This window comes from Castanea sativa, chromosome 2 (genome assembly GCF_040712315.1).
Source record: "Castanea sativa cultivar Marrone di Chiusa Pesio chromosome 2, ASM4071231v1".
Lineage (NCBI taxonomy): Eukaryota > Viridiplantae > Streptophyta > Magnoliopsida > Fagales > Fagaceae > Castanea > Castanea sativa.
Window position 1 is genome coordinate 39092485 of NC_134014.1, and position 60948 is coordinate 39153432.

At 35.8% G+C, this 60948-nt stretch overlaps 3 protein-coding genes across 3 annotated transcripts; all 3 read left to right on the forward strand.

Moving 5' to 3' along the window:
- Nucleotides 1-25827: 25827 nt before the first annotated feature.
- On the forward strand, nucleotides 25828-29533 carry LOC142624099 (transcription factor bHLH18-like). The gene is made up of 5 exons (XM_075797604.1): nucleotides 25828-25891; nucleotides 26469-26550; nucleotides 26674-27252; nucleotides 28076-28447; nucleotides 29026-29533. The coding sequence occupies exons 2-5, from the start codon at nucleotides 26515-26517 to the stop codon at nucleotides 29098-29100; spliced, it is 1062 nt and encodes a 353-aa protein (XP_075653719.1). The 5' UTR covers nucleotides 25828-25891; nucleotides 26469-26514; the 3' UTR covers nucleotides 29101-29533.
- A 3934-nt stretch (nucleotides 29534-33467) lies between these two features.
- LOC142625316 (putative hexokinase-like 2 protein) lies at nucleotides 33468-59148 on the forward strand. The gene is made up of 12 exons (XM_075798993.1): nucleotides 33468-33518; nucleotides 38105-38384; nucleotides 38450-38605; nucleotides 39794-39984; nucleotides 42060-42134; nucleotides 42283-42454; nucleotides 45545-45666; nucleotides 45755-45870; nucleotides 50647-50741; nucleotides 53816-53959; nucleotides 58592-58733; nucleotides 58902-59148. The coding sequence occupies exons 1-12, from the start codon at nucleotides 33468-33470 to the stop codon at nucleotides 59146-59148; spliced, it is 1791 nt and encodes a 596-aa protein (XP_075655108.1).
- Nucleotides 59149-59154: 6 nt separating this feature from the next.
- LOC142625317 (protein FAR-RED IMPAIRED RESPONSE 1-like) lies at nucleotides 59155-60723 on the forward strand. The gene has a single exon (XM_075798994.1). It carries the CDS (start codon nucleotides 59155-59157, stop codon nucleotides 60721-60723), a length of 1569 nt encoding a protein of 522 aa, XP_075655109.1.
- The last annotated feature ends 225 nt before the right edge of the window (nucleotides 60724-60948 follow it).

Sequence of the window (60948 nt, forward strand, 5' to 3'; positions counted from 1 at the left end):
TGCAACATGCAAGGGCACACAATTGAGAAGTGCTACAAGTTGCATGGATATCCTCCAGGTTATAAACCGAGAGGGAAGGCCAATGTCAATCAAGCTTCTTGCAATTTTGTCAATGGTGCAGAGCAGGTCTTAGTGCTATCTAATCAGTGCCCTATCTCTAAGGCACAATGTGAGCAGTTACTGACTTTTCTCAAATCAGGTGCTGGTGGTGGTGATGGACATCATGCTGCAAGTGTGAGCACTTCTTGTTTAGTCACTAGTGGTGAAGGAACTTCTAGTGCAACCTCTAAAGTGGTTGGAACTTCTGCACAAAATAATCTCAACTTCAATTCAGCTCTAATGTTGGGTACTAATTCTATTGTGCCTTTTGTTCCCACTTTAGAGCATTCTATTTTTTCTGCTAAAACTGTTGACAGACAAATCTTTAGAAAAACAGATTGGATTATAGACACAGGGGCCACTGACCATATGGTCCATTCTATATCCTGTTTTACTTCTATTACTGCCACTCTTAATACCTTTGTTAATCTTCCAAATGGTGAAATAGCATTGGTAACACATGTAGGAACTGTTAAAGTGTCCAAAACTCTTATACTTACCAATGTCCTGTGTGTTCCCTCTTTTAGTTTTAATCTTCTTTCAGTTAGCCAACTAGCTAAGACCACTCTGTGTTGTCTCATTGTTTTTGGGACTATGTGCTTCATCCAGTTTCTTGCTCATTGGAGCACAATTGGTCTGGGTAGAGAGTTCAAAGGCCTATACTTGCTGGAAGAGAGTTTATCAACCTCAAGAACTTGTTTTCCTGCAACTGGTTCTGTACATAGTTTTGGTGATCAGCCTAGAACTGTGTTTGTAAATAATCTTGTTGTTCAACCATGTATTTGGCATCTTAGGTTAGGGCATCTGTCAAATGCCAAATTGGCTTTGATAAGAAATAATAATGTACCTCTTTCAACCATTAATAAAGATGTTCATTGTGAAATCTATCGTTTGGCTAAATAGAAAAGGCTCCCTTTTCCATCTAGTACTCATGTTTCACTTGAACGTTTTGATTTGATCCATTGTGATTTGTGGGGTCCTTTTTCTACTCCTACTATTAATGGTTGTAGATATTTTTTAACCATTGTAGATGATTGCTCAAGGTGTACTTGGGTTTACCCACTCAAGCATAAATCTCAAACACAACCTATTTTGGAACAATTTTGCACTATGATTGAAACACAATTTTTAAAAAAGGTCAAAACCATCAGGACAGATAATGGTACTGAGTTTATCATAGCTGATTTCTTTGTTAAAAAAGGTATCTTACACCAATTAAGTTGTATTGAAACCCCACAACAAAATGCCATTGTGGAAAGAAAGCATCAACACATCTTAAATGTGGCAAGAGCTCTTATGTTCCAATCCAACATGCCTTTGCATTTTTTGGGGCATTGTATTCTTACATCAGTTTATTTGATAAATAGAACACCTTCATCATGCTTAGATCATAAAACTCCTTTTGAGGTTCTTTTTGGTCATGCTCCAAATTATGGTCACTTAAAGGTTTTTGAATGTCTTTGTTATGCATCCACTCTTTCACATAATAGATCCAAATTTTCCCCAAGGGCAAGGAAATGTGTTTTCTTAGGATATCCCTTTGGTGTTAAGGGGTAAAAATTGTTGGACTTAGGTACCAGGACTATTTTCATATCTAGAGATGTTATTTTTCATGAAACCATTTTTCCTTTTGGTACTGCTAAACCTACTGCTGCAGATCCTTTTATTTCTGAGGTTGATAGCACTTCTGAAGGGTGTTTAGGACCTTTTGTTACTCCTTATAGTGTCCCTGATATGCACAATGACCAATCTGCTTCTTATTCTGACATTACTCCTTCTCCTTCATCAGTTCCTATACCTACACATCATGTTCCTTTACCTGATTCTTTGCCATCTGATTCCACTTCTGTTTTGCTGGATTCTATACCTTCTGTAAGTACTAACCTTGCAGCTAAAGATCAACCACTCAGAAAATCCACTAAAGTTCATAGACCACCAACCTACTTGCAAGATTATGCTTGCAACGCAGCCTCTGGTTCATCACTTGCTTCTGCAGCTTCTCATCCTCCAGGGTCTCCTTATGATCTATCAGCTTGCCTCACATATTGCCATTTGGATCCTCAATACAAATCCTATCTCATGACTGTTAGCCAAGGTCATTCTACTCCCCAGTATTTTTCTCAAGCTGTCCAAGATCCCTTGTGGAGGGCAGCCATGGATAAAGAGATTCAGGCCTTGGAAGCAACTCAAACTTGGGTTCTTACACCTTTACCTTCTGGTAAGAGATCCATTGGTTGTAAATGGGTCTATAGGGTGAAGCTTAATCCTGATGGCAGTGTGGAAAGATATAAGGCTAGGCTATTGGCTGAAGGCTATACTCAAAGGGAGAGACTTGATTTTTTGGAAACATTCTCTCTTGTGGCCAAAATAGTATATGTGAGGATTCTCATTGCTCTTGCATCAGCTTAGAAATGGCCTTTACATCAGCTTGATATCAATAATGCCTTCCTTCATGGAGATCTTGAGGAGGGGGTCTACATGGATTTACCTCTTGGTTATCACAGTAAGGGGGAGTGCACTTCATCAGTTCCTATGGTTTGCAAATTGGTCAAATCACTTTATGGTTCGAAGAAAGCATCAAGGTAGTGGAATGCTAAACTCTCTGCTATTATTTCAGCACTTGGTTTCTAGCAATCATAGGCAAACCACTCACTTTTTGTGCATTCCAGTGGTTCTAATTTTACTGCCTTGCTAATATATGTTGATGACATGATAATCACAGGCAATGATGCAGCTTGTGTGGCTAATCTAAAACAGGTGTTGGATAAAAAATTTGGTATCAAGGATCTTGGTTCACTCAAGTCTTTTCTAGGACTTGAGATTGCTAGAGTTGTTAAGGGAATTAGTATAAACCAAAGAAAATATGCACTTGATGTGCTCAAGGAAGCAGGTATGCTTGGTTGTAAACCAGCTAAAACACTAATGGAGCAATAACTAAAGTTGTCTAAGTCTAATGGAGAGGTGCTCAAAGATGCAGGACAATATAGGAGATTAATTGAGAAACTAATGTACCTAACCTTGAGCAGACTAGACATAACCTATGTTGTGCATAGGCTTAGTCAGTTCTTAGCTCAACCTAGAGTACCACACATGAAGGCTACAACCAGGATACTCTAATACATCAAAGGCACACCTGGTCAAGAAGTGTTCTTTCCCATAGATTTAGACTTGCAGCTTAAAGCATTCTGTAATGCAGATTGGGCAGGCTGCCCTGTTTCCAGAAAATCCTTGATAGGTTATTGTGTGTTCATTGGTGATGTTTTGATTTCTTAAAGATCAAAGAAACAAGATATAGTATCTAGATCTTCTGCAGAGGCAAAGTACAGATTCATGGCTACAACTACATGTGAGGTGACTTGGTTATTGTATTTGTTAAGAGATTTATGTGTTCCACATCACAAACCAGTGCTACTTTACTGTGATAACCAGCCAGCACTCCATATATCAGCCAATCCAGTGTTTCATGAGTGATCAAAGCACATTGAAGCTGATTGTCACATAGTAAGGAATAAAATCTTGGATGGAACAATTAAAACTTTCTATGTTTCATCAAGATCACAATTGGCAGACATTTTTACTAAGGCACTAGGTGTTGAGAATTTTCTAAGGTTGCTTAAGAAGTTGGGAGTCATTAATATTTTTAGTCATCATATTCAGTTTCCTAATACTGCAAAGGAAGCTAATGAAAGTAAAGAAAATCAACCAAGAGCTTTGCTCTTGAGGGGGAGTGTTAAAGCTGCAAGTCCAACTCAGCAATAGAGTACAAGGTGCATGGCATGCACCAGTCATCAGGACAAGCTGCAATCAGGTGCATCACAAAGTGTACTACATCATCAAGGGAGGGTGCTATCAGATGCAACACAAGGACAGCTGCAATCCAGTGCAGCACAACCTATATTGCATCATCAGGAAGAGACTAAAAGGGTGGTTACAACAGGATTGACACGTGGGATTATAGAGGATTTGATAGAATCAATTCCACAATATGATCAGATTATTAGTTCTATGGTTTGATCTATGTACATGTGTAAGATTAAGTGGGAAGTTGTTGTAACAACCTTACCTGATAATGTGGAAGTAGTTATTTTTCTGTTTTAGCTTTAACTTGTATATAAGAATAGGATTAGAAGCAAATTGTAATTCATTCTTTCATTATCAATAAAAGCTCAGTTTCAATTTAGAGAGAGAGTACATCTTTTACAGTGGCGGTGAATCATTCTGTAACTCCCGTTCTTCTTCACTTTTTTCCTTTTAATTTTATTAAAAAAAAATTAAAGGGAAAAGGCTTTTAATTCTGTGTGATGCTCCTTATGTTAGTGTTTTAAAAACACCACCTGCGTTTTACACCATGTTCATATCAAATTTGAACTCTAATATGATAGGTGTTTAATTAAGTGATAACTCACTAGTAATAATATCTTTTTTTGTCCTCTGTATTTTATCCCATGCATCCCCTTGACACATATTTAATGGGTTGATTATTTAGAATGTTGAGCCTAACTACTTTAGCAAAGATTTATTAGAATTTACATTTTATGAAATTAGATTTCATAAATACAAGAATAAACAAAAGATTAAATCATTGACTCAAGGACATAAGATGTAGTAATTTATAGAGTGAAAATAACCTTTAACTTTGTTTCACTGTGGATAATTTCATGAAAGGGTCAAAATGCAATTTTAATAGTGTTAGAAATACTGAATCAATAGTATTATGTTTCTCACTAAAAGAATATACATGAGTGCATTTATATAGGAGGCATATGAGTGCAGTACAAGTAAGAGTGTAGTGCAAGAATGTGTGCTATATAAGTATACTAGTTGGGCCTAAAGCCCATAACACTATACATGTTAACAGCCCCCCTCAAACTCAAGGTGGATGTGAGACCAACTTGAGGTTGTCAACCAAAGTACGAAGGCGTCCCTTAGGATGTGACTTGGTGAAGATATTTGTAAGTTAATCTGTAGAGGAGACTGAGATTAGCTTGAGAGCACCATGAACAAGATGATAACAGATAAAATGAAAATCGATCTCGATGTGTTTAGTCTGTTCATGGAAGACATCATTGTGAGCAATATGAATGGCACTCTTGTTACCACAATAAAGAGGAGTAGCAGAGGATGTAGACACACCTAAGTCTTTGAGAAGCCATCGTAGCCAAAGAAGCTCAGATGTGGTATCAGCAAAGGCACAATATTCTGCTTCAGTACTGGAACGGGCTACATGAGTTTGTTTCTTGATTCGCCAAGAAATCAAAGAAGAACCAAGAAGAAAGCAATAACCAGTGATGGATCTGCGATCAGTGGAATCTCCTGCCCAATCAGCATCAGAAAATGCACAGAGAACAAGAGGAGACTAAGCAGAGTAAAAAAGACCATGGAAGAGAGTGCCCTTTAGGTACCGAAGAATGTGCAGAATAGCAGCATAGTGAGTCGATCTTGGAGTAGACAGATTTTGGCTCACCTGGTGAACAACATAGAAAATGTCTGGACGAGTAACAGTGAGATAAACTAGGCTGCCAACTAAGCGTCTGTAAAGAGAGGGATTAGACAATGGTTTCCCACTGAGGGAGTTAGATGCGCATTAAACTCAACTAGAGTGTCAACAGTCTTGCTATCAGTGAGTCTGGCTCTAAACAAGAGTTCAGAGGCATACTTGACTTGAGTAATGTAAAGTCCATCTGTAGAATGAGTGATTTCAAGACCCAAGAAGTAGCTGAGATCTCCAAGATCTTTCATCTCAAACTACTGACTGAGAAAATCCTTGAGTTCTTGAATGCCACTGAGGTCATCACTAGTTATGATCATACCATCCACATACAGAAGAAGTAAAATAATGCATTTGTCAGTGCGACGAAGAAGTAAGGCAGAATTATAATGACTGACCATGTAACCCAAGCGAGAGATGGTAGAGCTGAATTTGGTAAACCAAGTTCGTGGAGCTTGTTTAAGGCCATAAAGTGCACGTCGAAGGTGACAAATCTTGTTTGATTCAACAGAGAGACCAAGAGGAGGTTGCATATAAACTTCTTCACTTAAATCCCCATTAAGGAATGCATTTTTGACATCCATCTGGAAAAGGTCCCATTTACTAGCAGTAGCAGCAGCAACAATAGCTAAGAGGGCACGAACAGATGAGATACGAGCAACCGGAGCAAAGGTCTCTTCATAATCAATCCCATACTCCTGTGTAAAACCTTTTGCAACAAGACGAGCTTTGTAGCGCTCAATGGACCCATCAGAGCAAGTCTTAATCTTGTAGATCCACTTACAACCAACCACAGATTTCCCAGGGGGGAGAGTGACCAAGTCCCAAGTATGGTTTTTAGATAATGCATCAAGTTTCCCTTTCATTGCAATCTGTAATAAAGGGTCAGTAGAAGCCTCACGATAGGTGTGAGGCTCATGCAGTGTAGCAAGGGCAGTGTAACAATGATAGTCAAGTAAATGTGTAGGAATGGACCTTACCCGAGTTGAGTGACGAGGTGGAATGTCTTGTGAAAGATCTTCAGGCGGAGCAGGAGTAGGGGACCCAAGATCAGGGTTGGGTAGCTCGTCTTTGACTTGTTCACCTTCCACCTGTTCATTAAAGGGGAAACTAGGGAAGGGATCAAGGATATCTGGTGGTTGGATAGAGAAGTCTATAGGAGAATCAGGAGCAACTACAGGAGGATCAAGAGCAGCTACAGGAGGGTCAAAAGAAGATACAGAAGGAATATGTGCCTCATTTAGAAATAGATCTAAGATAGAAGAAGAAGATAGAGAAGCACGAAAGTGAGAGAGCTCGACAAAGAGGCGATGTTCCCAAAAGACAACATTGCGGGAGATATGAAGACGATGAGAAATAGGATCATAACACCGATACCCCTTTTGAGTTTCACCATAGCCAAGAAAACAACAAAGCTTTGACCTAGGCTCAAGTTTGTTATGCTCATGGGGCTGAAGAAGAACGAAACAAGCAGAACCAAAGGAGCGAAGGTGGTGATAGTCTGGAGGTGACCCAAAAAGACGCTCATATGGAGTTTGATTTTGGATGACAGGACTGGGAATGCGATTAATAGCATGAATAACATGAAGAGTGGCTTCACCCCAAAAAGGAACAGGAACTTTGGCAGAGAGAAGGAGAGCACGAAGAGTGTCAAGAATATGACGAAGTTTTTGTTTGACTCTACCATTTTGCTGGGAGGTGTCTGGACAAGTTAGTTGATGAACAGTGTCATAGGAATGCAAAACAGCTTGGAAAGCATATTGAGTGTACTTAAGAGCATTATCAGATCGAAGCTTTTTGATAAGTTTGGAAAATTGAGTTTCAACCATTTTTGCAAAATTAGAATATACTTGCAATAATTCAGAACGATATTTCATATTAAAAATCCAGTTATAGCAAGAGTAATCATCAACAAAGACAACAAAATATCGAAATCCACCAATACTAGAGACAGAGGAAGGTCCCCAAACATCAGAATGAATAAGGTCAAAGATATTAGTGGATATTGATTCACTAGTATTGAAAGGCAAAGCTGGTTGTTTTCCTAACTGACATGAAACACAATCAAAATTTTCTGTAAACACTGAACCTAACAAACCTCTAGAAGCCAATTGTTGTATCCGAGAAGAAGATGTGTAACCAAGTCGAGCATGCCAAAGTGCAAGGGAAGGAATAGAAGAAACAGCAGCAGTTGCGGCAACGAAAACAGGAGCAACAAGTGAAAGACGAAGGTTGTCAACGGGAAAGATACGTCCAACTCTGGGATTGGTCCCAAGCTCCTGTCCCGTCCTTGGATCTTGCACAATACACCCAGAATAATCAAATATAATGCGATAACCCAACTCAATTAATTGTCCCACAGAAAAACAAATTGTAAGAAAGGTCAGGAACATTAAAGACCCTAGAAACAGAGAGGTTGGAGGTCGAAACGAAACCTATATTATGACCAGACATTGTGGAACCATTTGCTGTGCGAATATTAAGAGGGTGTGGTGCAGGTTTAAGTTCAGAAAATAAGGACGAGTGAGGTGCCATGTGATTGCAACAAGCAGAATCCATGAGCCAAGAGGAATGAGACATACCAGATAAAGCTGAGAGAGAAGAGGAATAAGATGCATTACCAACCATATGAATGATATTGACGATGATGTTTTTAAGGTCATCTGTGGACATGGTGAAAGTGCGACCTGAAGACTTAGACTGTGCAGAGATAGGAGCCATTGGTTGGACACTCTTAATGTTAGCAACAATAGCAGCAGAAACTGAAACAGCTGATTTGTTGCGATGATAGCAAGTCTCAATATTGTGGCCAAAATGTTTGCAAAAATTGCAAAAACGTTTGCTGGATTGTCGGCGACGATTATTGCAACAAGAAGAAGACTTGTCCTTATTCTTCATTTAAAAGCAAAATATGCAAAAACGGACTACAAAAGCTTTGATACCATGTTAGAAATATTGAATTCAATAGTATTGTATTTCTCACTAAAAGAATATATATGAGTGTCTTTATATAGGAGGCATATGAGTGCAGTACAATTAAGAGTGTAATGCAAGAATGTGTGCTATACAAGTAAACTAGTTGGGCCTAAAGCCCACAACACTATACATGTTAACAAATAAAATCTTGGGCTAATTATTTAATTAAATAAAAGCCTAGAGTGCAACTATAATTTTTTAATGAAATAAATTATGGTTACTGGTAACTCGGTTCTATTATGAGTTGATAGGAAGCTCAAGACTTATTGGAGCTGGTGTTTTTTTTTTTTCCTTTGATTTCATTTTAAGTTACTTGTGCTAGTAACCCATTAACTGATCCATTATGTGTTAGACATATAAAAGAGATTAGTCAATTGAGAAAACCCTAAGACACTAATGCACTACTACACTTTTAAGAGAAAGAGAATTGTTCTCTCCCTCTCTAATTGAGCTACATTGTTGCATAAGGGGGATAAAAAAGAGTTTTTCAAGTTCTCCAAGGTTACTACATAGCTAGGGTGGGAATCTCACCTAGGAGAGTCCACTCTTTCGAACATCTAGTGGTCATTGAGGTGAAGATCTGGGAGTTCTCAAGCTCGATATAGTTGCTGCAATCTTGTTTTTGTTTTGAGATTTACTACATCTAAGTGAGTATCCTATAAATTAACACAAATATTTTTTTTTTTCTTTCAAACTTGTAGAAGCAGAAGTATTGAGCATTGGGTAAATTTTCCAATATATATATATATATATATATATATAGAGAGAGAGAGAGAGAGAGAGAGAGAGAGAGAGAGAGAGAGGTCTAGTAGGAGTTCTGAGTCTTTTGACCAGAAAAAGTGAACATCTAAATATTAGGTGAACTGGGGTTTAAAGTGACAAGAGAAAGAGAAGCTTTTTTTCCGCTTGCATTTGTAATTTTGGTTAAATAGATTACTATGAGAGTATACGTGCTTGTGGCCCCAATAACAAATTTAATATTTTTCTTTATTTTTAACTCTATCATTTATATTAAATATTTGACCATAAAAGATATGTTTTATCTCACTTGCTTTTTCAGTATTAAGGCCATTAACAATTATCAAAGATCAATGAACAAAGTAAAAAAAAAAACACAAATTCTCTGCCTTTTTTGAGTTCAGTCATCAACCGCGTTTCTTTTCGGTACTCTATTGAAAGAAAATATCAACCACGTTTATCATGAGATTGCACCATATATATTTCTCCTTGTTTCATATTGTTAAACTAATGAACGTCTCAATTCAAAGCTTCTTTTGGACTTCGACAACTCGCTAAGCTTTCTGATTTGGGATGGATCCAAATTTGGAAGTTTTGATTTCGCATTTCTTTACTTAACCAAAATATATATATATATATATATATATATATATATATATATATATATATATATATATATGGATTCAGATCCTCTAGAGTTCCTAGGTACTCTACCAAGTAGAGTTCATTAAATCCTAACCACTCTTTAATGATATATATATTGCCTTTCTTTCCTTTCTTCTCGGCGCAATACCATTAAATTTCAACAAGCAATATAATATCATCCTTGACTAAAAGATTATTATAATACTGACAAGTGCCAATCACATACCTAAAATTGATTATTAATTATTGGAATTGTTAATTAAATTAGGCACTGCAGCGTCGTCATTGAGGCATCAAGATTGTGACATTTAGATCTTCATGATCTCCTGTTAATCATTTGCTTCTGAAAACCTGAAAACAACAACTTCTTGTCTTTTACGGTAAAAGACAACAAGTGACAAAAAAATAAATGTATAAATAATATGAGAGAATAGAGATCAAAGAAAAAGAAAAATTAAAGGGTCGTACCACTTTTGCTGAAGAGAATTAGATTCTTTGGCAGCATCGTGTTACAAACCAATCCTGAATCAATTTCCTAATATAGCACTGTTAATTTTTGTACTCTTGTTGCCTCTAATGAATTAAATATTTATTACTATCCATCCATGCAATGAGTTTGCCTTGGCATCCCTATGATTTTAAGGAATTAATACCTAGCAAGCGTTTAATAAATCGAAAGTTCGAAACTGCAACACTTAAACAAGAAAAAAAATGCAGCAAATCACTTTTGGCTTGTCAATGTGTCCAAAAGGCACAATTTTTTTTTTTTTTTGAATAATTTGATAACTGAAGGAAAGAAATTTGAATCCTAAATATTTTTATTAAAAACACTAAATATTAGATTCAATTAAGTGCATGAAAAATCTTTTGATTAGATGTTTCATTATCTTATTTGTTTTTATTTCCTTTTTTATTCTGGGATAAGGTACATGATAATCATAGGTTTCTTAATCTTTTCGTTTTGTTTGTTCTTCAAATTAATTATTTTTCCATCTCCTCCATATTTGAGTTTCTGTGTGTTGAAAGAGCATGACGTAGAAGTGATGTGATGTGATTGATAACAAGGAAGGAGTAGTAGTGTGTATATATATATATATATATATATATATAATAGTAGGGAAGGTGCCAACGCGTCGAATCATGTTTGACTTGCAACAAAAATGTGCCGAACCAGGTTTGACCATCCTCGTACTCGAACCTGGGCAAGGGCCAAGGAGCCATATTTTGACTCTTAAAACAACATGGCTGCGGCTTCACTTGAGTTTCCAATTTCGCATGTGCTCCAACTGACTCCATGGATAAATACTTGTAGCTTTAGTGCCAGACACGTTTACAGATCATTGCCTACGATGTTGTCTACTGTCTACCATTTCTTCCGTTTAAACTTTTTTTTTTCCTCACAAGCTTTTCCACTTGATTGGAGCCTTGGGGGGAAAAAAATGCAGCTGGCTTTCTAAACTCAATGCTCAAAAGGCTGTAGGAAGATTAAATGGTTAAGGTTACATACAAATTTGGAGCCATACCCAATAATCCGTTTGAACTCTTATGTGGAAAAAAAAAAGTTGCAACAGGTAATAGAAATGAGTAAATCTAAAGACCATCTCAAGTAAGGATTTCAAAATTCGACACAGCCTGCAAATACGACACAATATGAAATTAGTAAATTATAGGTTCAAACATAATAAGTTTGTGTCATATTTAAATTGACATAATTGACTCAATTAATAAACGTGTTTTGTTTGTGTCCCACCCACAGAACCTGTTTAATTTGTCTAACTTGTTTAATTAAATGTCATTTTACTAATATACCCTTCAAAACCTTAGGTATATAAACTTATTTGTTTTTATAGTTTATTTTCTTTGACATATTGTGATCAATTATTTGTGATATTGAAATATGGTTTAATTTTGAATATTTATTTATGATGTAGTTATTTGTTAGTTTTGAATTTTATATTAAAAAAAATCTATTTATTTGGTTTTTTTATAGTTCAAATCAATGTGGTTAATAATATTTTTTCGTTTTGATAAAATCTAATAAACGGGTTAACATGACTAATCTGTTTAATAAACGAGTTGTGTTAGGATTAAGGAATCTTGACCTATTTAATAAACGAATCGAGTTAATGTCGACCCATATAGTTAAATACTCATGAGTTAATATGATACGAACTCAACACAAGAAGATGAATTGCCACCTCTAATCCCAAATACACAACCAAAGCTAAGTGTCACCTGTTAATCGGTATACCTATATTTTTTTTTCAACAAGTACCAGTGATAGTCTCATATATAAGTGCTAAAATTCAATCACAAATTAACATCAAGTAAGTTGTCAAATTGAGGGTGAGTTTGATCTCGCTGATTCAATCTAGGACTGACCTAACTTGGCTCATTCACTAAGTCTTTTTGAAAAGCATTCACTAAGTATTTTTTATAACATTTAAAACTAACAATTTTTAATAACTCATTTTCAATATATATTTGTGTACTAATGTTATAATATATTTTCTATATTATAGATGAAAATATTAATAATATTAATTGTCAACTTAATGTGAAATTTCCAAATATAAATATTTTTAGTACTGAATCCACTAAGCAGTGTTGAAAAGTTCATTATAAATTTTTCCTATACTTGCGTGAGTTTATTTTTTTTTTTCTTTTAGATTTCTAGTTTATTTGCTTATTTATGGCATTTTAAAACCTTAATTTTTTACGTGAAAATATACTTTTGCCATCTTTAAATATATAAGCAAATAAGGTGTAGGGACATTGGGCCAGTAATTTATGAAGGGTGACCCAAGAATATTTTTTGGGCTAAAGCCCAATTCGAGGACATCAATTGATCTAAGGGTGTGTGAATGTACCTTATAAAGAAAATACTAGGTAAAAAAGCGATAGTGTCTGAATAAATATGTCCGAGGAAGACTGTGTCCTCAGATAATGAAGCCGAGGTAATAGAAGGGAAGGTTTAATATCCCTAGGCTATGTTATAGAAATTCTTATGGTTTCGGGAAGACATGGTACACGTGGAGGATAATAGAAAGGGCGATGGAATATCTAAGATAAAGCTGCTACCACCGCCCCCGCATTAAAGATTCTGCAACTGATATGCTGGCTGCATTAATGAAGAAATCGGACCTGAGCATGAGGTTTGAAACTTGGCCCCTGTCTCTAGAAGACTTCAGGGAAAATGGATGGGACAAGTATCTAAGCCAGCGTTATAACCATGAGGTGGAAGATGAGAAGAGGAGGAGGAGGAAGTATAAATGAGAGAAGGGACCTTCGGAAAAAGGGAGAGTTTTTCTTTGGAGAGAAAAGAAAGAATAATATATGATAAATTTGACTATCCACAATTGTAATCTATCTTGAGAAGCAGTATTATAAACTATCCTCGGATTGTGTCCGAGGATGAATTTTCATTCATATTCTTATAAACAACTCCCTATTTGTGCCATTGGGCCCAAAGCCCATTTTTCTTTGTTGTTTAAACCACCTTTAGAATCTGGATTTCAAGCCCACTCTTTACAAATTTATTGTAAAAAGGCCTTTCAAGCCCTTTCCCTTCTGATTGTGGGCTAGGAGCTCAAATTGTGTCCTTACAATTGGCGTCGTCTGTGGGAATTCTAGTCTTTGAAGAGGTTTAACATCATGGTGGGCTCAGGACCACAACACCGTACGGAGTCTGTGGGGTCCCAGCATGAGGATCACTCCTTGCATCTTGAGCCCGAAGAGAACCGGGAGGGTAGTGTACATACTACGCACACTACCAGAAGTAGGAGTCATTCACGAGGGGGAAGAAGAGTTCCTCACGAGGAAAATACCAAAGCCACGCAGAAAGAAATTGACAGCCTAAAAAGGAAATTGCGTCATGAAAGGCGAAGGCGAACTCCTTCTGTCTTCGATCCCTCTTCGAAGGGTTCCGAAGATGACAATTACAGGCAGAGATCCAGAACTCCCCTAGATGAATCTTTCTCTTACGAGGAAGACAACCTGCATGGGCGGCAGGGTAAAAACTATTCCTTTAGGGGCTTAGGAAATGATGCTATGGGTAGGGCGTTGCATCAAATCTCCAGGTCACCCTTCACACGCAAGTTGGAAGAAGGGAGGCTACCTTGGCGCTTCACACAACTGACCTTCACTATTTATAATGGCCGAACGGATCCTGTAGAGCATGTGAGCCATTTTAGCCAAAGGATGGCAGTACATTCCAAGAATGAGACTTTGATATGCAAGATTTTTCCCTCTAGCCTGGGACCCGTGGCCATGAGATGGTTTGATGGCTTGAGGGCAGACTCCATCAATTCTTTCAAGGAACTTACTAGGGCATTTGGCTCTCGTTTCATCACATGCAGTAGATTTCCTTGGCCTTTAGATTCATTATTATCCATGGCTATGAGGGAAGGGGAAACCCTAAGAACGTATTCAGACAGGTATTGGGAGATGTTAAATGAAATTGACGGAGACTTTGATGATGTGGCGATAAGGACCTTCAAGGTCGGCCTACCTACGAAGCATGACTTGAGGAAATCTTTCACAAAAAAACCTGTCAAAAGCGTGCGTTGGCTTATGGATCGCATCGATGAATACAAAAGGGTTGAGGAAGATCAACAGCAAGGAAAGGGTAAGGCGAAGGTTATCCTTCAGGAGATGAGAGATTTCAGGTCAGACAGATACAACAACAACATGCCTGGAAGTGATTTTTCCAGACAAGCTGGTCCTACCGTCCCACAGGTGGTCAACACCGTTTTCAAGGAACCAGTGCAATAGCTGTTGGAGAAAATCAGGCATGAGTCATACTTCGAATGGCCCAATAAGATGGCAGGGGACCCTTTGAGACGCAACCAAAATCTCCATTGCCATTATCACCAGGAGAGGGGTTATACCACTGAGGATTGTTGGACTCTGTGGAACCATTTGGAGCAATTAGTTAAAGAGGAAAAGTTAAAGCAATTCCTGTATCAGCCTAATGGGCAAGGAAACCACTCAGGGGCGGCAAACCACAGTGGCCCTTCATAAAGGCCTTCTCTAGGTACAATCAATGTTATTTTTGCTGCACCTGAAAGGACTGGCTCAACTCCTTCCAGTGTGATGTATGTAGCTCGGACCTTGGCCGAGGAATCAAGGGATCAGCTGAAGAGGATTAAGGTGAATGTCCTACCAGTTTTGGGTTTCTCGGAAGATGACAAAATCTGGACTATCCAACCACATGATGATGCCTTGGTTGCTACCCTAAGGATAGGGAATTACGATGTGAGAAGGGTGATGGTCGATCAAGGTAGTAGCGCAGATATCATGTACCTTGACCTGTTTAAAGGGTTAAATTTAAAACTTGAAGATCTTACGGCTTATGACTCACCCTTGATAAGCTTTGAGGGAAAGGTTGTCATACCAAAGGGGCAAATTAGGCTGCCTGTACAATCAGGCCCAGAAGTGGTAAACGTAGATTTCATCATGGTAGACGCCTATTCTCCCTATACAGCTATTGTGGCAAGACCTTGGTTGCATGCTTTGGGTGCTGTTTCCTCAACCTTGCATGTCAAGGTTAAATTTCCTTCTGGAGATCAGGTGGTGGAGCTGCTTGGGAGTCAGTCTGTGGCTCGACAGTGTGTCACTGCTGCAATTCTGTGTCAGCCTGAACCGGAGTCCTCGGTCTCGGCTAACGGAAAGTCGTAGCAATCAAAGTCTCTGACCATAACCGAGGTACCCTCGGTAGAAGAACCTGTATGTGAAGAACTGGAGAAGGTTCTTATAAACGATGACCCTGAGAAATTCTTTCAGGTGGGGGTTCAATTGCCATAGGAGGAGAAGACAGAGCCAATTTTGTTTTTAAAGAGAAATCTGGATGTATTTGCATGGAATACTTACAAAGCCCCTAGGGTTGATCCGAGTTTTATTTGTCATCATTTAAATGTCAATCCAGCTGTGGTACCGAGGAGGCAACCACCTCGGCGCTCCTCCAAAGAGCATTCTGAGGCTGCTAAGGAGGAGGTGCTCAAACTCAAGAAAGTGGGTGCTATCAAAGAAGTTTTTTATCCTGAATGGTTAGCTCATACAGTGGTGGTAAAGAAGAAGAATGGGAAGTGGAGAGTTTGTGTGGATTCCACAGATTTAAACAAGGCTTGTCCCAAAGATTCTTTCCCAATGCCTTGGATTGATCAGTTGGTGGATGCTACTGTTGGGCATCCTCGGATGAGTTTTCTTGATGCTTTCCAAGGTTATCACCAAATACCTTTAGCTGTGGAGGACTAGGAAAAGACTGCATTTGTCACTCTTACAGGAAATTATCATTATAAGGTAATGCCCTTTGGTTTGAAGAACGCAGGGGCTACCTATCAAAGGATGATGACTAGGATGTTTGAGCCACAGCTGGGAAAAACTATCGAGGTATATGTGGACGACATGATGGTAAAGAGTATAGCGGTTTCCACGCATTTGGAAGATCTGAGCAACACTTTTCAAACGCTGAGAAAGTACAAATTGCGACTCAATGCCTCTAAATGTTCTTTTGGTGTGGGGTCGGGCAAGTTTTTAGGCTATATAGTAACTCACTGAGGAATTGAGGTCAATCCTACTCAGGACAAGGCCATTAGCAACTTACACCCACCTCAGAATCCTAAAGAGGTTCAGAGGCTAACAGGAATGACTGCTGCCCTCAACCGATTTATTTCTCGGTCCGCGGACAGGTGCAGGCCTTTCTTTCAGTTGTTAAATAAGTGGAAGGGTTTTGAATGGATCGAGGAGTGTGCGGTGGCTTTTCAACAGCTTAAAGAATATCTCTCACAACCACCCGTTATGTCTCGACCAGAAATTGATAAAGTTCTATTCGCGTATATTGCAATAGCTAATCATGCAGTTAGTCTGGTTCTTATACGGGATGATGATAATGTACAGAGACCAGTTTATTACGTGAGCAAGTCTCTACATGAAGCTGAGGTGAATTACTTACCGTTAGAGAAAGCAATCCTGGCAGTGGTGCATGCTACGCGAAGGCTTCCCCATTACTTCCAATCTCATACAGTTGTTGTCCTAACACAACTCCCTCTTAAGTCTATACTTCGGAGTGCGGACTATACGGGAAGAATTGCCAAATAGGGAACTGTCCTAGGGGCTTTCGATATCAAGTATATGCCTCGCACCTCTATGAAGGGGCAAGTCATTGCGGATCTGGTGGCGGAGTTTGCTGAGCCCCCATTAGAAGAGTATATTAAAGGATCAAGCATGGATAAAAAATCAGTTGGCATGATTTCTTACAAAGAGCCTCCGTTGTGGAAAGTGTACGTTGATGGAGCAACAAATCAAAGAGGATCTGGTGTGGGGCTAGTTTTGGTATCCCCTAAGGGAATTACTTTTGAGAAATCTTTGAGATTGGGGTTCTCGGCCACCAACAATGAAGCAGAATATGAAGCCCTCCTCGCTGGAATGAACATGGTTTATAAGATGGGAGGGAAGATAGTGCAAATGTTCTCGGATTCACAATTGGTGGTAGGCCAAGTGGAAGGGAAGCTAGAGGCAAGAGATTCAAGAATGCAAGGATACCTAACCCAGGTCAGGTATATACAATCCAAATTTGAGTCTTTTTCTTTATTACATGTGTCCAGGTGTGGGAATACCCATGCTGACTCCTTGGCCACACTCGCAACATCCTCGGTGCAAAGCCTACCTCGGGTCATTCTTGTTGAAGATCTGTCGAAACCCACTGGGACAAGTAATAACGCCACTCGAATTCTTCAAATTAGGACAAGGCCTAGTTGGATGGATCCAATTGTGACGTTTCTCAAAGATGATATCTTGCCTAAAGAAAAGTCCGAAGCAGATAAGGTTCGCAAGAAATCACCTCGGTTCTGGCTGTCCGAGGATTAGAAATTATACAAGTGCTCTTTTTTAGGACCATATTTGTTATGTATGCACCCAGAAGCAACAGAGTTACTTTTAGAAGAGTTGCATGAAGGGATTTGTGGAAGCCACACTAGAGGAAGGTCTTTAGCTTATAGAGCCCTTACTTAGGGTTATTGGTGGCCCAATATGCAGAGAGAAGTACAGAATTATGCGAAAAAATGTGACCAATGTCAAAGATTCGCTCCTAACATACATCAACTAGGAGGTGTTTTTAATCCTTTGTCTAGTCCTTGGCCTTTTGCTCAATGAGGTTTGGACATTGTTGGACCTTTCCCAAAAGCAGCAGGAAATAGGCGGTGGCTCCTCGTCGGAACGGATTATTTCATCAAATGGGTTGAAGCTGCGCCATTATCAAATATCAGAGACATGGAAGCAAAAAAGTTTGTATGGAAGAACATTGTCACCAGGTTTGGAATCCCTCATACTCTCATTTCAGATAACGGTCTACAATTTGATAGTAAGGCCTTTAGAAGATATTGTTGTGATCTAGGCATCACGAATAGATATTCCACTCCAGCTTATCCTCAAGGGAATGGGCAAGCCGAGACCGTCAATAAAGTGATAGTTAATGGGCTCAAGAAAAGGTTGGGTGATGCTAAGGGAAGATGGGTGGAAGAACTGCCACACGTCTTGTGGACATATCGAATTACACCACGAAGGTCCACAGGAGAAACACCCTTCTCCATGACTTATGGAGCCGAGACAGTAATACCTCTAGAAACTGGGTTCCCAACACTAAGGAAGAACTCCTTCACTCCAAACAGCAATGATAATCTATTGGAGAGAAGTCTAGACTTAGTTGAAGAACGACGAGAGAATGCCATGGTTCAACTAGCTTATTATTAACACAAACTCAAGCAGGGGTATGATTCTCATGTAAAGCTACGGCCTCTTGCACCTGGGGACTTGGTACTGAGGAAAGTTTTGGGTACAACAAAGAACCCAGCATGGGGAAAACTGGGGCCCAACTGGGAATGGCCTTATCGTATTACCTCAATTGCAGGCATAGGGGCTTATAATCTTGAAGATCTAGATGAATATGTTGTACAACGCCCCTGGAATGTAAATAACCTACGAAGGTACTATTATTAAATCAAAGGCACTTCGGCCATTTTTACTGACACTATATTGCATTCATTATCTTCATTTGTCTAAATATCAAACTGAAGCTTGGTATGCCTGGATCTTCGGACCACATACCTCGTCTAAATTGATATTTTTATCAAGTGTTAGACAGAACCTTAGTTATGTCTGGTCCTCGGGTCATCTACTTTGGAAAAATTAACACTTCAATTCTTTTCATTTAGTATCAAACTGAAGCTTGGTATGCCTGGATCCTCGGACCACGTACCTCGTCTAAATTGATATTTTTATCAAGTGTTAGACAGAACCTTAGTTATGTCTGGTCCTCGGATCATCTACTTTGGAGAAATTAACATTCCAATTCTTTTCACTAAGTATCAAACTGAAGCTTGATATGCCTGGATCCTCGGACCACGTACCTCGTCTAAATTGATATTTTTTTCAAGTGTTAGACAGAACCTTAATTATGTCTAATCATTGGATCATCTACTTTGGAGAAATTAACATTTCAATTATTTTCACTAAGTATCAAACTGAAGCTTGGTATGCCTGGATCCTGGGACCATATGCCCCATCTAAATGGATGTCTCACTAAGTGTTGAACAGAGCCTAATAACGTTTTGGTCCTTAGACATGCCCCATCTAAATGAAATTCAACTACGTTCAATCCGTGTATCTTGAAGTCTCCCTGAGATAGTGATAAATGGATGGAAATCCATGAGCAACACTTAATGCATTTGCAGACATATTGAACATGCTGATTGCCTAATTCAATCCAGGTTGCTGCCTTAGATTTATTAACTAATAAGGGTAAAAGGATTACTGTTCTAAATATAGCAAAACAAGTATGAAGTAGTATGATCAAGGCAAAACAAAAGCAAAAACATCAAACAAAGGAGGTAGAACTTGTGTTTTCATTAAATTCAAATTTCTTTGGAATTACAAAATACTTGCAAGTTGTCAAAATTGCATTAGGAAGAAATAAAGGAAAGGCTAGAGAAAAGAGGAGAACAGTCATTGCTTTAACTTTATTTTCAAAGGGCCTTTGGGGTCTTGTGGAAGCTGAGGTTGCACCGAGGACTCAACAACTATTCCTTTGTCTTTTGGATCATCCTTCAAGGTTGTTGGATTTGTTTGGTCACCCTGCTTGTCCTTGGAAGAGTCTTTGGGGTCACTTGAGGGCTGTGTATCCTCTAGTGCCTTTCCTTCTATTGGATCAGCTTGCTTTTGGAGTTGACCTTCAGCAAAGGCAGAGTCTTCAGCTATCTCACTTTCTTTGTCCTCAGATACTTGTAGGTCAGCATCATCATTAACTTAAGGAAGGTCAAAGGCTTGAATGGCTGAAGGGAAGTAGACACTCTCTGCCTTCCAAAGGGTAGAAGAAGCCTCAATCCCAACTCAGGAAAGTGCCTTGTTCCACACTTGGAGGCCGTAATGCCTGCATACCTCAGGGACCTGAGCCTTGAAAGTTTCTGTGATCTCCTTCACGCCGACCTCATAACCTTTTTGTTTAGCTCGGTCTTTTGTATTCTCAGCCTCTTCTTTTGCCTTCTCAGGCCCTTCTTTTTCTTGGATGGCCTTTTCTTTGGTCTTAATGGCTTCCTCTTTTACCCTCTCAGACTCCTTTAAATCTTTTCTAAGATCCTCAATTAGCTTTCTCGCGGCAGCAAGGTTCTCATCAGTTTGCCTGAGCAGCAGTCTTTGGTCCTCAGTTTGTTTCGCAGTTGTTTTAAGAGCGGCATCCAAGCTGGATTTCTCACTCTCTGCCTTAGCAAGTTTATTCATGACCTCTTATAGTTTTTTCTTTTGTAGGTCCAAGATCCTTTGGGCATTTTCACGCCTTGATTCTTCGGCCTTTAAAGACTTGTACGAGCTAATGGCGATCTCTTCTACCCTATGAGCAGACTGAACAGCCTATGCATGGAAGACAACAATATAATAAAGACAAAGTTACAAGTTTTATAAAAGTAACAGGAATAAAAGTAAACAAGGCTTGGAAGAGATGCTTACCATGGCAAGCTCCTTCTTCAAAATGATGAAGACATTTTGGTCTCTCTTTTTTCAGAGCTCACCCATATCCTCGGGTAATAGCAAAGCTTGCTCTAATGCGTCTGCTACGCAAGCGGCTGTTCCCTCATCGGAGTTCCTGATGGATGCGTCAACAGTGACTGCGTGGTCATCCATAGTCATATCAGGGACCCAGATTAGAGCATGTACAGCCACGTGATATTCGGTCCGTCTATCTAACCTCGTCTGCACGGTGCGGGCCTGTTTTCCTCCTTTTTCGATCTCAAGCTCCATGGGAAGAGAGCCCTTCCCTCCCTCCATCACTTCTTTCTCTTTTTGCTGGTCCCGTTTTCTTTTATGGTCAGCCGGGTTGGTACTCTGAGATTAGGAAGGAGGGGGAGGAGGAGGGAGCCTAGATTCAAGGCCTTTTTTAGCGCCTTTATCTTGGACCTTGGTGCGAGGTTCCTTAGAAAGCTCTTGAGTCCCTGCTTGAGCTTCTAGTACATCTTTGAGACTCGGCTTTGGCTTGCGCTGGATACCCATGGGATCAGGTTGTTGGATGATGTCTTGCAGGGTTTGAGAGGATGTGCCGAGGATAGAAACTTGGTCTTCAGGGGAGTGAGGTTGATTAAAAACCTCGAACTCGTCCTCGGAATCGGATACTTCAACAATCTTTCTTCTTCCTTTATGCCGGGTTGGGAAGAGGTTGCTTCACCAAATGTATGTTGTGTTGAAAGAGGGATTAGGGGAATCCCTTTCGGAACAGGTTGTGGGGGTTGTATGGGTTGGGTAACCAAGGTACCCTAAGGAATAGGAGCCCCCTCGGGTAGCAGAAAACCTTCAACGGCAACGCTTATCCGGGGAAGACGTGGGTCCTTGGCTTTAATTACACACTTCAGCGCTTGAAAATTTTTGAAAATTGGATCGTAACCGAGGATTAAATGAGCCGCTTGGAGTTGGCCGTTTGTATGTACAAAGACTTCGGCTTGTAAAATTCTGTCCAATCTCCCAAAATCAACGAGGAGAGGGTGACGATTCGCTGCGTGTGGGTCTGAAAAATTGTCCAAAAGAAAGAAAAACAATGTAAGAATAGATAAAAAGGTAAAAGAAATGGTTTTTTAGGGTTTTAGATAGATCCAAAACTTCACCTGGGGTCCCCTACCTTGTTGGACAGGGTAAGCTGTCGTGCCAATCTCCTGATATGATCAAGAAGTCTTTTTTTAGACCCTTATTGGATTCGGGGAGGCATTGAATTAACCTAACTACTGGATGCCTAGATTTTAAGTAATATTCATCTTTTTTCGTTAGGTAGTGGAGGTTATAAACCCAGTTCACATTGTGATGAGTGAGTCATAGGTTCATCTTCTCATTTAGGGCATCTATGGAACCTAGGATCCTAAACACATTTGGGGCACACTAGGTAGGAGCTAGTCTAAAAGCCCTAAGATAATCTCTAGTGACAGTCCTCATGGGAATTCTCATCCCTCCTTCGATGAATGCAATCATTGGGATTACTACCTCTCCCGTTTTTCTTTTTACGAAATACTCCTCTTCTATACAGTACGTAATAGATACCCTCGAGGGAATTTGGTATTTAGCCTTAAATTGCTCTGTTTTTTTTATTTGAATCCACTAGGGATGCAAATCTACCCATTTTTGGAAAAAAAAATGGGTGTAGGTATGTTAGAAAAACTAAGAAAATATACTAGCCGAGGATAAAGGAGTACAGAGAAAAAGAAAGGGGAAGGAAGAAAAACAAAAAAAAAAAGAGCTGATAAGAAAGGGAGAGAGTATGAGAGAACTTACTTTAACAAAAAAAGAAGGCACAGTCACCTCGGCTAGGATATTTGGTAAAATGAGAAAGCACGTGTAGATGGCAAAATGTGGCAGGTACGTTATAGGAGCGTTGTGGTGTGTGAGAGGATTTGAAAGAAATTGGTATTTATATATCATTAGGAATTATGAAGCGGGAGAATTCCCGCCTCTGCCCAAGGGCAATCTTCAACCGTTGGATGCGTGTCACATCACTGAACATGGGGAACATAAAGACGCCAGAATTTAATTTAAGGACGCTTCGCATGTCGAAACGTAAGGAACATGCGATGGGTAGTTCAAAAATCATCATCCCTGTCAGCAATATTGCCAAATATCCGCAGGACAAAAGGAGACAGATGTCGAGATCCTCCTTTCATCCCGAATTGGAGAAATAAGAATCTCGAGGGGCTATTGTAGGGACATTGGGCCAGTAATTTATGAAGGGTGGCCCAAGAATATCTTTTGGACTAAAAGCCCAATTCGAGGACATCAAGTGATCTAAGGGTGTGTGAATGTACCTCATAAAGAAAATACTAGGTAAGAAAACGATAGTATCTGAATAAATATGTTCGAGGAAGATTGTGTCCTCGGATAATGAAGCTGAGGTAATAGAAGGGAAGGTTTAATATCCCTAGGCTATGTTATAGAAATTCCTATGGTTTCGGGAAGACACGGTACACGTGGAGGATAATAGAAAGTGCGGTGGAATATCTAAGATAAAGCTGCTATCACTGCCCCCGCATTAAAGACTCTGCAACTGATATGCCGGCTGCATTAATGGAGAAATAAGACATGAGCATGAGGTTTGAAACTTGGCCCCTGTCTCCAGAAGACTTCAGGGAAAATGGATGGGACAAGTATCTAAGCTAGCGTTATAACCATAAGGTGGAAGATGAGAAGGGGAGGAGGAGGAAGTATAAATGAGAAAAGGGACCTTCGAAAAAAGGGAGAGTTTTTCTTTGGAGAAAAAAGAAAGAATAGTATATGATAAATTTGACTGTCCATAATTGTAAGCTATCTTGAGAAGCAGTATTATAAACTATCCTCGGATTGTATCCGAGGAAGAACTTTTATTCATTTTCTTATAAACAACTCCCTATTTGTGCCATTGGGCCCAAAGCCCATTTTTCTTTGTTGTTTAAACTACCTTTAGAATCTAGATTTCAAGTCCACTCTCTACAAATTTATTGTAAAAAGGTCTTTCAAGCCCTTTCCCTTCTGATTGTGGTTCAGGAGCTCGAATTGTGTCCTTACATAAGGTTTTAGCCAAAAGAACTAATATAATGCACACTTATTTTTATAGGTGGTTTAACCTTATTTCATGTTTTATATATAACATTTATATGCATTTTCTTTTTGTAGAATAATTAAATGAGTACACTATTATAATTGATTGGAGAACTATAAAATAATGATTTATATATTATTCAACTTTTATCTTTGAGTGTTTTCTTTTTTCCTTGTATTTGTATTGAAAGAAACACGAAAAAAAATATATAAATTATGTTATTTTCCCTTTTTTTGTGAAGCCGTTATAACTAGAACTCTACTTTTTATTGAAATCCCAAATGGGTATAACTAGTAGATACTTGATCTTGATACTTGATAGCATTCTTATCAGTGTTGCTAAAATAGAATTTAGTAAAAAATATAACTAAGCTCGGTTTTAAAAACAGAATATAACTAAACTCACCCAAAACATCAATGCATTAGGCATTTAGGCTCAATACTTTATTCCTAAAATGTAACAATGAATAATGTCATATTAAGATATTGTTCATTGATTCAAAAAAATTATTCTCTCTTTCACACCATAGAAAGGAAGGAGGAGATCGAAGTTTAGTAAAGCTATCACATTGGAGCTACTGGAAATGGCCCAATTTCTACATTCGATCTTCGATATGGGTCATGATGTGAGGTGGACTTGGAGCGATGTTGCAAATTCAAGTTCCAAATCCAAGTTCGCTTTGTTCAACGGCAAGCAATGTTGCAGTGCCATCTTGGTTAACGAAGAGGGAAGAGGGGATTACATCTCAGCCTTGGGATCATCATGAGGTGGTCACAATGGAAAAAAATGTGGACAATTGGATTGGGATGGTGTGACATCAAGTTTTGGAGGATTTGGAATGGTACTAATCCGGTTTTGTGGTAAGGGGGGAAGAGAAAAAAAAAATTATGACGAGAGAAAAAATATATTTAAATAGAATAGAGAAACAAATATTAAGTCCGTTTTAAATGCGTGTGAATTTCAGTTTGTTATTTTAGATTACATTTTGACTATAATTGTATTGAGCATTATATGAAAGCTTTGAATCTTGTACAACTTGTGGTAAAGCTTATGCAAAACATGGTTAGAAAAAAAAACAAAACAAAAAACAAAAAAAGGTGTAGCTATAGCAACAACGAAACAGGTATCTTCTGCAGTGAATGTCTCATGGCAAGTGTTGCTTTCCGTGCAGCCAGTACAGAGACTGGTCCTACTGGACCAAGAATCAACTTAAAAAAATTGGCAATTTTGTTTTTGTGATTTTGGCAGATATGGAAAGAAGTTATGGGGTTATCCACCCAACACCGCCTACTGCCATCCCCAGATATCATGGATTCATGGCTTTGTTTTGTCCGTGTCAGCCCCACATTCGTGTATTCCCTTCAAAATAGCCTTATTTTTTTTTTAATATATAGACAAAATATCCTAATCAAATATAAGTTTCACACTATCAGTACTAATGGGTGTCTCAAATAAATAGAGAATAAAAGAAGTTTCACTTAAATTAAATGGGGCCAAAACCAAAGCTGGTGAACGTTGAACAATTAATAGAGAAAGTCTATAAGGAAAATGTTGACATGGGAATATTATAGTGACCAAAAATGCAAAGGAGTCAGAATTTGACCAATAGATGAGAGACAGAGAGAGCATTTTCCTTGCTTCCCTCTTGGCTTTTTGTGAGGGAGAGCCATCAAATGAACAGTGGTGAAGTAGGACAGAACATATATTTTCACATGGGCGAATACGAGTTAAAGTATCTCAATTATCAAGCGCGTACGGTACACTTATAAAAGACAGAAAATTCTACCCTCTGTCGAATCAGAAAAAAAAAAAGAAGAAAAGCTAGCTCCAGTCTTCTTTGAACTTTGAAGGTAAGCTAAAGCTTTCAAGTTTCAACTCATACACACTGGTTTCCAGTTCTCTTGGAGGTGCTATTTTCTTTCTCTCTCTCTTTTTCTAAAACAAAAAAAATTCTTAAAAACGTTTGAAGAACCAAAAATCTTGTATAACCTATAGCACAAGGTCTTATTTTTCAGCTTTTATCACCATCATTGTCCAATTACCAATGCTGCTTTTGGCCTTGAAATATTAAATTTTTTCTTAGGGTTTTGGTGGATGTTATACTTTATTTGGACTAGAATTTCTGAAACTAAGGAATTTTATGCAAATTTTTGAGTTTTTTTCTTTGGAGCCTTGGGTTTTTTTCTTCCTCTTTATTCTTAGTTCCTATTTTCCCTATCCTTACCTCCGAACCTTGGTACACATAGAGATTTTTACTTAATTAATTAACCTTTCATTTACTGTGTAATTTTTTATTTCTTTAATAAAAAGCAAATATACTACTTGGGATCATTTTCTATTATCAATATATCTTAAAATTAAATCTGCTATAGTTACTACCTTGGTGGCTCAAAATCTAAGATTTCGGTGCCTTTTTGAATTTCCCAGGGTACTAGATTTCATCTTTAAGGAAACAAAAAGGGTGCTTAATTTTATGGAAATCTCATCTGCCAAATGGATATCTGAACTGGTAATATTCTTATGCAACTTATACCAATTGTTGTTTTCTTTTTCTTTCATTTCTGAGCATGGATAAGACTTCACACTTCTCTTGGTAATATATATTAATTTTTCTTTTTCTTTTTTTCCCCAGGAAATGGAAGATCCCACCTTTATACATCAATACGAGATCAACTCTTTCGGATACTCACTTGATGATCTCGATTTTAATTCTTTTTCTGGTGAGAGCTACCCATCCAACCCAGATCTCAATCCCAAAAGCACATACAACTTTCATGCTTCAGTCATAGAAAATCCTCATACTGACCTTGGGAGACCGGCAAAACAGCTCAAGACAAACAGTTGGAATTCTTGCGCCACCGACCATATTCCTTCAAAGGCTGCTTCTTCATCTTCCTCACATTTCATTTCATTCGAGAACTCAAACTCACCCCCAGCCATTTCACAGCAAGTTTATGGTCTAGACTGCACCATGAAACAAAAGAACGAGGCGGCTTCTGATAGAAATACGAATTTCCCAGCTATGATTTCTGAGAGTTCCTTTGGGATGCAAAATTGTTCATCAAAACATGGACAGGTCCCCAAGAAGGTAGCTTCAATGACTAGAACTCCTTTACATGCACAAGATCATGTATTAGCAGAGAGAAAGCGCCGAGAAAAGCTTAGCCAGCGGTTTATAGCACTTTCTGCAGTTGTTCCTGGCCTAAAGAAGGTATACTTTGTTAATCTCTCTCACTGGTTCTTGAAAGGGTCTAATTTTATTTAAATATTACGCATTATTTATCTTTCAAAAAGATCAGTTATTGTTGCTTCTTAGTTAGATGAGATCTAAACGGTTATGCTGCTTAATTAATTGCTTTCTATCAATGTTGCCCTAACAATATAAAGTCCCAATTAGTACAAACAAAAACAGAATAAGACAGTACTGTGTGCGTTTGAGATTTTCTGGAAAAAGCTTTGTTGCTTTTAACTTTTTATTTTTGGTTTTTTTTTACAAATAATCTAACTTTTAGTTTTTATGAAATAAACTAACTTTTGACATTTTATAACACATTTAACATAAAAGTTATCAAAAAATATATCTTTCTATAAACATTAGCACATTAATTAATTGAACATTTGTTGGATTTGAATCCTTAGCATTACTTCTTGTGAATTGGTAAAACATGATCCATTAAGTGTGGAGATCGATGGGCTACCCTTCTGTTTTCTGTTAACAAGCGATAGAAGAAGCACTTACGCAAGAAATCCCACACCTATATATATGCATGGTTGATCAAACTTCAAATATTTTGCTAAATAAGTGGGAAAATATCACTAGGCTATGGTATGAAGATAGACACTTAAAAAGATTTCCTACATGCAGATAATGGAACCTAGTTCATTTTCCTTGGTATATACTATACACTATAAATTCGTGTAGCCACCTCACATTTAACTAAAAAACATAAGAAAAAGATTTATAGTTAGAAATAGTACAATCAAGATTTATTAATCATCATATCTTTGTGTGACACCCTAATATTTGTATGCAGATGGATAAGGCTTCTGTCCTGGGAGACGCTATTAAGTACTTGAAACAGCTTCAAGAACGTGTAAAGACACTCGAAGAGCAGGCTGCAAAGAAAACGATGGAATCAGTGGTTTTTGTGAAGAAGACTCGACTCTCGGCCGCTGATGACACATCTTCATCTGAGGATAACTCGGATAGCGAATCCAATGAACAACTCCCCCAAATTGAAGCTAGAGTTTTGGAGAAGGATGTACTTATTAGAATCCATTGTGAGAACCGCAAAGGCTATGCAGCAAAAATACTAGGCGAAATAGAGAAACTTGATCTAGCTATCGTAAATAGCAGTGTCTTGCCATTTGGAAATTCGACACTTGATATAACTGTTGTTGCTCAGGTAATTTCACCATTTAGTCTATCCTTCTTTGAAGTCCTTCATATTTCGACACGACATATTCAATGACACTTTAACGCTTCTTAATTATAATGTGTGTTCGGTTAGCTTATGTTACTTCTCCATTTAATTTCTCTTAACAGGACTGATAGTACTGTTATTCTTCTTTTAGGAGAAGGAGGGGGTGTTAAGCAATCTTTATTCAATAAGCATAATCGTACAAAAATTTTCAGAAGTAACGTTAATGGTGCGATCAAGTGAAAATTATATTGCACTAGTACTCATAACCTCGTTGATTATCGGGGGAAAAAATTAATACTTTGATAATTTGTGAGTCAAGTTCATGAACGAGATCATTTCCCCAACTTTACTCATCCTTCTTGATAATCGACATTACAAAAAGTAATTTTAGTGACTTAATGTGAAAATGATATTGTATCACTCGCAACTTCAACATTTTTACAAAATGTGAAATAAGTTGTTTGAAAAGATTGTGTCACATCACAGCATTAAATATTATTACTCATCTTTATTTTTTGAATCTAGACTCGTCACAAAAACTTCTCATTTATTTCTTGCAGATGGACGTTGATTTCTGCATGACAGTGAAAGATCTTGCGAGAAACCTACGACAGGCATTGCTGAAACTCGTTTGACATTGCTAGCAAATCACAAAACTTGAAAGATTGTCTATGTTTCTTAATTTCTCTTCTTCTTCTTCTTTTTTTTTTTTCACATCAGAAGCGTGGGATGACCAGGAATAAGCTCCAGTTTTAGGCTTATCTTTCTTTTTTACAGTGTTTTTCTAGCACCCATTTCAGAGAACGAAGACCTGTCAATCTCTCAGAATAATTTTTGTTGCAAGGTTCACATTTTACAGGTTTCTTTTTTGCGTGGTTGACCTTTTGACCATGTTCAATTACCCACGTGTTGTAAATGAAACTCGCAACTTCTTGGAGGGGGTTTTTTGAGAGGTTTTGACTTTTCAAACATGACCTCTTCGTCCCTCCTTTCCTTTGTAAAAGAATCATTGTTAATACATTGAGAGACAGATAGATTGATAGGCACTTTCTTTCACACAGGTTGGTGTTAGTTTTTTTCAAAAGGGCCTTCAAATATTATGATGCTGCCCTTTGTTTAGTACAAAAATGAATTCATTTAGGGTATTTGTTACTTGATTTTAAACAATAATTTTTAATTTTTAAATAATATTACACGTATTTTTATATACTTTTTACATATACATATTTTCAAAAAAATTTCTTAAATTTAAAAACTGTTGTTTAAATACACGTACTAAATAACCTCTCTATATTTGCTTCAATGACTCGATGAGTAATAATTGTTGTTTTTGTTGGATATTGTCAATTAATCCATGTCTTCTTACTCTTTGTTCTAAGTTTTACTCCATCGAAGTTAGAAATTTTCCTTCTTTTTATGACAGCTTCATGCAACAATGAAAGGGCAGTATTTTATAATATGGGTATAGTATATTTTATATATATAGTAAGCTAATTGGGTGTGATCGATGCAAACGGCCTTTTAAGCATGTGGACATTGGGAAGAGGTCAGTGTTGATGATTAACATAGTTGGATGCAGTTCAACGTGTCAACGTGAGATTTTTATTAAGTGAAATTATAGGTAGGCTTGGACAGTGGAGACAACCCTTGTCCCACAAGAGATTCGTAATCTTCGCAATTAGTAGACTTTTTTACTCTTTATCTATTTTCATATTTCTGTTTATTAAATTGTATAAGCCCTCGTTCCTTAGTACTAATTGTAATTCTTATATAGCTTATCCCGGAAGAAAAAAGAATGGATAGCGTAGAATTGGTGCACATCATTTGCCGGATTCGAAGTTTATGACTTTTTCAAATACTCAAAATTAAAAAATAACAATAACAAAAACCAAAGGGAGCCATGTAACAGCAATCCAAAGCTTGCAAAGGACGAGTTGATTCAAACTATCATTCACTAGAGAAGATAAAAGAATAAAATAAAAAGTCTTGTTAACTGTTGTATTTACTATTTAGAGCATTTCTTAATAGATTATTTTAGAAAACTTTTGATAATATTTTCATAAAAAATATAAAAATATGTCCAAAAATCAATTTTTTTCTTTTTCTATAAAAAAAGTTTAAAAAATAGTTTCTAAACCAAAATTTAAGAAATATTTTTAGGGCATTCATTAGTTTTTTCTTAAATTTATTTTAGCTTACGAGGTGTTATAGTTATTTGAGCTTGAAACTTGTAGTCCCCTCATCCCGCTTCTACCAAACTCAAAAAAAAAATTTCACAACTTTCCACAATACTTATTACCTCATCCCACTTATTCCAAAGTTAAATTTGCTTTTCTCTACTTTCCACGGTACTTATTAAGAGAAATCTTAGTTATAGTTCTTTAGGTGAAGTACATTAGGTTTTTTAATTAAATTCAAACACATAGATGTATTGGCCAATAAAACACAAAGAATATTTCTTTTTCAAAGACAATTAAATTCAATATAACTATAAAATTTATTTGGAAAACCTAATGTACTGCACTTAAGTTTTACCCCACTTATTACTATATTAAAAATCAGCACCTTGTATAGTAACCAACTATAATTGTTGTCAACAAACCTTGTTTTGCGCAATAGTAGAACCTCTAATATCAATTGTTATACATTGTGATTAACAATAGTGTATTCACATGAATAAGAAAAATAAAATATCAACATATGAGACAACAATATGTAATTCACCTAACTTTATGTCTACATCTATGGGTAACACTAACCAAAATCCGCTGTCAACGATATCAATTACAACCACACTTAATAAAACCTCACAGCACTCACACAAACAAACTGTGAAGATCTTGATCATTGCATACTGCATGTGCTGGATGGAATTTGCAATAATCGAAACGAACAATCTTTTGGCCAAAATTTGCATACTCTAGAAACTCTTTAAGGTCCTCAATTAATGGTGGTTGATGAAATGAAACCGACCAAAATTGGCAGCATTTGAAGGTAACGAAATCAGTACAAGAGAATGGGTTTTTTCACATCCTTCCGACGAGAATTATACGCATCAAATGGGGTAGTCAAAGTCAGGGCAACATGTGTTAATTGGATAGTAATTGCTAATAAAATCAAAGCTTTTTGTATTTTTTTTTTCTTTTTGCTGACGTACTATACATACCAGTTTCTTGGAATTGGTTGGACTTCTGAGCATGGTTTTAAAAACCGAACCGTAAATAAAACCGTTTTTTTTTTTCAAAATTTCCGGTTTTGACCGGTTTTTGACCGGTTTTCCGGTTATTGACCGGTTTTGAGACATATAACCGGACCGGACTGCACCGGTTTTTCCGGTTGAACCGGTCGGACCGGCCGGTCCGGTCCGGTTTTTAAAACAGTGCTTCTGAGTTCTGACCCAAATGGTCCAATTTATGGTCGGTGGTCTTAAATTTAAGGGGTCGATTACTATTTCTCTTTGTTTCCCACCTTAGCAAACTTATTATAAATGCTCACGAATATTTTTAAGATATTAGTTAATAATTTATTTAAAGAAATTTTTTATAAAAAAAGAAAAGAAAACAACTATTATTTTAACAATTTTTTTCATTTTTCATAAAAACAACCAAAATTTTTTTAAAATAAATTGTCAACTAATATATTAAGGCACTCGTTAATCTAACCAAGCTATCTAAAAGAAAGTCATAAAAGAAAGTCTCTAAAGGTAATCGATTACTTAGAAAGAAAAAAGAAAAAGTCTCTGTTCTCATTAGGTTCCCTTTCTTCAAACGAATGACATATGTACATTCACACGTTGACATGTTGTTTCAAGCCGGATTAAAGTTGGTGTGCAAAATTATAAAAGTTTGATTTGACTTTTGAGTCTATGAAAAAAAGGTTCACTTTCATGAAAGTAAGGTAACACCACGTGATTTTGGAATACTGTAATTTAAGTTCCTTTGACAAAAATACCAAGCATTTTCATATTCTATTTAGGCAAAAAGGCGTCTAGAAGGCTAAAATTGTGTATATTTGAACAAGAACGAAAGTGAATATATATATATATATATATATATATATATATATATATATATATATATATATATATATATATTGTGGAAAATGATATATAATTATATAAGCAATTACGAACAAAACTAATCATAAGTCATAATTAACTAGTTCCTTTAAAATTACGTACATACTACATAGTACACACACGATTAACCAATAGCCAAATCGCGACACAACTAATTACAAATTTACAATAATGACAGGCAATTCTTAGATGAGTAGAATTTCTTGTGTGATAGTTGATGGATGTGGACATTTGAACAAGAAGGAAAAGATATAAAGGAATTTTTGTTTTATTCTTCCCAGCTTGAACACAAAACTGGGGTCCATTATTGCTCCCCATCATCCGGTATTACAAATTCTTATCCTAAAAATTTAAGAGTTATATATATTACACACAAAATATTATTCTATTAACAGACGTTGCATTTTTAAACTGCAATTGCAACTTAAAGTCATGATTTTTAAATTCAAAAATTTTAAGTCATAATTTCAGTTTAAAAATAAGGTGTTTATAAAATTTTACATAAAAAAAAATGTGTGCAACAAGTATTATCCAAATTTTATCTTATTACCAAATAAACAAATGGATTATTTCCTTTTATAATTCCCCATTCAGAGTTTTTTTTGTTTTTGTTTTTGAGAATGAGAATGATCCCCAATCAAAGTTAGGTGGCCAATAATGCAAAGATGTGTCTCAAGCTTCTACCTCTTTCTTTCATTGGTCATCCTTTTCCAAATTACTTCTGGGTTGCTAAAAGCTTGACTTAGGAAGGACTAAAAGGTTCACCTCCCACTCCTGTAATCATTAACAACTGGCCATGTCTGGGCCGGTAAGTTTAACTTGTGGCTGTCAATCACTAATAATTATTGAGCTTATCGATCATTCATCAAGGGGGGCTTCAGCTTCACATAATAAGCCTGGCTATCTCTTTGCAGTTGATTTAGCATGTCGGTTGTGGCTCACATTCTACATGGAATATTGACTATCTGGGATAAAGTAAGTTAACACGTACGCTGCCCAAATTATCCCTTTACAAAGGTCCAATAATCAATTTTAAGAGCACCACAAAATTGACTTACAATGGCTTTAACCACAAAACTGTCAAACCTTCTGTAAGCCACATCTTAGACTTTATGGGCTTTGGGGTCATATCAAGGGCCCCTTCGGCCTTTCTGTGATTGTGGGGGTATCCGGATTGTTGACAACTTTGTATCATTAGTATTCACTTGGGGGGGGTGGTGTTGTGTAATTGGGTTTACCAACAAATGGCCGAGTATATATTAGTAAAATCATTTTAAAAAACTTTTTAGAGGAAGATGAAAAAATGACTAATTTCTTGATAATTTTTTTAATTTTTCATATAAATTTTTTTTAAATTAATGATTAATATATACCATAAAGATATATATTAATCATATTTTTCTAGAATTTAGCATTTGGAGTTTGTTTAATTGGGGTGATTTTAGGAGGACGGAAAATGAAGAGAGGGAAATAGGAGCGAAAGTTTGGTGAGGAGGAAAGAGGAGATGAATTTCAGTGGGATCCATGTGTTTTTTTCTCCATCTACCAAAATCTTGTCTCTTTAATTTGGAAAGATTTGTGGAGATAAAATAGGAGGGGAGGGGTTTTTAAGAAAATACCAAAATTATCCCTCTCACTCACTATGCTCTTAAACATTGCTGCTGTTCTTCCTCTTCTTCTTCTTTTTTTGGTTGAATCAAGAGGTGTTTTTGAAAAAAAAAACAAAATGGTGGCTTTGACCTCAAATAAAATTTTCTATATTTATTTATTGATTAAAAAATAGATTTCTTATATTATGTGATAAGGGCATGTGTGTAAATTTTTACAAACAACATTTCCTACACTCTTATTTTTCTTCGAAAAGTTCTACGTCCATAATATTTTTATAATATTTTCACAACAAATTATAAATGGTTAGTTGTTATTGGTTTAAATTTGAATTTAGCACTGAAATTATTTTTTTAACCCAATAATAACAACCAATAACAACTTATCACTTAGAATTTGTTGTAAAAATTTTGTGAATATATCATTTCTCTTTTTCTTCATAATCAAATAAATGAGTTTTTCATTTTTTTTTTCACCCTTCCAATCAAATACCACGAGAGAAAAATATATATTTTTTCTATCCTATTTATCTATCATCTCAATCCCCTGAGGTTAAAGTAAAAGCAGACCATGTAAATGATAAAAATAAAATGACACATTATATTTTAACTTTCTTCCAGCTAGTTTGCCCATAACACCATCTGAGCACACGTGAGCCAAAGACAATGCATGTTCAGAAAGCTTTTTAACACAAAATAAAATTGTACCCTTAAGCTCAAAATGCATCTGTAAAACACCTCATTTTACAATGAAAGAAAATTTAAAATTTTCAAGAAAGCCGAGATCTAAATTAAGGTAAAACTATCATTTCACAAATTCAAAGGGCAAACAGGTTATATACAAAGATAAGAACTCTGGTTTGATAGATAATAGAAGATCAAATTTCAACCGGGGGCAGATATTTATGAAATTATAGTTTGGTAAATCTTTCACAGTGAAGGAGAAACTTGTTTGAAAGATTGAGTATTACTGTATTAGCTGTTAGCAAAATCCATGTGTTGGGTAGAAAAGTTCATAGGAGGGTGAGTAGGTTCTATTTTGTACTAAACAAGGTAATTTGGTTGATTTTTAGTTCGATTTGTTTTGTTTTAAAAGGGGATTTATGGCTTTTGGAGATGTTAAATTTGTAGGTTTACGTGATTAGGCTAGCATTTAATGAGGATTTGAGGTTACGTTGCAAACTTATGTTCAAGTCAACACGTACAAATATGTTTCACTTGCATTCGGCCTCCGCATGCACAACACACCTTTCTTGGGCTTAAAGACTATACAGACCTCCAAACCCATTTGCCTATATAGCCCAAAATAGGTGAAAATAAAATTCATCTTTTGCCTTTTAACTCCAACTCCCACACTTTTCCCTTTCGGCTTACACACGGGCTTGGTCCATGCATTTGTGCATCTATTTCTTTTAACTAGTTAGCAGCCCAAGCGGAATGTTCAACAACAACAACAAAATTGTTTTTTTTTTTTTTTCTCTCTCTCTTTTAAAATCTTCTTTTTTATCTAAATATGAAATATGATAATTATGATAGTTAATTAATACACATCAATTTTAATTGTGTTTGTGTCTGGAATTATTTACTTTACCATTTAAAGGAAATATGATGCGACAAGATTTTAATGGAAGTTAAAATATAGAGTAAAGTTTAAATATAGAGGAAGCAATCTCTTTTGCCACTGACATTGGAATACAGGAGGCCATCTTTGAGACAGACTCCTTGGCTCTCTTAGGAGCTCTCGCAAACATATCCACAGTACCAATTACTATCGAAAACTGTGTAGGAGGCATTCACCTTAAGCTGTAAAACTTTAGACAATCACGAGTGCAGCATGTTCGGCGTGAAGGAAACAAACCAGCTCATACCTTGGCACACTATGCAAAAGGAATTGATAACTTTGTAACATGGATAGAAGAAACTCCATCTTTTATTGAGTCCTTCGTGATTCAAGATGCTTTGTATCTTTCCTCATATTATTAAAACTCATGTATTTCTCATTAAAAAAATTATTTGTGTTTGTTGATATATAGTATATATAAAACTAAAGAATTTGTGTTCAAATCTCATAAAAAAAATAGTTTTTTTTTTGAGAACTAAAATAAAAAATAGTTGATATCATATTGTTCTTGGTTTCACCTAGCCATCAAGGTTAGTTTCGTTGTGAGTTCCAATTAGATTTATTTATAAAATTTCTTGTCATTGAATAAGAAATTTGGAGTTTAAACCCCCGCCTAAAGTAAAAATTAATTGCTATCTTGTTCTAATGATAAAGAGTAATAATTATAAAATAAATACCCAGGGTTGATATTATATCCTATCTAGAAAAGAAGAAGAAAAGAGTTAGTATCATGAAAGTTAGTGCACATAGTTTGTACACATCACCCATTTCACGTTTAAATTTTAAATGCAGTCAGCATCCATGAAATTATAGATATTTTGTGTAAGTGTATAATGAGTCAACAATGAAGGTGGAATAACCATTTTTGGCTATTTCCTAGCCCATTGCAATCCTAAAGAGAAGTGATATTCTCATAACATTTTTATAATATTTTCATAACAAATTAGTATAATATTTATAAGATGATTTCCCTTTTTGGATTGGACTTTTATGTGGTTTATAAATACTTCTCAACCTTAATTATGTTTAAGGGGGAAAAACCTGAGGACAATTCGGTTAAATATACTTCAACTCCACTTAAAATACCTACTGTAAGGACTCAATTTTTAGACCTCCAACTTGTGAACATTTGATGATGGCCCAACCAGCCCAACACAATGTATTTGTTAGAGAGTGGATCTTACAAGAAACAACGTTTCAGCAAATCAAATATGGGCCTTAATTAAAGGGATTAACCAGTTAGAAAAACACCACAATGTGAGAATGGCACTCCTCGGTCAAGTCCGAGGATGAGTTATTCTTATATTTACTTTACTCAAGTTTTTTCTAAGTACAAGATGTTCTTTTTTTTCTCTCAGAGATTACATGCCCCACTTTTCATGGAGACCATTCCCTTATATAGTCTTATTTTTTCCAATCCTAGCCTTCCACTTGTTGATTATGTAGGTAATCTCCTGGATGCTTGTCTCATCAGAACCCTTCTGGAAACTTTGTGAGTAGCTGTAAGCCAAAATATCACTGTTTAGGCGTAATTTTCACATAAATACGGCCAGTTGGTTAGGTGCAGAACATTTAATGTGATGGTAGTAGCCTTCTTCTCAGATATTTCTTAGTTTACTGTTGACTCATTTCTCTGAAACTTATCCTCAGAAGTATGGTTGCCTCTTGCATGGTATTCTTTAAGCATCCAAGTTCCAACCTTCCACAACGCCTCCCGAGGAAGTTTGGCTGCTCAGGAGACACCATTTGTTCATTATTATTTGTCATTGTCCTCGGCCCATTAACCCACATACTTATCTTACTATTCGACCATCATCGGGCTCCCTTATATCCTCGGGCATGGCCCACGACCCAATACTCCTACTCGGCTCTTTTATTGCCACACCTACAAAATAGGACACTCTCCTACTAATATATATCTTCAAAACAAACTTATTCATTGTTTTTTAAGAAAAAGAAAATTATGACACTAGACAAAAAAAAAAAATAAAAACTCATTGCATGTTCAAAGCACATGTGATGAAGCTAGTAGGTGATAAGTTGTTATTAGTTCTAATTTGAATTTACCACTTAAATTATATTTTTACCTATCCATAGCCTCTACTAGTAATAACATATCACTTAAGTTTTGTTATGAAAATATTATAAATGTAGCCTTTCTTCCAAAAAAAGGTCCAACATACGTCATGCATGCTTCCCTCTTTTCCCTATCCATGATACTCGTTCCTCTTCTTAGGTAGAATGGACTTTCTATTATTTTGTATCCTTAAGAATTTTTTTTTTTTTTTAAATAAGAGAAAAAGTAGATTTTGTTAATATATATATTCTAACAGGGAGGGAGAGAGACGAGGAAGAAGGTGGTGGTGGCAGCAGTGGCCACAGCTGCAACCATTGTAGCGGCGGTGGCCTTGTGGAGGCAATGGAGAAGGAGAAGCGAGAGATTGTGGAAGCCAACGCAACGCATTCTATGTAAATTTGCAAGGGACTGTATCACTCCGGTCCCCAAGATCTACCAGGTTGTCGATGACTTGGTCTCCGATATGCAAGCCTCTCTTGCTTCAAACCACACCGCCAACCTTAACATGCTCGTTTCATACGTTGCTTCAATTCCCACTGGGTAGTCAAACTCTTTGTCTTTCACTATTTTATGATTTTATCCAATGTTATTTGATATGTTTATGGTGGCAAAGATGAGAAAGGTTTATACAATGGGGTGAATTTGCGAGGGGCAAATTTTTTGATTTTGTGCGCACGACTTGGAGGGAAGAATAAAAATTTATCTGATTTATGTAGAGAGGAGATTTCATTCCCCTCCAATGTGATGCTTGGTACTACTTGTTGGGGATATTATTCGAAGTAATAATGGAAGAACAATGTTAACACAAAAGACAAATAGAAAAATAGATAACTTGGAGGCACAATATCGTTTTCCTTAGACAATATTTGCCCCCACACTATTATTGCTAAAGGGTTATCGTAAATTTGTCCCTAGGATACAACCAAGATGTAGAGTTCTACAGATAACAATTCTGGAAAATGACCGCATGATTTCTTGTGTTTCATCAAAAGGCACGTATGGAGAGTTAAAATATTCCATAAAACCATTCACAAGGCTTGAAAACTCCTCAAGCACACTAAACAGTTACCAGAAAATTCTACAGAAAAATCCTGATTTTCGACTTTTGATCAGCCGAAAATTACTTTTGATTGGTCAAAAATTCCTTTCGATCGATCGAGTGCTCTTTTCGATCGGTCGAATAGGAATCGAGCAGCGATCAAGTCATCCAGAAACTCTAGGATTTTTTCTTTACCATTTCGATCGATCGAGCCAAAGATTCAACCGATCAAAAATGCTTAACTTCGAATTTTCACTTAGAAAATTCCAGAACTTGAATTTTCACTTTAACAACTTTATGAAACAATATTTTCCAAACTCAAACATCATCATTATTACAACCTATCCTTGTATATACCTATATATACAACACTACTCAGGTTTGGTTTTAAAGAATTAAAATCTAGTTCTTTCATATGCTGCTTGTTTTGTTTTGAAGGGGAGATGGCTTTACTGGCACTGCAATTGAATATTTGGATTGGTTTCTATATCAATGTGATCAATCTAAATAAAGGTCTTATTAGGATTGAGTTGGGAATTAAGTATTAGTATATGGGTGGCCAATGATTTGAACTACATGTTTCTCTTTTTCTTTCAATTGGTAATTAACTAGATGCAAAAAAGACACACACACACACACACACACACACACACACACACATATATATATATATATATATATATATGCTGCTGTTGAAACCATTGTGTCACATTCTCTATCATGATTCCTGATGTATTTTTATTTCATGATTGATCCCGTTCCCACCTCACAATTCCACCATTCTTGTCAGCAATAGTTTCGCTTAGACTTTCAGAAGCTAGTCTCTCTAAAATTGGATTTACTTGTTTATTTAATTAGTGAGTTTTAGAAACTATGGTGGAAAAACACGACTGAATTTTCTTGTTGATCAGGAATTGTTTGACTTCATTGCTTTGGAGCTCGCAAAATTTGTTTCAGCAGAGCCTGAGAATGATAATGATGTTCCAACTAACCAGAAGAAATTGGGTTTCACTTTGTCATATCCAGTGGACCAAGGTGCAGCCTCCCCTGGCCCTGGCACCGCTATAAAATGGAAGAGTTTCTCAGCTGATGACATGGTTGAGTCCCTATATCCTACCTACGATTGCATTTTTCTTTTTCCCCTGTTGATATTTTGACTTCTACTTTACTACTTTTAAGTATATAGAGATTGTTTGACCAATGGTAAAATAATACAATTGGTCAAATATTTTGTATTTGGGTTTATCGCTGACATCATTTTATTATTTATTATTAACAATTGTAAAAAAATTTGTAAAAATTGTTGTGAGACTAGATGATTGATTTTATTTGCCTACAAATAAGTTTACTTCATTAATTCTTCCAGATTTAAGCAAATGAGCTTTATATTAAACAAAAGGAAAGTTATTAGTTTAAATAAAAATAGGTTTAATTGTTCACCAACAAAGTACACACAAGTTATACCCTATTAGACAGCGATGGTGCTTGTTACCCATGTAAGGCACACACGCTTCACACAGCCTAGAAAATCTTTGGAGAGACAGAGAGAAATTGTAGGCGTCAAGATTCTAAAGATCAGAAGAGAAGGAAAGGAGATCAGAAGAAGAAAGAAGTTTGGGTGTGAATTTTGAGAATCTAATCGTTGAATTTTACGTTCCTTATGTTCTTAACATACGTATCAAATTTCGTTCAAATTGGATGTTATTTACAATTTGATCAATTAATTTATTTTTTATATACAACTTTAGATCACAAAAACTTGAAATTATAACATTTATTTGATGACATAGCAATTGATCTTTGATCTTCTTGAAATTTTGTAAACATTAAGAATGTAATAAGAACATGTAATCTAATGGTTAGACTTTTAAAATTCACACTCAATATAAAGATATATGATGAGTTTGGAGAGAAACTTTGTTCAAGAAAGAAAAAGGTTCTGATAACAAGCTAAACGACAATAATTGTTGATAAACGACAGAAAGCTATTAGTTGTTAGCTAAGCTGCAAGTAGTTTAGGCAATATAATTATCCACACATGTAAAACACACGTGGCTTATCACACGTGCTATAACTAACTTAGCCTAACGTTTGGGAGGTTTTTTTTTTTTTTCCCCTGTTTTTGGTATATAAACCAGGGGTACTTGTACAGATCAATCCAATTCAATACGTAATAGAGAAAATTCCCAAAACTCTCTCTCTAGCTTCCTTCACATTTTCTTGTTAAAATTCTTACAGTATGAATTTGTATTGTTGGGGTTGAAATAGAAAAGCTGCCTCTGCCCTGTATATATGAATTATGATGATGATTAATAACATTAGACAAAACTTACACACCTTATGTTTCCTAATTAAATTTAAACACATGGTTGTAGTAGCCATTTAATCTTTACAGTAATAATTATGGAAATTATGATTAAAAATCTCTTTTAAGTGATCAAGTGGGCCCAATGAATTATATAGTTGAGTTTAATTGTCATTAGGAGAAGATAAAATCTTTTGTGCTGTATTGGTCAATACAATTAGCTATGTTTGGGAATCGCGTTTTGCGCGTTTCTTCAGTGTTTAACATTTTTTTAGTGGGTCTCGTGCACTGTTCACGAGGCTTATAAGTACTTTTTTCAGCAAAAATAAATTTAAAACTGGGTCTCACGGTATTATTCATACATTTAAAAATTATTTTACTACAGTATTTTTAGTTTTCAGCAATAAGCGGTATCTAAACACTCTTATATAATTGAATTAATTGGAAAACTTAAGTTACACCATCTCTAAAATTGTAAGTTTGTAACTAAGTTTTGTCTAATAAAGTACACCCTCCAAGAGTGTCAAAATAATTACCATCATTTAAGGAATAGTCATTACATTTTATGGCCATACAGATACAGTTTAGCCTTTTCTATAAATAAAAAAAAAAAAAAAGATACAGTTTAGTCCAGGACCAGGAGTTGAATGCCAATGCCTTTAGTTAGCCTAACAAGAAGAAATTCACTTTCTAAAAAGATATTATGCCATTCTGTGTTTGCATATTATTTCCTCAAAGAGACCATTAAGGATATACCATTAGTCACTGAGAGTTGTTCCTTGCATATATGTGGTCTTAAAAAATTTAAATTTTATATGCCGTACTCAAAGAGTAACTCCTTGTCTGAAATTTGAAATAATGAACCAGGTTGGAAAAGAGTTGGTGAATGACATCAATCGATCTCTTGAGAAACATGTTGTGAACTTCCGTGTTTATGCATTTGTAAGCAACTCTTCCCATTTCTTATCTTCTGTTTATCTGATTGCTTTATAATTGAACAGGATCTGACCTAAAAACACACAAAAATATCATTCCTTATAATAGAGAAGACTTTATTGTGAGTTTCTTATTTGGCTATCTTCTTGATCAGGTTGATGATACAATTGGAAACTTGGCTGGAGGTAGATACTATAACAGAGAAACTGTGGCTTCGGTTACTCTAGGTATGACCACAAAAGCTGCTTATGTAGAACCAGCACATGCAGTTGCCAGATGGCAAGGCTTGTCCCCTAATTCAGAGGAGATAGTAAGCAGCCATGAAAGTACTACATTCTTACTGATAATTCAATGGTTACAATAGTGGGGGAGGGAGGGAGGGGGGGAGGTTTGAACCGTTGATGTCTACATTATAAACAACAAGAGATGCTAGTTTAGCTACAAGCTATGAAGCACGGGTGCGTTTCAGGATTCGGGTGCAGGTGCAGGACTTGGCAATTTTTGAAAAAGTAGGGTGCGGGTGCGGCAGAGTGCGACGATTAAAAAATTATTAAAAATATTTTTAATATATTGCTAGGTGTGTGGGCCTTTTTTGCAAATATTGGACTGGGCCGCCTGCTGCTACACTAGGCCTAAAGATTTCTGGATCAGGGAGTTGAGACCGGTCTAAGAGCAACTCTTCTTGGTCCGGCTTGCGCGCAAACGATGCCCCTGTTAGTCAGGCTTTTATCATATGCTCATGGCAGGCATAGCTATTACATTAACTACGGCAGGCAGATACAACAAAGACAATAATAAAAATTCATTTACGATTCACACAGAAGTAAATAATGGGCTTTGATAAAGAATGCCCGTTTTGTGCAACAACAACGAAAAAAAAGGGCAGGTATTGAATGAACAACAATTAGCTTATTAAAAGAAGTAAATATCATTTTGCCGTATCAAGTTACGTTGCCAAGTCTAAGTCAAGAAGGGGGATCACCTCTTCAACGTGATTAACCTCTCTGAAGGAGAAGTTAACTGCTTTGAAGGGGCGAGCCTGAATGACTTTTGTTCAGTGAGGTCTTTCTCCTTTACCAGAGGACATGGATTGGAGAGGGAGAGGGAGATTGACTCATTCGGTGCATGCTTACCACTCTGTTCTCTCTGTTTTCCTTCACTTCTTCCCTCTATTCCATAGTTCTTTCCTTACTTTCTTTTCATTTTTACTCTCCTTTCTATTTCTCTAATTCTTTCTCTCTTTTCCCTCGGTTTTTTATGCTCACTGCCGTTTTTTTTGTTCTAGAGATTATACCCCAGAGGTTGCCGTCCCTTCATGCCGTGCACAGCAAAGGCTCCTTATATAGTGCCAGTTGTGCTTGGCTTTTACCATTTTAACCCTTAACCACTTTTGTCTGATGTGGGTGTCCTTGCTGACCATTACTGACTGGTCAGTCACCCAGCCAGCGCCACTTATCAGCGCTAGCCATGCCATTCCACCTCACGAGACAAAGAAGGCTCCTTTGTTTGTTTGTTTGCCGTGGCATTCCTACCTGTCACGATGTAAGTACTCTCCTTTCTTCTGTCCTTCATGGCATACACCTAGTGGTTCCAACTCAGCTTTGCCTCTTTTAGGTGGTATGTCATCCCAACAGGACATTGCCTCCAAAAGAGCTTGAGCTGGAAACACGAAAATGAGTTTTTTTTTCCCCCTCCCCACCGCCAGACCATGCCCTCTTACCTCTGACCCATGACCTCACCACTTCCTGTATTGGCTGGATACAAGCTAGTGGTGTCTGGGCCTTGCGCGTGCCTTACTTCCATGCTCGTCCAAATTCTGCCCGCTGCTCATGTGTTTGCCGCGGTCTGAAGGTCTATCTGCCCAGTTTGCCGCTCATCTTTGACTTCTTGTGGCATGGGCTGCTTTCCCTGACTTCTCATTTATGGCTTGCTTCTTTTAGGGGCTAGGCCTTGCCCGATTGTGGGCTGTTTCATGCTTTTATTCTCAACCCTTGTTATTTGCTTCCTACCACACCATTCTGTTATGCCTGCCATGAGATTTGCTTGACCCAAGTCTGTTGGACCTCTTCGGGCTTTTCTGTTCATTCTTTCTCTGAATACCCAATAAACTCATTGGGTCCTTTACTACTTGCGGGCTCCCTCGTCCCGTTTACTTTCCTTTGGGCATCCTTGGCCCATTTACTTTCTTGGAGCATCCTTGGCCCTTTCCAATTCTATACTTCCCATGGGTTTTTACTAACTCCTTGGGCTTCCCTAGCCCAAATGCTTTTTTACTTCATCCTTTGGGCTTATGGATTCTCCATTGCGCCTTACTTTCTTTACTTACATTGCTTTGGACCTGCTGTGACAGCAGTGACCCATTCTCACTTTTCTACATCCATACTGCCCATGGGTTTGATATTCCTTTCTTCCAGGCCTTCTTAGGCTCATTTACTCATTCAGCATCCATTTGTTTGCTTCATGGACCCATGATCCATTATTCTTGCCACTTGGACTTAATGGCATTTTCTATCACACTCTCTTCTGCCCATGTCTTTGGGCTTTTCCTCCTACTGGGCTTCTAAAAAATGAGCATCTACACGAGGCATACTTTTTCACATTATATAAACATATACCAGTTTATATATTGCTAAGTAATCTTTTTCACTATATACTTTTTCACATTATATAAACATATACCAATTAATAATAACTATTAACATCACAATTCACAGTTCACAGTTAAAAAAATCATATCATAACATCACAGTTCACAACATCACAACATCAAATCAGATCACAACATCACAGTTAAAAAAATATAAAAAATCAGATCAAGTGAAGATTGGTGAAGATTGATAATACCTAAGTTGAGCTAGGAAGCACGGAGTGAGGCAAGCTGTGATGTTGTGAGTGGGTCGGTGAGGTTTGAGTGGCTGAGTGAGGCGAAAGGCAGAGAGCAGCGAGTGGGTCGGTGAGTTTTGCAACGAGTGGGTCGGCCGGCGAGAGGTTGAGAGCACAGAGTGCAGAGACGAGTGAACTGAGAGAGAGTTGAAGGAGTTAGGGACATAGGGTTTGATATAGTAAGTTGAAACGATGCATTTTGCACCTTTTAAAAAAAAATTCAGCCTAAATCGGTCCATCGGAGAAAACCTTTGTTTCGGCGATACAGCCCGAATCGGCACGATTTAGCCCGAGTCTGCGCCGCGCCGGCGCAATTCGTGAAATGAAAAAAAAAAAAAAAAAAAAAAAAAGGATTCAACACCAACGCGCAGGCAGCGGCGTCCCTCTGGCGTCACCGCGTCGGGCCACGTCGGATGTGGGTGTGGTGGCCGTTTTGCCACATCTGTGCTTCCTAGGCTACAAGGCTATTGGCGAAAGTACTACATCCAAAGTAGTGAACCGACAAGTTAAAATTGTGTGCTTAGATTTGCAAGTTATAAGCACAGAATGGGGAAACTTCAATTCCATTCATTTTCCTTTAACTGAGTTTGATTCTAGGTTAGATGCTGAAAGCTTCAATCCTGGAAGCCAAGTTTGGCAACTCTTATTTTTCCTAGTTTCTGGTTGACCTGTATAGTTTTTTGCACTTGTGGTCTAGTTTCTGAATTTTCTTTTGTCTCATATCTTTGAAAAGCTGATTGCAGGAACATATTTCATATTTGGGGGAGGTTGTGAGAAGAATCCTACTGAAGATGGCCCAGGAAACAACACTATTTGGAGATTATGTGCCTTCCAAACTGAATACTCCATATATTTTAAGGTTTACAAGAATTCCTACCTCAATTTCAACTTTCAATTAATTTAATCATGCTTTTATCCCTCATGATTTTAACAAATATATTAATTTGTGTTGTGACAAACCGTAGAGCAAAATTGAATATGTGAATATATTTCAGGAGGTTTGTGGATTCATGCGTTCTAAAACAGGACTTTAACAAGTTCTATGACAGAATAGCATGGAAAAATTCAAACTAAATTCACGAAAGAAATGGGACAATGATGAGGATGGCAGTGTATCAGGCTTGAAACTCCTAGCCACAGATGTAATAAGGTTGCATTTGATTTTGAGGATTCCAAATTAAGAAGCTAAGAAACTTTTGCTAATCTGTTGGTGAAAATACAGAAAAATACTGGCCAAGTTTAAATAAAATCTATATATATATATATAAATATAAGAGGAGAGCATAAGGTCTTGCCACGTGGCACTTTAATTTTGCATTTAGCTTTTTCTTTACCTCTTTTCATTAACTTATTTTTTCAGTTATGTCATTAATCTCTCATTAATTGTCTAAGCTTACACCACACATTTCATGTCTTTTAGCATACCCACAATTTTAGTATTAAAAAAAATAAAAAATAATAATAATTAAGGACTAATAGTAATAGGTAACCAAATAAGGCCTTGGAGAGAGATAGAGAGACATGAAAATGTTGTGGATTGTTAAATGAAATGCATTGTTTCACTATTACCAAAATAAAAAATTTGAGATTGACACAACATTTGTAAGAGAGAAAAAGAGGAAAATGAGGAACTGCCACTTTCATCATACTAGCCTCCCACCACCGTCAAGCCGCCAAAACCGCTACGGGTATTTTTTTTTTTTAATTAGGGATTTAAATATGATTTTAGTATAGGTAATTTGGTTAGATAATGTATTTTTTTAGAATACTAAATATTTTTAACACACACACACATACGGGGAGAGGGAGAAGGTCTTAAAAAACTGACAGCGGTGTATATCCAAAATAATCTAACTCTTGGATACACAACACATGTTTTAAATCATCTATAAGACACATGATTACACACTTGCTCACACCATGTCTTAATGTCGCATTATTGATGAGTGGAAGACGGTGAGAAAGTTTGACATACATTTATTTCATGGTATACAATTTGTGAACACAACATAAATTAGTTGATTTTTATGGTTTTGTTACTCTTTTGCCTTTATTTTTGGTTTCATATATTTTTTTTAAATCTTACCTTGAGAAAGCTACAAATGTGCAATAAAGTTACTAAACTAAATATTAATATCTCAAAATGTATCTGTTTCTTTACTCTAATTTAGTTTACTTTTTTTTTTTATAATATATATACAACATTTTCCAAAACCATCTTACATAAAATAGTATAGAATTATCCATGCATAGCATAGGCAACTTACAAAATACTTTTAATAATTCAATCTATGAGCGGTAAGTTAGGATTTAGCATCTAATAAAAATATTGGATTGCAGCATAACTAAAGGTGTAACAATAGGAAATCACAAATTCTAGGCACATTTAGCAAAATGCCAAAAAAAAAAAAAAAACCAAAGCACATTTCTCTGCCAAGTTAATAATTATTTTTCTAGATTGAGGTGGATTTGGAACTTAAACCTATTTTAGTCATTCATCTGCTTTTCTCATTCTCATTAATTATTTTAACAAATAAATAAACAAATTGTGTCCTCATTGACTCCTAATGTTCATTTGGGTATAATTAAGTAGATATTATTGACCAAGTCATCTAAAACTGAATTCTGAATGCTCAAAAGTCAAAACTTACAGGCCTTCTAGAAATGAATCATCTTATACTGACTGAAGTTTAGACTGGTCAATCCCACATAAACTTAAATCTCCTAAATTTTTATGAACATTGGAGGCCCATACCATTACTATGTTTAATCAGCAACTTCCAAAATGTGACAGGAATTGAGAACTTCTGGCACCATGGCAAGGATTAAAAATTACTGTCCCAATAAAGTTCATAGTAGGTGACAAAGATATTGGTTTTGAATCCACTGGTACAAGGGAATATGTGACGGCAGATGTTTTCAAGAGATTTGTCCCCAACCTCGAAGTTGTTATTACAAATGGTGTTTGTTTGTTTAGACCTCCTTAAAACAGATTGTTTAAATCTAGTAAATTATACAAGTAGTTACTTAAGTTAATTATGAGATCTAAGTTAAACAATAGTAAATCATATCATGTACATCAGAAAAATAAAAGACACAATGATATGTTTACTTAGGAAAACCAATGAAACTAACCGTTTCAAGGTAAAAACCTGAAGAGAATTTGACCTAATTATCCTCATGGTAAACAAATCCAATAAAAATATAATGGAAGTTGACAAAAGATTTACCACCTAAATCTATTACTACCTCTAGTGAAATTTACTGATACGACCACGTGTAACTCCGATTTCAAAGACTTTTCTATCTTGGACTTGCAAAATACAAGCTCCCAAACCTATGACTTTGAGATCCTCCTTAAGGTTTTAGATCACCATCAGTAGTAAATCTTCATGCAACAATTTGTTTCCACCAGTTCTTGATTGTAGATCTCGTTCCGGTAAATGCTTGTTGAGTTAGAAAGTACATAAACCTCTCAAATCTCATAGGAATAACTACAAGTCTTCCAAGGACTTCTAAAACATAATTAGGATTTTCCTTTTATACCTTGCAGTGTTGGACTGAAACCCTAAACATTTTAGAAGGCTTGAGCCTGATTCAAAATCTATAGAATTAACTTTTTTGCGATTTTTGATCCGCCGAGTCTATTTTCGATCAGCCGAGCTTCATTGAATTTAAAGTCTCCTTTCTGTAGCTTGAATGTTCTTGAATTTTGATTTGTACAATTTTGAGCAATGTCTAACACCTAATTAAGGCATGTTTTTGTTATTGATTTGCCAACTTACACAAAATAAGAATCTAAACATTTAATCCTCAATATTTAGAACCTAACATATGGGCACCATTTTGTCTATTGATTTGCCAACTTACACAAAATAAGAATCTGAACATTTAATCCTAAATATTTAGAACCTAACATATGGGCACCATTTTGTCCAACAGGAGAAAGCTCAAGAAGTCTCCAATAAAATACTTTGCTTCCTTCGCAAATTTACCATTGATTAATGGATTTCCTGGTGTTTGAAGCAGAGTTGTGCCTCAATTTCTTCTTCAATAATTATTATACATGTAGGCAATCTTTGACTATTAGATATTCTCCATCGTACATGTTTATTCTATACTAGAAATTAATAATTCATGCTATGAAAACTTCCAATTTTTTTGTACTTGTTATGAGTAATCCTATCTATCCAAAACAAAACAATTCTATCTATAGCCTAATTTCCATGCAAATGAAACAATCCTATCTATGCAAAAAAAATAAAAACCCTTTGCTAGCTTAATCTCCATTCAAACAAATCCTATCTATAACAAAAAAAAAATGCCTTGGTAAGCAATTTCCATGCAAGCAAATGCTTTCATCAGTACGTATTATGCATTTCATAGTCATTATTAGGAAAGTTCATTATCATCAACGAATAAAAGGGATGTACGATATTAATTACTACTAGAAAATATTATTTCACGACTGTGTAAACTTCCCAGTTTTCAAAAGAAATTCGTACTTGTTATGAGTGATAATCCTATCTAAAAAAAAAGCTATGATATGATAGCCCAATTTCCATGCAAGCAATCCTATCTATCAAAAATAACATATCTTGATAGGCAATTTCCATGCAGCAATCCTATCTATCCTCCCAAAAAAAAAAAAAAAACTGTATTGATAGGAAATGTCCATGCAATCAAATGTTTTCATCAGTAATGGTTAGGGAGGTTCATTATCTTAAACGAGTAAAAGGGACTCCCATAATATTAATTATTACTAGAAAGTAATAATGATGAGAAACAAAGATAATTTTTCACACTAATGAAAACGTCAACAAAGGAGTTTATGGATTTACAGGTGCACAAGGAGATAGTGTTTTCTCATTGCCCTCGACATTATAAATAGACTGTAATACTGTTCATAGTTTTGCACATTCAACATTAGAATTTAGAAGTTCAAATTCAGTCTCTCTGATTGCTTGTTTTCCCCATTGCCCTAAATACTAATATGTTAGTATTTGATTCACAATATTTTCACTGTTTGGTAGCCTTCTCTCTTTCCCTCCTAATGTCATGGTTACCACTTATGACACTCCCAATGTCACAGTTGCCACTGATGGCAGTGGTAACTTTGGTACAATCAGTGAAGCCATCTCGCAGATACCAGTTAATAGAAATGATCCATATGTGGTTTTAATTAAAGCAGAACATACAATGAAGCCATTTCTATAGGACAAAATAAGTCAAATTTAGTCCTCATTGGAGAAGGAATGGACAAAACAATTATTCAATTCAACAAAAGCGCAAAAACTGCTGGCTCAACTTCAGATTCGGCTACAGTGGGTAATGCATGTCTTATTCACTTATTAATTTTCAGCTATTGTTTCTTTACGTGCATCTTCATATTTATATACAACCTTGTTAATTTCTACAACCACACCATTGATCATAATTTTTGCTCTAATTTGTTGAAATGGTTGATTGTGAATGGTGGACAATTACTTTCACATGATGAACCCTACACTCACAATTGGCTACATAAAAGTTATGGTACAAATGTTTAATTCTTAAAATTTTTCTTTCTATTAAGTAAAAGGGATTTTAACCCTCCCCAATTATTGATTATTTTTACTTATGTTTCTTCGTTCAGATATTATATTACCAACGATGTGTTGGTCAAAGGCATCAGATTTGTGAATTATGTCGGATCAGATGGTGGCCAATCTGTGGCACTTAGATTAGCCGGTGAAAGCATTGCAATTTATATCAATGTTCTATACAAGGATACCAAGATTCATTGTTGACTCAGTATGGCATTCACTTCTTCCGCGAATGTGATATCTATGGCACAGTAGATTTCATTTTTGGATTTTCACATGTTGTCTTCCAAAACTGTAACATTTACCTGAGAAAACGCTCAAACTCAAGCAGCTTACTTGTGATTACAGCCCAAGGTCGTGGAAAGGCCAATGAAACAAATGGAATAGTGCTACACAATTGCACTGTTAAGGCTGACAAAGATCTTGAACCCTACCTAAACCAAACCAAAGCATTCTTAGAGAGGCCATGGTATAACTATTCTCAAACCATTGTAATGGAAAGTTTTCTTGATAAGTTGATAGACCCTGAAGGGTGGTATGAGACTATGAGAGTGGTGATAAGAAAGCATTGTCTACACTAAATTACATAGAGTACGCCAACCGTGGCCCAGGAGCTAATACAAAAGGAAGGGTTCAATGGCCTGGGTATCATATTGCCAAAAACTCTGAAGAAGTGAAACCCTATACTGTTGAAAACTTTATCAATGGAACCATTTGGCTACCAAGTTTGGGAATTCCTTTTGTTCCCGATCTAATAGAATAGTGAATATTGTATATATTAAAATAAAAAATCAACAAATGTCCAATAAAATAATTTACAATGTACGTTGAATAAGTTATGGTAATTGTTCCCTGTGAATATCTTAAGTTTTTTTTTAATTGTTTTTTTTTAATTTCATTATTTTTCTTTTATTTTATACTAGCTTATAACTCATGCTATGCATAGGTATTACTCTCCCTCTCTCTCTCTCTCTCTCTCTCTCTCTCAAGTTGGCAAAATTTTGGTTGAATTTAATTGATTTTCATTCTAATAAATATTTATAGAAAACTTAAATGACAATATAAATTAAAAAAGTGATATGTAGCTCTATGCGAATAGGTATGAATTAATTAATTTTTTTAAAAGTATCACTTAATGTGAATTAAAATTTATAAATTATTGAATGATACAATGATAGAAGTACTTTTTATGTACTTTATTAATAACAAATAAGTCCAATAATAAAAATGATAACTAGTTCATTGAAAAAACTAATTAAAATCTTGCATGGATAATCTAGAAATATTTAATAGAACTTTAATGAGGTTAATTATGAGAAATTAATCTTTATTATTATTATTATTATACAAATCCTTTGATTTTTATTGAACTTTTCTAATTTTGCTACATAAACTTTTGAAGGCCCATATTCTTCCGTGATAACATTTTAATTTGACTCTTAGAGTTACAAATAGTGTTGAATAGAATGATGTTAGTTCTAAAAAATAACAAACCTAATACAAAACCAAATCTGACTAAATTGGATTGATTATGAACAAGGACCTACATCTGATAACCCACTGATTCCATAAACTATAGTGGCCTTAAAAGCCAAGCCAAACCAAAGTCAATATTGGTTCTATTCGGTCCACTATGGCCTTAAAAACTCTTAATATGATCTATAGCTCTTATAAGTGGGATATTAGAGTTACGAGAGCATCCTTGATAGATACACCTAATTAAGCATAGAAGTAGGGCTGCTTCCTTTGAGAATAGGGCTAATTCTCTAAACTGTTCATGAAAGCTAGGATCAAGCACAAGGCCATATATGTGCTAGCTTAGAAGCTCATGACAGAGTACTGGGACATTATATGTGTGATGTAATGTCTTGATTTTATATAAAATGTCATAGTTCAAGACTTAGCTCGCTATTGACTTTGGAACAACATTGTTGAAACACTAAATGATGGTTCAAGTCATTGACACCCTTATTATGCATAATATTCAATCTTAACCCATAAATTATATACTTACATTTTTATAAAAATTAGTGGGGGACTGTTGGAATATTTTTATAGAAAATACAATAATTTAAATATTAATTTATTGCTGCCTTATCGATCTCAAAAAAAAAAAAATTTGATACAAGATAGAATTCTACTCTAGTCTAATATAAGTGTATATGTGTGTGAAGTCCCCTTCGGGAGACTTGAATCTCGGCTCTTGCCCCCCACACCCCATAGGCACTTATACTTGTGGAGTGACCATCGCACCAAGAGTGTGCGGTGATCTCAAAAAAAAATTTTAATTGCTGCCTTAAGTGATTTAAAATTTATACCTTTTAAGTTCTTTTTATGAGCAAAATATGTCAAACTTTTATCACTATTATGGCTATCAATCCTTTAGTAATTGTCAAACGTTTTAAATACAAAAACGTCCGAAAGTTTAATTTGATTTAAACATGATTTAATGACCAGTTGGCACATATCTTTTCTATATATTCAGCCCTATATGTCCGTCCATGAAACAAAATATATAAAAGATAGAGATATAGAAGAGAAAATTTTATCTATATATTTTCATGTAAAAGAAAAATGTCTATATATTTACTTTGTTAGTTTTCTCATCTTTTATGAAAATAATATATCCTTGTATATACTATATTTCTAGGTTGAAGAAAAGTACTATTGAGAGCTTTCTATCCTACAAACGATGTAGGCTTGAAGGATAATCGGCGAAAGTGACTAGATTGTTGTATCCCAGGGGCAACACGCACAATATTTAGTCTACTATACTGGAAATCCCGTAGATACATGTATTGTCTCAAGACAATGATATTGTCCATGCCTCAACCTTGCCATCTAAAAATGTATATGAATTGACGGTAAATTACTTCTTATTATGAGATCACTTTAAAGTATTATCAATGTAACATCTCTCCACTATTCTCTAATTTTATGGTAAATTTAATTTATGTGAATTTTAATCATTTATATGATGAATAATACTAAAGATATAAACTATTTTACAAAAAAATTTATAAACTGCTGATGTGGTAAGTAATTATTGGTATAAAAAAAAAAGTGATAGTAATGGTGGCCTGGATGAAAATCAATAAGAGATTAACCACATCAATATTTTGTAAAAATGTCGTAAAATAGTTTGTGTTTGTAGCATTACTCTTATATGATATGTTGAATGTAATGAAATTCAATTTATTTATCAATTATTATTCTTAGGAACAACAATAACTGTAGAAGGTGGGCTTTATGAGCACTTCCGAGTCTTTAGAAACTATCTTAATAGCAGTGTTTGGGAAATGCTTGGAAATGATCTGTCAGACAATGTGAATATTGAACATTCTCATGGTGGATCTGGAACTGGTGCTTTGTTTCTTGCAGCTTCCCAAATTCATTCCAGATTGTTGAAATTTTTAGATACTGAGTTTTTAAGCATGATTATGTTGTCGCAGTTTTGTCACACTTTTCTTCAAACTATTTTACTCCTACATTTTTGTAACAAATAGAACTAACATTTGTCATATAATTAGAAATAAGATTGCAGTTTTTGTTACAAATTTCAATTAAGGATAAAAATTAAAGACTTGCTTCCTGAGTTCGTTCGGTTTCTTGGTATCTTCAAATTTAATGGGTAATTAATTATTCATTTGTTCTTTCCCTTAAGCTAATAATGAGTCGAGCTAAGTAAATTCATGTTAAGACCCCTAATTCAGGTGAGTTGAGAGAGCAGCTCGTAAATTATTGAATAGTTCGAGTAGGAATGGTAAGTCTAACTATTGGCTTTTGAATTTTTTTTGTAGGTTGAGGTTTTCCATTTGTTAGGATATAGTATTTATTGTTGGAAAACCATAAATAAATTGTAAGTCTTTTGTGTCAAATAGTTGTACTTTCAAGTTCAAGACTAAGTCCCAAAATTAGCTCAAGAAAAGGGAAGATATTGTTTTCTCGACAGATAGCTTGATAGTTGATACATCCTTAATCGATCAAGTTGTCCCTCAACAGATCAATTGAGTTTCATGAGTTCTGAATTTAAATCATGCCTATTAAGTCAGCTCATATCTTGAATTTCAAGCTCTACTTGAAAAAGTTTATAGGGCATCTTAAGCGACGATTGAAAACAATAAGAGAGAAGCTCCATCATGCATCTAGGTTTATTATACCTTATCTCTCTTGTTAGGTTCTAAGACCTTAGGGACTAATGTATTAGAACTTCAATATGTATTATGGTTACAAACTATGATCAAAACATAAAGTCTAGATTTAGGCTTGCTCAAAGTGTGTTTAATTGTTAAATTGAAATCAAGTGATTGCAGAATTTATTGGACAAAATCTACAAGGCTTGATCGATCGAAAATTAGACTCGATCAATCAAATATCGTGCAGATTTAATTTTCTGCATAATTTCCAATTCAACCCAAGCCCATATGATGTGTAGGGTTTTATGTTTCACTCCAAGTATAAAAGGAAAAACCCTAGCTATGTTTTAGAAGTCTTTGAGAGCTGTGTGTTGAATCTTCTATGAGATTTAGAGGTGTTTACCTTTATACACACACATAAAGTTGTCAAGATCAAGATTCGCATCAAGAACTTAATGATCTCTACAGTTGTTGCATAAAGAACGTTAAAGAAGATCTGAAACCTTTGAATAGAGTCTCAAAGTCACAAGTAGGTGAACTTGTGGTTGCTATAGATTAAGGAAATAAGTAGTTCGTGAACTCGGAGCTGTCACATGGTCGTGATACCAAGTTTTCTACTCGAGGTAGCAATAGGATGTTAATGGTCTAAGTTCTATTGTTCAAACTTCAATTCTTTCATAGTGGACGTTTTTACCTTAAGGATAGTTAGGTTAAATCATTCCCAAGTGTTTTACCCGTTAGGTTTTCTTGGGTTATCATTTCATTGTGTTCTTTATTTTTCTGCATTTTTACATGATATGATTTTTTGTGTCAACCTAGAACTGAATAATTTATCTAAGTATTCACTTGGCTAAATAACTAGGTTAAACAACTTGTGTTAAGGGGTCTAAAAACATACATCTCTCAACTCACCATCATACTTAATTGGTGGTCAAAGCTTAAGCCACAATACATCGACACAGTCAAGTTGCAAGCAGGAAGTTCGGGTTGGATTCCATTCAGGCCGAGTCTATCTAAACGAGTTACGAGCCGAGTCGAGCCATGGGTTACAAGTTAACCAATATATTTTACACATGTAGAAAAAAATGATCATATCGTCTTTATCTTCATTCAATACAAATAAGAGAATAAATAACAAAATAATACATAAATAAAAGTTAAATAATATGAAAATTCTTATGTTTACGCAATTCAAAGTTCACTAATGATATTATAACCATAAAATAAAATAAAAAATACTAAATGTCGTGGACCCTATTAAGTTATTAACCTCCTTAGGTACACCTATTTGTGTTGTACATAAATTAATACAAAGTTAGATCACCTAGAAAGATAACTAAAAATAAAAATAAAAATTTTAAGAATTAAACTTAACATAATAGGTAAAGAAAAATAAGTAAATATTTAATATAAATTATATCCCAATCTACTCAATGTTAGTAATAAATTTTGCAATGAAAATATTCATATTTGAGGAATTGCACCTTAAGTTAGCCAATTTCATCAGCATTTTCATCTTTAATAATATATATATATATATATATAGTGAAAGTCATAATTAAAAATTTATAATTATGACTATTACGTTAGTGAATTAAATTATCTTCAAATTCATATAACCAACTTTTGAGTGCACAACAACGCTTCCACATTCTAAGGTAAAAGGCAAGATTAATACTTTATAAGAATTTTACTTTCGTTGCTAAAAGTTGATTCAAAAGCAATTGTAATTATAAGAATGCTAGAAAGATAGCCCATTAAAGAGGATCCAGATCCTCTCCATTTCCCTTTGAAATGGAGAGTGTCCAGTTCACGGACAGGATTTTTTTGAAAACTATCAAGGGTCAAAATACTGCCACGTCAATTAAAATGTAAACACACTTAACTATGGTTAAACACTTAAACTAGAGGGTTGTTTAATTCAACCGGACAAAAGCTACTGGAAAACCAAAAAAAAAACCTTTTAGGAGGGAAAAGTGAAAACCAAACGTGCACAAAACAGAAGTTCAGAGAACAACCACATCTCTGTTAACTCAACTGAACAAAAGCTACTGGAAAACAAAACCAAAAAAAAAAAAAAAAACTTTTAGGAGGGAAAGTGAAAACCAAACGTGCACAAAACAGAGGTTCAGAGAACAACCACATCTCTGTTTTTTGTAGATTGGTTCAAAGAACAAGTTCAGAGCACATCTTGTTTCTGTCTTGCCAAAATAGAGGTATATCCGTAAAACTTGTTTTTGCTTATCTAATTTGATGTTTGATCTTTTTTTTTTTGCATTTATATTGTTGTTTTGGTGGCTGGATGCAAGTTAGAGTCTATCTGAATTTTTATTTTTAATTTTTTGAGATAAAGATTGAATCTTTATAATAGCTGGATGATTCTTGGAGTCCATCTCATTTTTCTGCATTTATATTGTTGTCTTGGTGAGTTTATATTGTTGTTTTGATCATTGGATTCAAATTAGAGTCTATCTGAACTTTTATTTCTAATTTTTTGAGATAAAGATTGAATCTTTATAATGGCTGGATGATTCTTGGAGTCCATCTCATTTTTCTGCATTTATATTGTTGTCTTAGGTTGCGTTTGTTTCGACGGTAAATAACTTTCGGAAATGTTTTCAGCATTTGCGAGTGTTTGGCAACACCTGAAATTTCGGTCAAACGGAAAATCAAAACCATTGACCGTAAAATAAACCCTCCCCACCCAAAAAATATTTTCCATGTCTATTTTACCTTCAAATAGAGTTTTCCGTTGGAAAACAGAGAAGGAGAGGGAGAGAGCAACAACCCACACCAGAAAAGAGAGAGAGAGAGCTAGAGGGAGATCGCCGGTGAAGCCAAGATCACGCCGTCCTCAACCCAAAGGCCCGCCGTCAAGCTCCCGTCGGGCGAGATCGAGGTGCGATCTCGAGCCGTTGAGCTCGCGCAGGGCGAGATCGACGTGTGATCTCGCGCCGTCGAGCTCGCGCCGGGCGAGATCGACGGGCGTGTTCACGCCGGCGAGATCGGTGACCCACCGATCTCACTCTTCCTTCTCCCTGTCTCACCTCCCTCTCTCAGTTTGATTTGATTTGGCTATGGTGTTTTATTTGATTTTTGTTTGTTTAGAAGTTGATGGATTGTAATGTTCTGTTATAAAATTTGTTTGGAATATGAGAAAATGTGAGAAATCAATAAAAAATTTGTATTTTCAGAATGTTACCAAACACTTGAAAATATTTTCCAAAGTATTTTTTAAAATGCCACCAAATGCCTAAAAATATTTTCCTTTCCCGAAAATATTTTCACCTGAAATTATTTTACACTTGGAAAATATTTTACACCCAACCAAACGCAGCCTTAGTGAGTTTATATTGTTGTTTTGATGGCTGGTTGCAAATTAGAGTCTATTTGAACTTTTATTTTTAATTTTTTGAGATACATATTGAATCTTTATAATGGCTGGATGATTCTTGGAGTATCTTTTTTTATTTTTTTGAGATAAAGATTGAATCTTTTTTTTTTTTTGAGATAAAGATTGAATCTTTATTAGTATATGGCATATTTGATTGCCTAGTCTATCCACACCAATGGTCCTTGTTCAGCTTGGTCTATTTCCCATTTGATTGCTTTCATTCAAGACTTGGCTATGTCTTTTGTTTCTTGCAATTTTAGTTGGATTAGTAGATGTCGTAACTCTACTGCTCATTCAGCAGCCAAATTTTCCCTTGCTTCCAATGACTCTTTCATTTTTACGCTGGCTACTTTTTCAGTTTTACTCTATATCATTTTTTTACATCATCTCTGTATTGGTCAATTTTTACTCTGGCTACTACTCATAGGTGAAAGTTATAATAAATTTATGGTCAATTTTTTCTAGGGATAATGATGAGAATACATGTTCCTTCTAATGTGCCCATGCAATCTACCCCATTTAAAGGGATGGAGTTTGAAGCAGATGAGATTGCATATGATTTTTATAATGAATATGGTAGAAAGGCTGGTTTTAGTATTAGAAAAGAGTATGTAAATAAATGTAAAAAGACTAGAGTGGTTACTTCAAGGAGATTTGTGTGCGCAAATGAGGGAGTTCTAGGCAAAGACAAGAGAGATCAAAATATAAAGAATCCACGAGTAGAAACAAAATGTGGTTGTGAAGCACGTTTGGTTATTGTACTTAATTGAGATAGTAAAAAATATGTGGTGAATGAATTTATTGCTGAGCATAACCACTATCTCCACCTTGCATCAACTGTGCACATGATGCCATCACAACGGAAAGTGGCTGCAACTCATGCTATTGAAATTGATTTGGCACATGAATCGGGATTAAGATTAAAGCAATCTTATGAGCTTCTTAGTAAGCAAGTTGGTGGATATGATAATCTTGGTTTTACCAAGCAAGATCATAAAAACTATTTGCGCACTAAGCGATAGAGAGACATGGAGCATGGGGAAGCTGCCAACTTGGGAAAATATTTCAGTCGTCAACTTAAAGAAAATCCTTCATATTATTTCGCTACTCAATTGGATTGTGAAGAGTTGATTACTAATATCTTTTGGGCCGATGCAAGAATGATCATTGACTATAGCCACTTCGGTGATGTAATAACGTTTGATACAACAACGTTTGATACAACGTATAGTACAAATAGATATGCAAGGCCACTTGGAGTATTTTTGGGTCTCAATCACCATAGAGAAACTGTTGTATTTGGAGGTGCACTTTTATATGATAAAACGATAGAATCTTTTGTATGGTTATTTAAGACCTTCTTAGAAGCAAAGTCTGAAAAGAAGATAATCACTATTTTCACAGATCAAGATGTAGTGATGTCAGTTGCGATAAAAGTAGTCATGCCTAAAACATATCATGCATTGTGTAGTTGGCATATGTGGCAGAATGCTGAGAAACACTTGGGTCATGTACTCAAAAATGAGTCTCAACTTAATGATGATTTCTTAGCATGTATCTATGAGTATGATGGTGAAGATGAGTTTCTTACAGCTTGGAATGAAATGCTGGATAAGTACGATGTTCGTGAAAATAAATGGCTAATTAATTTATTTAAATTGAAAGAAAAATGGGCCCAAGCATATGTTAAGAGAACTTTCACTGCAGGAATGAAGACAACCCAACTTAGTGAAAGTTTCAATGCTAACTTGAAGGATTGCTTGCATACTGATCTCAATATAGTAGAGTTTTTCACTTATTTTGAAAGAGTTGTCAATCAAAAGCAAGATAAGGAGTTAGAAGCAGAATATAACTCTAGACATAAATTTCCAAAATTGAAGCTCAAAAACTCTCCTATGATTAACCAAGTAGTAACAGTGTACAAGCCTACGTTGTTTGATTTATTTCAGACAGAAGTTGAAGAGGTAATGGCACTTTCCATCCTAGAATGTGATGTGAGTCAAACACATAGTTATGTGGTTGGAATTTTCAATCAATATGAAAAATATGAAGTCATGTGGAATCCATTAGATGAGACTCTATCTTGTAGTTGCAAAAAATTTGAGTCATTTGGTATTTTATGTAGGCATGGTTTGAAAGTTCTTGATGTATTGGATATCAAGTTAATTCCTGATAGATATATCATGAAGAGGTGGAGAAGAGATGCAAAAGATGGAAGCGGAAAAAATTGCACAACACATAACATTAAGCTGGATACTCGATTGGAATATGTAGATCGGTATCGAGATTTATGTCCAAAATATATTCAATTAGTGAATGAGGCATGTGAAACTAAAGAAGGCCATAATATTCTTAGCTTAGCAATTGCAAATTTGAAAAAAAAAAATTGTGACCTTAGGAATTGCAAAGCTAATGTAGAAGAAGACATCATTAGGCCTTCCACCGATTTTGCAAACAAAGAAGATCAATTATGTGCTTCGATTACGATTGTACCAAAACGGATAAAGAAAATGGAGATTTATCGTAATAAAAAGCGTAGGATGAAATCATGGATAGAAAAGATGCCGAAACCAAAGGAAGGCACATCAAAGAAGTAAACAAAGAAAAGAAAAGTGCAGGAGGTAATCTTCTAAATTATCCTTATTTTCATCATTCTATTTTATTTTTACACATTAATATAGTATACTATTATTGTTGCTAAACTAGTACAATTTTTATAGGAAATATATGCACATGACATCATGGCACAAAAGAAAAATGAGAATATCTCTTCTAGAAATATTACTAGTTTTACACAACTTTTAATGGTAAAGATATTTACA

Coding starts and splice junctions, on each gene's coding strand:
- LOC142624099 (XM_075797604.1), top strand. CDS start 26,515: ATGGAAATCTCATCTGCCAAATGGATATCTGAACTG. Junction 27,253..28,075: donor TTGTTCCTGGCCTAAAGAAG/GTATACTTTGTT, acceptor ATTTGTATGCAG/ATGGATAAGGCTTCTGTCCT. Junction 28,448..29,025: donor ATATAACTGTTGTTGCTCAG/GTAATTTCACCA, acceptor TATTTCTTGCAG/ATGGACGTTGATTTCTGCAT.
- LOC142625317 (XM_075798994.1), top strand. CDS start 59,155: ATGGAGCATGGGGAAGCTGCCAACTTGGGAAAATATTTCAGTCGTCAA.
- LOC142625316 (XM_075798993.1), top strand. CDS start 33,468: ATGTCGGTTGTGGCTCACATTCTACATGGAATATTGACTATCTGGGAT. Junction 38,606..39,793: donor CAATGTGATGCTTGGTACTA/CTTGTTGGGGAT, acceptor ATTTTCTTGTTG/ATCAGGAATTGTTTGACTTC. Junction 53,960..58,591: donor TCATGGTGGATCTGGAACTG/GTGCTTTGTTTC, acceptor AATTTTTTCTAG/GGATAATGATGAGAATACAT.